General features: G+C 29.2%; 3 protein-coding genes and 1 pseudogene across 4 annotated transcripts; 2 read left to right on the top strand and 2 right to left on the bottom strand.

Annotated features, from left to right (window-relative positions):
* Positions 1-15,839: 15,839 nt before the first annotated feature.
* On the top strand, positions 15,840-25,151 carry LOC111306570 (mitogen-activated protein kinase kinase kinase 20-like). The gene is made up of 3 exons (XM_022904393.2): positions 15,840-15,846; positions 24,385-24,600; positions 24,859-25,151. The coding sequence occupies exons 1-3, from the start codon at positions 15,840-15,842 to the stop codon at positions 25,149-25,151; spliced, it is 516 nt and encodes a 171-aa protein (XP_022760128.2).
* Positions 25,152-26,939: 1,788 nt separating this feature from the next.
* Positions 26,940-34,624, bottom strand: LOC111306571 (uncharacterized; annotated as a pseudogene). The gene is made up of 13 exons (XR_016331756.1): positions 34,299-34,624; positions 34,140-34,218; positions 32,832-32,975; positions 31,713-31,859; positions 31,024-31,112; positions 30,671-30,784; positions 30,371-30,503; positions 29,777-30,046; positions 28,923-29,273; positions 28,214-28,309; positions 27,896-28,072; positions 27,677-27,809; positions 26,940-27,349 (listed from the first exon to the last, which is right to left on the bottom strand). The product of XR_016331756.1 is annotated as an uncharacterized LOC111306571 (transcript).
* A 2,512-nt stretch (positions 34,625-37,136) lies between these two features.
* Positions 37,137-37,673, top strand: LOC111306282 (mitogen-activated protein kinase kinase kinase 20-like). Its single transcript, XM_022904184.2, has one exon. The coding sequence runs from the start codon at positions 37,137-37,139 to the stop codon at positions 37,671-37,673; it is 537 nt and encodes a 178-aa protein (XP_022759919.2).
* Positions 37,674-39,789: 2,116 nt separating this feature from the next.
* On the bottom strand, positions 39,790-43,455 carry LOC111305712 (amino acid transporter AVT6A-like). The gene is made up of 6 exons (XM_022903458.2): positions 43,016-43,455; positions 42,397-42,919; positions 42,059-42,211; positions 41,344-41,547; positions 40,763-41,228; positions 39,790-40,196 (listed from the first exon to the last, which is right to left on the bottom strand). Exons 2-6 carry the CDS (start codon positions 42,821-42,823, stop codon positions 40,052-40,054), a joined length of 1,395 nt encoding a protein of 464 aa, XP_022759193.1. The 5' UTR covers positions 42,824-42,919; positions 43,016-43,455; the 3' UTR covers positions 39,790-40,051.
* Between the last annotated feature and the right edge of the window lie 28,634 nt (positions 43,456-72,089).

A 72,089-nucleotide genomic window follows, 5' to 3' on the forward strand; every position in this document is an offset into this window, starting at 1 on the left:
GCCCAAATGCAAGACAATAAGGGCAAAAAGAAGTGAAGGTGAAATTTTAGGCTTTAACGATGGTCGCTCGATAGCAAAGTGCGACGACAGACAGTGGTGCAAAAACTAGTAATAATGACCTAAAATCCTAAAGTGAAAATCTCTCTAGAGAAACTTTGAAGAGAGAGAGAGAGAGAGAGAGAAGAAAAGGAAATTCTATTTTTTTCGAGCTATTTATACCTTAAGCAAGACTATGTCACTTTGTTTTAAAGTTAATGAACCAACTTGAGCCACTACCAAGCCGATTAGTTGACCTATCTGGGTCGATTTCTTTTGCAAGAAGAGACACATTTATTTTGGTAAATTCTAATTTTTATTATTTTTCTTATTTGTTTAATATTTCTTCTGTGTGAGTTGTATTTTTAAAATAAAAAATAATTAGAAAAAGGAAAAGGTTGAATTATTAATTTTCTTTTAAACAACAAAATAATTTTAACAAAAGAAAAAGTTGAATTATCAATTTTTTCTTAATCAAAAAAATAATTTCAAAAACTTTTTTAAGGAAAAGTTGAAGTATCAATTTTGCTTAAATATAAAAATATTTCAAATAATGTTTTGAAGAAAAGTTGAAGTATTAATTTTCCTTAAATAAAAAAATTTTCAAAAAATGTTTTGAGGAAAAGTTGAAATATCACTTTTCCTTGAAGAAAAAATATTTAAAAAAAAATTTGAGGAAAATGTTGAAAGTATCAATATTTCCTTAAATAAGACATTAATCTTTTCCTAAAATAAAATAAAAAGTTTTTAGGAAAACTTTTTCCTTGGAATTTAAATTTTTCTAAAATTTCATTAAATAAATGTTAATTAATTCGATGACAGAACCCTTATAAGAGAAACAATAGTTTTTTTTTATACTCCTGAGGTGAGAGAATTCTCTTAATTTTTTGTCAAAAGTATTGGAGTCAATTAAGAACAATTCTCAATAATTAATTATTTGGTACGATTTTTTAAGGCTCAATGGATAACATGAAATCAAGTTGGTACCATCTTTTGAGAAGCATTGTCAAAGTGCTATAACCTTCCTCACACGTAATCGTATTTTTAGACCTAGTTTTAATTTTGCAAACATTAAATCTACCTTTTAAAGATACTTGAGTCAAGATTGGGAATTCTCTTTAAAATAGGATAGATTAAGTTAAATGGCCAAAGCACCTCTTCAAAAAAGATTGATGGTGACTTCTTAAATTATATCTAGCGATAGATTTAAGAATCTAGATGTTATGACAAGGAGTCATTGTTCTATGCTACAACATGGTCATTATAGCTCTCGTGAAATGAAAAGATTTTCAATTAGAAAAGTCTTTCCATTGACTAAATCTTTAACTTAATTAGCATCAGACTTAAGTGCTAGCTGAAGGTGAAATTTCCAAATAACAACATTTCCATTATTAATTTTGATTCCTACTTTAAAGATATCACTCTCCCACTAACCAATAAGCTAGTCAAACTAGATATTATTTGGTCGCCCCTCCTTTAGAGCTTGGAAAATTAATGTCGATGGTTCTGTCATTGGTAAACCTAGCTCTACGAGTATTAGAGGAGTCGTTCACAATTGTATCAGTAACATTTTGCTATTTTTTTAAAGAACATTGAGATTAAAGATTCAAATTTGGCTAAATTATTAGCAGTCTTTAAAGCTCTGTCCTTAGTGGTAGATACAAACATCAATCTTTTTCCAGAAATCATCATTGAAAACAACTAAAAAATGGTCATTACATGGCTTGACAAACTTAATGATAGCTCATGAAAGTATAATGATATTGTAAACAAGCTTCTCTACTTATTTAGCAAAATCTGAAAGGTCACTATTTTGCACATGTATTTAGGGTAGCAAATCATATAGCTGACTTTCTTGCTAAGTGTTAGAGATGTTGAGACAAATTCAACATTCATTTATTATTGGAGATGGAAGTTGGTTGTTGTAACTCTCACCATTAATTGTAAGTTATTAGAATGAGTTAAGAGATAGTTGTGAGATGAAAGTTATAACTCTTATCATTAATTATAAGTTGGTAGAAGGAGTTAGGAGATGATTGGGAAATATAAGTTGTAATTAATAAAAGGCTTGAACTCTATCTATAAAAAGGGCTCTTGGCTTGTGCTTTTATGTTCAAGTCAAATGAGGAAATAAGAAGAGAAAAAAGAGATAAAGAGAGCTAGAAAGCTAGTGTAAAATATAAAAAGTAATAGATAGTTTTTCTCCTTTTGTAATTTCCCATCTTCATCATAGTAAAATTTTTTTAGTGATTTTAAAAGTGGATGTAGCTCTCATATTGAGAGTTAACCACTATAAATCGTTGGTGTTTTGTGCAATATTATTAATTTTTTACATACAATATCATTTTTGGTTTGCGAGATAGGCTCTTAATTCCCATCAACTAGTATTAGAGCTATAAAACTAAAGTTTTGTTACAGGTGGCACTGCTCAAGTACATGGTTTTATTCTCATATACGATACTATTCACATATATGAAAGTTTAATGGTGTGGATAAATATGATTTTAAAAGTTTTGTCTAAAAAGATTGGATTTTAAGTAAAACCAATTGTGACCCCTCCAATCTTTCCTTGAAACCTACCTAGTGGAACTATTATTCACAAGGTCTTATATTTCATATAATTTACAATTCATAATTTCATGTTTTAAAAGCAATGGCCAGCAAAAAATGTGTAGCACATGGAATTAACAAATTTGATGGAATAGACTATTTTTTTTAGAGAATACAAATAAAATATTATTTGTTTGGTAGAAAGCTGGATCTACCACTTTTAGGCATAAAACCAGAAAATATGTCAAATAAAGATTGAAAGCTTCTTGACAGATAGGTGTTAGGAGTCATTCGGCTAACATTATCAAATAACGTAGTTCACAGTGTAGCCAAAGAGACATCGATCATAGATTTGATGATGGTGCTTTTTAATATGTATAAAAAAATCTACTATAAATAATATGATTTTTCTCATGAAGAAATTATTCCATTTGAAGATGGTTGAAAGTGCTTCAGTGGCATTGCATCTCAATGAACTCAACACAAGTATTAATTAATTGATTTCTATTGAAATTGATTTTGCTGATGAGATTTATGCCTTAATTCTTTTGGCATCCCTACCAAATTACTAAGAGCCGATGAGGGCAGTGATTAGTAATTTTACTAGTACTGCAAAATTGAAATTCAATGATGTCAGAGATCGAATTCTTGTTGAAAAAGTGATGATATCAGGTTTTACCTTAAATCTCAAGAATATGGTAGAGCAAATAGCAAAAATTCTAACTGAAATAGAGAAATATCAAAGTTTAAAAATGGAAGAAGTAATTCCAATGTTGGATGAAATATGAAGTGTTGGAACTGTGGAAAAATAGGCCACACAAAGAAACAATATTAGGTCCAAAAAAAAGGAAAAAAATAATGGTGATGTTACAAATGTTGCAATTGAAGAGATGAATGATGCATTATTCTTATCTATCAATAACCTAGTTGACTTTTGGGTTTTAGACTTTGGAGTATTTTTCCATACCACTACTTATCGTGACATAATGAAAAATTATGTTGTTGGAAATTATAGAAAAGTTTATTTAAAAATGTTAAACAGCTCTATGTGAAAGATTTAGAAATGCTAAACAGCTCTATGTGGTATGGGAGACATTCATTTAAAAATGCTAAACGACTCTGCGCGGAATATTTAGAAAGTGAGCCATGTATCGAAATTAATGCGTAACCTAATCTCGTTAAAGTAGCTAGATGATGATGGGCATAATGTAACATTCACAAATAGTACATAAAAAGTCACAAAAGGTGCTATGGTTATTGCTAGAGAAAGAAAAACAAAGACTCTCTATATAACCTCAAGTTGTAGAGATCTAGTAACGACAATTGATGTTGCTGTAAACTCCAATTATAGCATTGTAGACTTGAGTATAAGAGTGAGAAGGGAATAAAGATACTCATGTCAAAAGAAAAACTCTTTTGTTTAAAATTTATTGAACATCAACTATGTAAAAGCTATATTTTTTAAAAACAAAAAAAAAGACAGCTTCTCAAAAGTTGGTAGAGAGTTAAAACAAAAAAAAATTTAAAACTGGTCCATTCTAATGTATGAAAGCCTTCACCAGTTATTTCTCTTAAAGGATCTAGCTACTGTGTAACATTTATTAATGTTTCAACTAGAAAGGTATGGGTTTACTTTCTAAAGAACAAATATGATGTGTTTGATCTATTTAAATGGTGGAAAGCGATGGTTAAGAATAAAACAAAATTAAAAGTCAAATGTTTGAAGTCTAATAATGGAAGAAAATACTTTGATAGTAATTTTAGATATTACTTTGCTAAAAACAGGATCAAGATGTTGAAAACCATTCTAAGGACACCTCGATAGAATGGAGTAGTCGAAAGGATGAACAAAACCCTAAATAAGCATACAAGAGGTATGAAAATTCACATTAGGCTACCTAAGGCATTTTGGCCAAATGCAATCAACACTACTACTTTCTTGATCAACAGAGGTCCTTTAGCATCTTTGGATTGCAGAATACCATAAGAGATTTAGAGTGATAAAATGGTACAACTCTCATTTTTAAAAGTTTTTGGATGTTTTGTCTACGTTCATATTAGTAACGCTGCCATAAGTAAACTTAATCTAAAATCTAAGAAATGCTACTCCATCAGCTATGAATACACTGAGTTTGGTTATCATTTTTGGGATAATCAAAATCATAAAATTATCAGAAGCAAAGATGTGATCTTTAATAAGCTAATTATGTATCAAGATAGGCTAAATAAGATTTCAAAAACCATAAATTCTTAAACAAAAAGGCTTGAGGTAATTCACTTGAAAGACCTTTCAATGAATGATTTATAGCAAAATGCTTGAGAAACTCAAATAAACATATCTACAGAAGAATAAAATAATATAATTCCAAATGTTAATCATTCTACTCTGGTAGTAAAACTCAAAAGATCTTCAAGAACAATAAGGTTGCCATAAAGATTTTTTTCCTTACTGAATTACATTTTTTTAACTAACAAGAGTGAACCAAAATGTTATGAAGAAGCATTACAAGTTGATGAATCGATCAAATGGGAGCTAGCCATGAAAGATAAGATATAATGAACCAAACATGGCAATTAGCAAAACTACTAACAAGAAAGAATATAGTGCAAAATAAATAGGTTTACTAAATAAAAAAAAAACATGATGGTAGCAAACGATACAAAGCAAGGCTGGTTGTAAAAAGGTTTTCAATAAAAAAAAGGCATTAACTATACTAAGATTTTCTCTCTAGTGGTTAAATTGACCACAATCAAAACTGTTCTTTGGCTAGTGGCCAAAAATGATTTGCACTTATAGCAAACGAACGTAAAAATATCATTTTTTTAATAAAAACCTAAAAGAGATCTACATGTAATAGCCACAAGGTTTTGAGGTCCAAGAAGAAGAGAAAATGGTGTGCAAGCTTTTGAAAAGCTATATGGTTTGAAACAAGCCTTCAGACAATGGTATAAAAAGTTTAACAACTTCATATGTGGCAATGGTGTTCTAAGGTGTCAAATAGATCATTGCTTTTATATTAAAAAGTTTGATGGCTTTTACATTATACTTTTGTTGTATGTTGATGATATGCTGATTGTTGGAGCAAGTATGTCATAAATTGAAAGGTTGAAAAAAAAAACTCTTAGAGGAGTTTTCAATGAAGAGTTTGGGGTACAACAAAACAAATCATTGGAATAAGAATCACTAGAAATAGATAAGCCTTTACGCTATCATATGAAGAATACATAAAGAATGAGCTTTACAAATTCAACATAGATGAGCAAAACTTATGAACATTCCTTTGGCTAGTCATGTCAAATTATCTAGAGATCAGTCACCCACAATGGAGTAAAAAAAAGCCTACATAATTAAAGTACCTTATGCTTTTGTAGTTGTAGTCTTATGTATGCCATCGTGTGTACCCGACTAGACATAGCACATGCAGTGGGATTTATGAGTAGATATATAAGTAATTCAAGAAAACAACATTGAAAAGTAGTTAAATGGATTCTCAAATACTTAAAAGGTACAACAAATCTAGCTTTATGTTTCAATAAATTAAACTCAAGATTGCATGGTTATGTTGATGTTGACATGGCTGGCAATATAGATAGTAGAAAGAGTATTATTGGTTATGTTTACACGCTGTATGGTACACCAATCAATTGGATTTCAAAGTTACAAAATATAGTTGCACTTTCTACTATTGAGGTAGAATATGTTGCAATGATAAAGGCTAGTAAATAAATGATATGGTTGCAGTATTTCTTGGATGAACTTGGTCAATAGTCAGAGTGTAATTCATTCGGTAAAAAATCCTGTCTATCATGCTAGTACAAAACATATCTAGGTTTGATACCAATTCATAAGATTAACTTTAAAAGATAGTGTCTTAGTATTTGAGAAGATTCAAGAGAATCAAAATCTAGCTGATATGTTAACAAAGACTGTAACAACTGAAAAATTGAAGTTATGTGCAACTTCAGTTGGACGTCTCCACTGAAGAATGAAAAGTTGCTACAATTGTAAAAAGAGATAGTTTATAATGAATTTGTCTCTAAATGGGATATTCAACTTCCATTTATTATTAGAGATGAAAATTGGTTATTGTAACTCTTAGCATAATTGTAAGTTGTTAGAAGAAGTTAAGTAATAGTTGGGAGATGAAAGTTGTAACTCTTATCATTAATTGTAAGTTGTTGAAGGAATTAAGTGATAGTTGAGAGATGAAAGTTGTAACTCTCACCATTAATTGTAAGTTGTTGAAGGAGTTAAGAGATGATTGAGAGATGGAATTTGTAATTAATAGAGGGCTTGAACTCCATCTATAAAAAAGAGCCTTAGCATCTGCTAGTGAAGAAGTAAGGAGAGAAGAAAAGATAAAAAAAGCTAGAGAGCTAGTGCAAAATATAAAAAGTAAGAGATAGTTTTTTTACTTTTGTAATTTCTCATCTTCATCATAGTAAAATTTCTACAGCAGTTCTAAAAGTGGACATAACTCTCATATTAAGGGTGAACCATTATAAATCCTTGGTGTTTTGTGTAATATTGTTATTTTTTACATATAATATCTCATTCGGTCAGTAGGATAGCCTATTAATTCTCATCATTAAGATGGGTATCAATCATGACTGTGATCTTATGGCATGGTTATAGTTTTATAATTCATTATGTTTTGATAAAATTCATTTCAATTTTTAAAAAAAGGACATAAAAAAATATAAAAAAAAAACATGTAATAGTCAAGAATTACTTTCAAACGACAATTTTTTTTCCATTATAAGGTTTAAAGTATGCCTTATTTTATGTGAACCATTATAATAATATCATCAATAGTAAATGAATTTCATTTAAAAGGCAAGGAAATGGAGTATCAGATTGATAAGAATGGTATAATTAATTGCTATATATAAGTATGTTATAAAGAATTTCATGAAGGTAAAAATATCTTTTTTGAGGCTTTTAAATTTTAAAAAGATATATCTATATACATAGTTAGTAAAATATGAATTAAATAAGATAAATTTTATAAATTTCAAAACTAAATATCGATGAGCTACTGTTTATCATCAAACTACAATCCTTATTCTTGGTTAAAGTGATTAAAGAAGATATTGATGTTCTTGATTCTATGTGGTGGTTCAATCCCATGGTATGCTGTCAACATTGGTCAAGCGAAGTTGTAGGTTGATTTCCTTTTGGCCTCCTTCAGAGTTTGGAGTGTTGTAATTTAACGTTGATGGGGCTATGAGAGGCAAACCAAGGTTGACTAGGTGTGGAGGGGTTTTAAGTGACTCCAAGGCCAATGTTCAGAAGTCCAATAGAGCTGAGCTAATTATTGCTATTAAAATAACTTTAGAGATTTTTGTGGGTCAATTAGATATGTTGGAGGTAAACTGATTATTGGATCAAATTTTATTGTTGCCTTAAGTTGGTATGTTAACAAAGAGGCTAGACTATAAAAACTCTAGAGGCCTCTTGGGTGGTCAGATTTGATAAGGTATATGAGGAGGCTATTGGCTTTACGGATTCCCTTAGCCAAAGTGGGAGATGATCCTTCTGAATTATTTGTCTAACTCCTCAGCTTTAGGTTGATTGTATCCTGTGGAGTAGATAAGGTGTTGGTTACAGACTTAAAGGTTGTGTGTCTAAGGATGTAATGTTTTTGGGCGTTTCTCCGTGCCTTATTAACAAAATCTAGTTTGTGAATTAGAAAAAAAAGGGTAAAATTTGTAAGTAGATCTCTTTTTTTTTAATATTTTTAATATTTAAAACATATCTAATAATATAAATTTAGGTTTCGTCTACTTATTATTAGATGGAGATAAATATACATTTGAAAAAAGTAAGTTTTAAGATATAGTTTAAAATAAGATAGAAAAGCCTAATTTTTAAAATTTCAAATATTTTAAATCAAATAATTAATTGAATAGGATTATTTGGTAAAAAATTAAAATTAAATTACTATCTTTTGTGAAAAAAAATATAAATTATCCACATAAGCATCAATATGAGATATCTTATTAGGTATTTATGTATTGTATAATAATATATATAATTGATAGATAAATTTATAATTCTTTTATTTTGAATACAAAATATATGATATACGATATGTATTTTTTATATGTAAAAAAATTTTATAAACATTTCAATATTAATAAAATTCATCAAAAAATAAATTACTAAAGTAAAAAAGTTACCATTTGATCTAATAGTTGTAAAAATAGTTCCGATATCTTTGATAAAAATTTTAGTTATTCTTTTACATTTATAAATTTCAATAATATATATGAAAAAAGTTAAAGTTTATAAGTTAGAAAAAATGTATTCAAAGTTTAATGAACTTCCTTTTACACATAAAAATACACTCTAAACTCAAGCAATAGTTAAAGATTTTAAAAAAACTATTAATAAATTGTGTTTGACTCAATTTGGCATTAAAAAAATGTCGTACTAGACAAGGCATGACAAACAAAGATTATGGACTATGTGTCACAGTAAATCATACTCTTAGCATTTGTGATCTTACGTCACAACGTGTTAAATAATAATACTGAGTTAGTACGGTCCATTAACACATAGATTAATATTTAAATGGATTGTATCAATTGACATAACCTGTTTGACACTTCTACACTTACTACAAAAGGGAAAATAAGTGAAAATGGCAAAGAACAGAAAGCAACTGAAAAAAAAAAGAATAAGAAAATAAAATAAGAAAAGAATTTTTGAGAGAAAAAATAAAAGTTTGTTTTTTGGACTTTTCATAACTTTTTATTCTTTATTTAAAAAAAAACACTTCAAATAAAACAATATAATTTAGCATGAGTTAATAAAAATATTATTAAATATGTACACTTTGTTATTGAATTTGTTTTGTAATTAAGCAAAAATATTTTGAATTCTTTTACGAAAAACAAGGAAAAGAAAAAAAAGACTATACATATTAAAATTAAAAAAGGTAATGAAAATATGAATTTATTATATTACTCTACTTGTTACCTCATGTTTCATTTTCACTTCTTTATGTTTTTTCTTATAGATATTTTTTCAAAAAATATCAATTAAAAATGTTTTATAATATATTTGGATATTTTAAAATTTTAAAAAAATTTACATATGTTTTGACATAATTCAGTTTTTTTTTTTTTTTAATTATGGACATTTTTCTTTGTTGTTTTTCCTTATTTTTTTAGTTCTTAATTTTTAAATGTTAACTTGAGTAAAATATTTTATACCTTTTGTAAAAAATGGAGAAAGGAAAAAGAAGAAACAAGAAAATAATAAAAAATTTATGAAAATTTTTCATCATTATATCTTTTTTTCTTTTATTTGGGTTTTTTTAAAATTTTTCTTAAATGCTTTCTTTAGAAAAGTTATAATTTAATTACTATTTGAACAAAAATCATATAATATAAAAAATTTATCAATTTTTTAAATAAAAGAGCAACGTATGTTAATGCATGCATGAGAAAAACTATATTCGTTTTAAAAAATAAATTATATCCGTAAAATTTTAAATCTATTCAATGAAATTATATTAAAGTTTACGGGACATGGGAATTTGGCTTCATGCAATTGACTTTTATTTATCTCACCTCTTTTTTTTTTTTTGGTTTGTATTTACAATCTTTTAAAACAAGCTTTAAACTTATTATGTTTTAAAAATTATTTTTTATTTAAAATCTTGATATTATGAATTTATTATATTCATTTTTTAGACTTAACACGGTAGATGATCTGATTTACATGAGGAGAAGGCAAATCCAAATCCATTAGTACCCATTGGAGATAATCCCAATTAATCTGATCATAGGCTTTCTCCAGATCAATCTTGATGATAAACCCTCTGTTTTCTCTTTTTCATGCTGAACTGCTCCTTGAAAGATCACAATATTATCAGTACCATACCTTCCAAGAATAAAACTGCTGTGTGTGGCATAAATCATATCCTTAACAAATGACCGCAACCTATTTGCAGTAATCTTCGGGAGTAACTTAACCGGACATTGCAGATTTTGATAGATCATAACTGTGCTACTTTCTTTGTTTGCTCAGCTTTCGAAATGAGGACTGCAAAAACTTTGCTCAACTCCTTATCAAAACTGCCAGTTAAGAAAACCCTCCATACAAAATGACGAATTGAATTCTTTACTATCTCCCAATTTGATTGATAGAAACCTGCTCGATAAACATTCAACCCCAGTGATTTGTAAGATGCCATTGCTGATGAAGCTCCAAAACTTTTCTCCTCTTGTGGAACAAGCATCAACACGTTTGAATTTCATCAAAACATGATAAAGCATATGGCACAATACATCAATATCATCATAAGCAAAACCGGCATCACAGACATTTTGAAAAAAAAAAAAAAAACTCAAGCACCAATCCTTTCATTTCTTTCTGATTATCAGTGCAGCAACCAGGGGCAGAGCTCTTAAGTGCCCCAGCTGAAAAAAATTAAAAGGTTATGTGTGTCTTAAATTTAACTTAAAGAGGCTTTATTGGTTCAGTTTATTTAGTGTAGAGACTAGCATTGTTTCTATCAGTTACCACTGTGAGAGAGCATATCCAGCAATAAACATCTTGAAGGCTCGTTTGTGTAATCTAATGTAAGTTCAAGGGTGAATGATAGCTTAATTGTGTACATTGAAAAAGAGTGTTCTAATGACAGTATGTAAGATCAAGGGTGACCCACGCTAAGAGGGACACAAATGCAGTTGCTCATATTTTGGCAAAAAATGCACTCACCTCGACAACTTCAACGGACTGGGTTGAGGTAATGGTAACTTAGAAGGAATTAATCCTTCTTATTTTCAAAAAAAAAATTCACTTAAAAAACTTATAATCCTACACATAATAATATTATGATGACAAAAACTGACTAATTTTTTAAAATTTTAAATATAATGTAAAAATTATATATGATGGGAATACTCAAAGTTTTAATTTTAGTAATTTTTATTTACAATTTATTTTTATTTTTATATATTCAATAGATATAAGTCCCGAAAGTAACAACTAAAAATAATAAATTTATCTAGCAAAACAAAGAAACTAAATTCATTGTTAACGGGAGAAATTGGAAAGCAAGGAAAAAGAATGGAGCTTCAGAGATTGACATTTGTTTCCAATATACGACTACATATAATTTCAAAACTCCATAGAAATTCAAAATTATTAGTAATAATTTACTGAAAAAAAACTAAGAAAAAAAAAAGGCCTTAAAGGCAAATAAGATTACAACTGCCTTCCTTTTGGAAGTTCCCAAACTGTGTTGCTTGTGCATGTGCAGATTGCAGCTGCTTCATCTTCCTTCTCCTACGCTTCTAAACAATTACCAGGGCAAAATGCAGTTTCGAATTCACCCTAAATGACCATAATTGAATGACATCATTTACCTTCAAGTTATTATCTTTTACCACTGAATTCCACTCTTTTAACAAGGCATAGATTGAGCAAGTTTTCCCCGATGGCTTCTTCATATCCCATCTCTTAAAAGTCATGTCCCTCGTTTGTAAAGATGGATCAATCACCAATGCTTCTATAACTTTTGAGTCCTTATTATTACTGCCTTCTTTCAGCACATCTTTCTCTTCATCTGTAAGAAACTCGACTTTGATTTGGTTCATGGGTATCGACAGACGATTATGGTGCCTGCTCCTATCAGTTTTGAACAATGATTTTTGTATGATTAGCTTCTCATCAGCTCCTCCCATGTCTTTGATCATCTTCTTTAACCTTTCAGGCAAACCAGGTTGTGGTGGCTCATTACCAGGGCAAAAAATACCCATGCAATTTTGTTTTTGCTTCTTCCGTTTCTGGTTCTTTACTCCACTGCTTGTTTCAGCCGACTCAAAGCAACGTTTAAGATTAACCCTTTGTTCCTCTATTGGTTTGTTTCCTTGAAAACTTTGTTTCTTTGGCGAAACAGAATCAGCGTTTTTGGATGAGACTTCCTCAGTTTCGGATTCCTTAATGGAAATTTCAGTGCCAAATATTCTCACAGAAGTTCTACAGTTTTTGCTCTCAGCCGCGGCAAACCCTTGTTTGTCAAAGCTATCAGCGGTTAGGGTTTTGTGTTGGATAAATGTAAAAGGCTTGTCGTCAACACTCTTTTCTTTCGTAAGGGAAGGTTTGTGCTGATAGGGTACATACCTAGGAAAAGCGACAAGTTTATTCTCCTCAATTGTTTGGTGATTGAATTCTGAGGGATTCTCGGAGAAATCAGGTGAGTTGTTGACGGTATAATCAATCTTAAACCCTTCTCCGCGACTCATATTTTCCTTCATCAACCTCTCTTTCTCGTACTCTTCCCTAGCAGCCACGGCAACATCTACCAAGCAGTTGAAGGCAGTCCAATCTTTATCTTTTTCCCCACCCTTCCAATCCTTTAAACTCATCATCTTCTTCTTCGCTTCCATTTTTTTTGAAGGTTTTGTTTTGTTGAATAAAATCTTTAAGATTTTTTTAGCAACGTACAGTTATATATAAATAATGAAGGAACTGACATATAGAAGGTGGGAATACCTATTTCCTTTCAGTTTAATTACCTTTCTTTCATTATATGTTAGGAGTCGGAGTTTAATTTGGACTTGGAGATTGAGTTTTAATTAGCTTTTTTTTTTTTTTAAAGGTCAAAGTAAGAAAAGAGAAAATAACAGTTTTCACCTAATGTACCAGTTCAACAATATATGCTTATATATATATATATATATATATATAATTCAACAATATATACTTTCGTTTTAGGTTAACCTAAAGAAAGACATATTTGGAAGGAAAAAAATTTAGACAAAATTTCTTTTATCTTTTTTTTTTCCTTTCTCTTTTACCAAATATATTTTAATTTTAAAGATAAGTACTTCTGTTTTATAATTTTAAACTTGCTAAAGGTAATGTCCTTTTTTATAAGGTATAAATTTATGGATACATTTTAAGAAGCTGGTGGATTAAATTTATTACTCATCTCCGAACAAGTATAATTGTATTTCCAATACTTTTTAGTTTGATTAAAAATTGTAAAATATTAAAATATTCCATAAAATATTTTTTAATTTCCTTAATAAATATTATTTTAATTAGCAACTCCACGATGAGTGTTTATTCGATCTATTTGTTTAATTTTGAATTTAAAATATTAATTGACCGAATTAAGTTCAATCGATTCAATTAATTTTTTTAATTAACTAAATAATAAATATATATAAGTTAAATTACATTTTAAAATCTTAATTTTTTATATTTGAAATAAATTAAATAAAATTATCCAACAAAATATTCAAATCAAGTTATTAAGTTAAAAATTCTAATAATTTCTAAATTAAAATAATTTATTTCATGTATTTTTAATTTTATATTTGAATTATATTATATTTTAACTAAAATTTTTGTTAATTTGATTAATTTTATTTTTGAACTTAATTAATTAAAAACCAAATTTTCTTTACAATAATTTTCAATAATTATCAAAATTAATTCAATAATGAACCAAGTAATCGAATTAAAGCAATTAAATTGATTAATGGATTAATTCTATTGAAATCAAATTTTGAACACCTCTAACTCTACAAATAAGGTCAAGCTAAGTTAAAGTGAATTGATACCTTTAAATTCAAACCTAAGCTTAACCCATCCATTTATATTAGTTAGGATTATTATTGTAATATTTTGTATTTTGAAATAAATAAAAATTTACTTAAAATATATTATTTATTAATAAAAAAATTTTTAAGTATAAATCCAAACTTACACCTATCATATCCAGAACCTAAGATGAGTTGAGCCAAGCCTTGACCTGTGGATGCCTTTATTTCTTATAATTTCTAAACGAAATTAAAAGGTTTAGTGAGGAAATTGTATTTATAATTGATCCATCATTTTAAGAAAACTATTAAATTTAAATGTGTAGTGATTGTTGCATAGATTAATTAAGCAAAATCCTATTGAATTTCAATGATCAATGAATTTATAATAATAGCACTAAAAAACCTATTAAAGAAACATAGACTAAACCTATTATGTGTTTTGGTTTTTTTTTTCAAAAATAAATAGTAAAAAGTAAAAAAAAAAAAAAAAAAACTCACACTCACAAGAAAAATAACAAACATATCAATCAAATTAAGTTTAATTTAACACTAATGATTGAAACAAAAACCATGAATCTTTAAGCAATTGAGGTCACCATTCTTCTTCAACACCGTTGCCCTCATACCAAGTAGTTTAGAAAATTGCATCCATGATTCAGGGTTATTTGTGGTGAAAGGCAAATAAAAGATAAAGAAAATTCTCAAAGTTAACAAAAATTTTACTTCTGTGCCAATGTAGAGTTTATAGTAAAGCCTATTGCATAAGTTTGAATGAATGCCCAAATAGCCTTAAAAAAAGCTTGATAAAAGATTCTTTTTTAAAGCCCATTGTTGGCTATTAAACAAAATAGATAAATAAAAATAAAAAAATATTAAATAAAAAACCAAATTGTAAAATTTATTTTAAAAATTAAAAAATTAATAATAAATTAAAAATAATAACAAAAGCTTTTGCCCAAAAATAAATGAGAGCTTAAATGAAATGAAGCAAACCCAAAATTTTAAAAAAAAATTAAGATAAAAAAAAAAACCTGAATAAGCCATCAAAGATAGCCAAAATGAAAAGTTTTATTCGACTTTGTATGAAAAAGGGCCCATCTTACATGAAAAAAGTCATGCATGCAACATGTGAAGAAGAAAAAACTACTACAAACTAAATAAACATGGCCTGGGATTATAAAGCAGAAAAATTGAATAAGAAAAAAAATTAAAAGAGAAGTAAAGGAAAAAAATTGAAAAAAAAAACAAAAAAAAAATGGCAACAAATAAGGAAAAAAATCAGAAAAGAAGCAAGTAGCAAACTAGAAAAGAAGAAGCAAAAAAAAAAAAAGCAAATAAAAACTAACAAATAGTAAAAAAAAAAAACAAAACAAAGTAGAAACGAAGTAGGCAAAAACCAAAAAAAAAAAAGCTAGCAACAGAAGAACGAAGGATAAACAAAAGCTTTGCACATAGAAAAAGAAAGAAAAGCAAAAACCAGAAAAAGGAAGAAGCAGAAGAAGCAAAACCCTAAACAAAACCAAAACTAAATAGAACAAAAAAAATTAAGGCAATAGGAAAAAAAAGAACTAGAAAAAGATAAAACTAAAAAATATGAGGAGAAAAAGGTTAGAAAAAAGGAATTACAAGAAGAAAAAAGGAGAGCTCATGAAAAAACAAAGAATAACAAGAGAAAGCACGAAATGAGAGGTAGTTTTTTATTCTTTTTTTCTTAGTTACGATTTTTATATGAAGTTAGTTTGTAGAAGCCTAAGGTTTCGATTCTTTTTTTCATTTCTGTTATTTTTTTTTTCATACATGAACTATATTAAAAGCTTAAAGCTTTATCTATATGTCAAACTTGCTAGTCTACATCATCTATGTGTATCAATTTACAGAAAAAAGAATGCTTTATGTACATTTTTTCTTCTTCTCTTCCCTTTGGAATGTGATTTGTGTAAATAAAGCTGAAAACCCAACTGACAAGGTTTCTAATCTAATATTGTATGGGTTTTGCATATAGAATCTTGAAGTTTCATTATTTTATTCATTTGCTTGTATTTGATTCCTCTTTTACATGGCATATTTCATCATCTTTCATGTTTATGATCGATTCTTTTTCGTAAAGGATTGATTATATGTTGTTAGACCACTTATTAGAGCTAAAAGCTTCTTCCAATTGCATAGTTTTGCCACATTTTTATGGTATGTGTGTGTGTTGTAAAGTTAAGGGTTGTAAGATCTCATTTATATATTTGCATGGTTTGGTGGAAATGGAAAAGCTTAATACCATTATGTTTACATTTATTGTTTTAGATTAGGCACATGCATTTTGTAGGTCCAATTGCTTTTTGTATGTTTTCAATTTTAAGTAGAATAAGAATATAATAAATATTAAAAATAATAAACTTTAGTATGATATGCTTGTTATAATAGGTTTTATTAGTAAGCTTAATACTTAAAAATATATAATAAATAATAATAAGTAATAAATATGTAAAAAAATAAAAATATAACCAAACTAAAATTTTTAAAACCCTATTTAGATATTTGAAGGATTCAAAATTGAATTTTAAAAGATTATTTTTGCCTAACTGTTGGGGAATTAAATCTTAGTAAAAGAAATTTGATTTTAAAAAAGACTTTAAAACATTAGAAATATAAAATTAAATCATAAAAATAAATAATAAAATTAATAAATGATAATAATAATAATAATTTTTTAAGAAAAGAAGAAAAGAAAAATAAATAATAAAATTATAATGAAAAAAATATATAAAAATATAAAAGTTTAATTTTTTAAAGAAATTATAAAAATGAGCTTACTTTGAAAATTTGTCAGATATTAGAGATTTTTAAAGAGATTTGTAAATTCCTAAAACCCTAAATTCTAGGTAAAAAAATAAATTCTAAAATAAAATCCCAAAGTGAAACCCTAAACTAAAACCCTAGAATGAGACCTTAAACAAAATCCTAAGTGAAATTTGAAACCCTAAGTGAAACCCTAAACCTAGGTAAAATCTTAAACTCTAAATGAAACCTTGAAGCCTTCGTTGAAACCAAAGTAAAATCTCAAAACCCTAAATTTACCCAACATTCTAAAATCATTTCAAAATTTAAGGATTTGTGTGAAAACTTCCTATGAAGTAATTTGTTCCTAAATGCCATCTAGATGATAGGGTATTTAAAAAATTTTATTTCATTAAGATTGTTTATATAATTCATTAGTTAAAATAATAATAAAATTAAATAAAAAATAAAAAATGAGATTTTAAATATAAAGGGTTGCACAAAAGATCTACCTAGAGATTGAAAAATTCAGGTGATCTTTTTATATTTAAGGACCTGATCTTAAATTCGCATCTCATCATCACTTATGACATATATTTGCTTATATCCCATTTTAGAGTAATGTTTGCACTTATTACGCATAATATATATATATATATATACATATATTTATATATATTATTGATGTTTATGGTTAATTATAGTTTTTTTTTTTGCAAAAAAAGTTCTTTAAAAAATTAATTTTAATTAAAATAAAATTAAAATAACATTTCGAGAAATATAATTTTTTTTATACTTTGTCTAAGAGTTGAAGAGTCACCAACAATTATCATTTGCAAAGAATGTTATTTTCACTTTTAAAGGAAATTTTTTGTGAATCTCAGATGAAAAGGATTATTTTTGAATTTCGTCTAAATATTGAAGAATTATAAGATATTTTTTTAATCTAAATATTTTCACAATATTTCTAAATAAAGATTTAATTGATTTTCTTTTTTAAAAAAAGAGAATTATTATTAAATCTTAAATAAAAATCATTTTTATCCAAAAATATAAATAGCGCATGATCAATAGGTATCAATTTTTATAGATATTGTTGGGATGCAAATCTTTCCTTACGTATAATCAACACCAAATCTAATCCTATTTTTGTAAACCAAAATTATCTTTTTAATAAACTTTAAACCTATTTTATTGTTTTATTAAAAAGATAAAATTTTTATGTGGCTAATCACACCTTAAAGAAAATATTGGTGACAACTTCTTTTTTTTTCTCAATTTTAAATATTTACATCTAGTGATCGAGCCTCTAAACTGATACATTATAACAGTTAGGTATGTTTAGTGGGCAAATAAGAATTGCTCTATGGATATTTTGATATTCTGGAAGGAAATATGTAATGGCTAAAGTTGAATACACATTGGAATTGCATTTCTTCCTTGTTAGATATACACATAAGAGTTAGTTTCAGTTGCTATAAAGTCTTTCCATTTATGTTTTCCCAAATGTAAAAATTATGACTATGTAATGTTTGTTGAAATGTGTCAACGAAATTTCAACACATTATTCTTATAAACTTTTTTTTTTCTGTTTTTAATTTTTGTTATATAGATCAATGTAAATTACCTTAGAATAATACTTAAAAAAAGTTTATTCCTCGTAAAAGAATCATGCATAAGTGCCTAAAAGCTTAAAAAATAAAGAAACCACAATCATAAACCTAGTATAAAAAGTAAGATACAACTTGCAATTTCACTGTATTCTAATGTAGCATTGGGCTTATAAGTGAACCTTAAAATAGAAAATAATGACCATAATTGCCACTTTGCCAAGAAAATAACAAGCTCAATAATCTTAAGCTACAAGTGAATGTTAAGACCCACAAGGGTGATTTCTCAACCCTAAGCTCTTATCAAACTATCCTTAACTTAAATACTATTCATAAGACATATTTCACAAGTTAAAAAAAAAAACCTTAAATGATCAACAATTTAGTGGCAAACAACCCCTAAACCAAACCTGGCAGCATCTAAAACCAAATCGAAACATATTTTTAAACTCTACCTAAAACCAAAAATTGATGAAGAATTTGAAGGTAGATCCTATATAGATGATCATTTAAAAGATCAAATATTTCCATTAATATTCAAATTAAGTATTGTTATAGCATTGAAAATAAAGAAAACTTAGCAAATCATAGGGAAAAACATGCATGCAACCTTATCCCTCATGGAAATGGGAAAACAAAAAACATATTGAAAACAAGGTTAAAAAAATACAATTAGTTCACTAATCAATTTCAAATGGCATGCTAGATCCCTTAGTTAAGACAACCATGAAGTGGACTTTCTTGTACTCTTGCAAAAATAATCAAGCAAGTACTAACTGCATATTCAAAATCCAAGGAACAATACATTAAGTTTTCATTCTTTGCTTTAAGAAGGCAACTAAAAGTTATAAAATCCTTTAGCATACAAATAGGAGAGTAATTCAAGTAATTGACTATCTAAATTATGAAATACTTATTATTTGGATTCATTGTGTAGGACTCTTTAATTATTTAGCTATACATATGTGCTTTCTATAATGACCTATAACAAAAAGAATTACAAATGCATTCTTAAAGTAAAAAGTAGAAAGAAAGATAATAGATAGTAGATGTTGCTCAAAACACTTTAACTAAAATAATGAAGTCATATTCTATGTAAATTCTACTATATATATGTAATCAATGACAGCAACAATAGAGAACTAGCTTTTCCATCAAATGGATACTTTTGTTTTAGTTCAATTTAAGCAATAAAACTAGCTTTTGAAATTATCAAAATCCTAAACTAGTACGTCAACGAAGTGCATTAATTTTGAAACATCAAGATTATTATACTTGAACACAAAAAAAAATCATTACACATTCTCTTAAAAAAGGAAAAACTTGTAACTAGATAAGACAACTAATTAATCAAAAGATTATCATTAATTGATAATGAATGCTTAACATCATAAAAGGTCATGCCAGCACATGTTGCAATAGAAACCCAAGCCAATGTTTGCAAATGTACAAATAGGTTGGTAGCTTCAAGGGAAGCATTTTGTCTAACTTTCATCTTTGGTGATTTTTATTTATAGCCATTTTTTAGCCATGAAAAAAAACTTTATATCCCTTTTTTCCTGAGTTTCTCTAAGAATGAAGAGTTTTTTACTACCTTCTTGCTCCACTAGTAATGTAATAAATGCCTTTCTGGCCCTCTTTCATTTTAGTGACATAGTATTTTAAGCTTCTCAACTCATCACCACTTTTGGAACCTATTTATTGCAACACATAGAAATATAAAAAAAAATTAGAAATGTTAAAGCAATATAAATTGAATTCATTGACAATCATTAATTAGAAAAACAAATAACCAATAATAAAATAGTAAACAAAAGTACATTAAAATCCATAAAAGACTTTAAAGACAGTTAACTTACAATCATTTGATTTTTCTTTAATCTTAAAAAAAAAAAAAAAAAAAAAAAAAAACTCTTTAAGTTATGGAAAACAGAAGTTTACAAATGCCAAGGTCTTTAAGTAATAAACAACAAAAGTTTATAAGCACCTAAGTCTTTTAAACTTTGATTACAATTCTAATACAAATATTATGACCAATTACAAAAGAAAAGCAAAATGCTTGTGGTCTTTTATACATAACCCAAAAAACAAAGATTGAAATGAAGTTTAAGATAACTTTCATAAATTTTCCATTCATTCTTATAGTCGATTCAATACTTTTTTTATAAGTTCATGATCACATTAAAGAGTTAAAGGCAAATTACTATATATTTGCAACCTATTTTTCCCCATATGTAGCAACTAGTAGTTGTTTCCTCCATCAACTTATACAAGTTCCACCATACAATCTTGTAAAGTTAAAAGATATTATTGAGTCTATATTCTGAAAATTCATTAAAAGATTTTTCAAAAGCTTTGATTAGCTTATCAATTGTATCAGGAGCTTTTTAGTGTTGAAAAGATTGAATAGCTCTAAAAAATCCAAGATCTAAAATATTCAAATTTGGACTATTTGTTGGTTGGCATAATAGTCGAATATCAAAACCATCATTAGTAGCAACTTCCCAAAATTCAACATTATAGGATCAATATGTGGCTTTGTATTATCTTATTGAATATAGATAGTCTCTATTGCATCATGTTAAAGCCATTTAGATTGAATTGTTGGTAGAAGCTTTTCGATCAAGCAAGCTCATGTGACATGTTTTGTCACTAACAAAATCAATTTCATTTCTAGTGTTTTTACAATTCGATTCTTACTATTTCTTTTAGCAAGCTCATTATATACAAAAGGAAAAATAATAATTTTTCATGAAAATTCTACATTATTAGTTGTATCAAATCTTGGCCGAGCTACCACAGTTAAAAACATAATTTTTGTGATGAATTGCTTGCTTTTGTAAGACGTAGAGGCTCATTTTCTTTAAGGAGTAGATAATACTTTTTTTATTCTTGAAACATATAAAACCACTTTTCATCAATATGCACAATATTAAACATATTATTAAAAGGTGTATTATTTCCACTATTGTTAAGATTGAGCATTGATAAGCAAAATAGTAGCCTTGTCTTCCTATTTTCATCAAATAAGAATGACTTCAATGCACTTGAATGTGATTTGACAAATCCTTTTCTAGTACACCTAGAATTGTTGATTTTGGCACATTCAACACCCTTGCCTATGATCGAATGTTGGTACAGTGATGCAAAGAAACTTTAGATACTTTAATTAGATCAATTTGAATTCTTTTACATCTAACATTTCCCAAAAGCCTAGAAGATACATCAACTGCTAATCCATTATCTAGAAAGCATTTTGCTTGTTTCCAAATTCTACCAATTGTCCTTAAAAAAACAAAAAACATGGAAGCAAGAGTGTTAAAGAGCCTTTTTATAGCATTCCATTATTATTTTCCTTTAACAACATCTCATAAATGATTTGTTGTTGTTGTTGGTTGTTTTAATTTCTTTTAAATTTAGATGGAACAAAGTCTATTTATATCAAAGAATCCATGTGTCATTTAAGATAAAGATAAGGATTAAATTTTTTTTAAAAAATGGTGCTTTTGATAATTAGAGATAAAGTGTGAACAAGATGGCTACTATAGATTTTGAACAAGATGGCTATCACATGTTGCTTTGTTTTTTTTTTTGTTCTAAAATAGAAGCTTTTGGTTGCCACGAAAAATGATGATGCGCCCAAAGCTTTGCAAATGATGATTTTTATTAGTTTGGTGATGTGCCCAAAGCTTTGCAAAAAGTTTTGTTTGAAAGTAATTGGTGCCAAATGCCAAAATTTTACCTGTGTTGAAAATAAACGAAAAGGGTAAAAAAGAACTTAAATTTTCTTTCTTAAAATTTGTGCAAATTCTTAATAGACAAATAATATGGGATAAGGTGAGTATTATTTACTTTGTTTTTTCATGCTTTTCTCAACTGAGTTGATGCCAATTGACTCGTGTCATTGACTTCTTCACAAGTTTTATATATTAGTACAACTTATGTTAAGATTTTTTTGAAAGATATATAAGTTAAAACTAAATGACTAATATTTCTATTATTTAATAATGTATATATTTCAAAATAAATAAATTAGTTTAAATTTTGTTTCAAAAAAATCTCTTGTATTTTTGTATTTAATGTTATTCAAGTTATATCCACAAAAAAAAATGTAAAATAATATAATTTTAAGAAACAATATTTTTAATTTAATGATTTGTACATTTTCCATTACAAAGAAATTTGGATTGTATTTTCTAATTTTTTAGTTGTAATTGATAGAATAGCTATATTTATATCCATAAAAAATCAAACAAGGAGAAATGAAGACAATGTTTAATTTTTTTTTATGGAAAAAGTCAAATTATTTATATCAAAATATTATTTAGAGTAAGGGGAGGGATTAAGTAGCACCAAAAGAGTTTTATATATTTTTACATCTTTTTCTAACTGTTGATTTTAATAAATACAAGAGATGAGAGAGACAAACCAAAAAAAAAAAAAAAGTTTTATTTCATTCCTTAAATCTATTGAAATTAATAATTAATAAAAAGTGTAAAACTAAAAAATTTTATGCTAATATAAGTTTATCTCTCCCCTTAATGTAAAATGTATATTTTAATACATAAAAATGTACTATTTAAATTTTATTTTGATAAATAAAATACTGAAGAACTTAATGAAAAGTTTGAAAATTTTAATTGCAAAATAAAAAATTTTAGAAAATTAAAAGGTCAAGTAACAATTAGTAAACAATTAAAGTAACACTTAATGAGTTAAATGATAATTTGTAAAATTATTCGTTGCATTTAGTTAATTCTTTTCCTTTTTACATTTTGTTATTGGTCTCTTATTTTAAGTTATCCTTTATTTTTTATTTGTCTCTTGTTTTTACTTATTTTTTACTGAGTTAAGTACATTTTTATCTATATTTTGAAAATATATATAAATTAATATCTAAATAAATAAAAAAGTACAATTTACATAATGAACTTTTGAATAATGTATTATTATTTTAATTCAAATTTTAATATTGTTAACTTAATTAGTTTATATAGTATCTAATTAGTATAATTTTATCACACGCATGTTATTCGTTAAATAAAAATATTAAATATTTAGTAAAAACTTTTATTTGTGATATCACATGACAAAAAATGATTGGTCAATTTTATACAACTTTATAATTCAAGTAATTATATATTTTTATTTTATATTAGAAAAAAAGTTGATAACATGTGTGCTGAACACATAATTTAATAGTATTAGTCAAATGTCGGATGTATTTATTGATATAGTTAGTGGAATTAGAGTTCGAGTTAATATGATATATAATTTAAAAGTTAATTGTGCAAATTATACATTATTTGAAAATTTAGAGTGCAAATTGTATATTTTATTTTTTTAAATAACAATTTGTAAATATTTTCAAAGTTCAAATGCAAAAGATGTAATTAACTCTTTTTTATTTGTGTTTTTTTTTACTGTATTAATAAAAGTAAATAGTAAAAACTAAAAACGGAAACCAGGACCAATTTTATCATAGACACCAAACACCTTGGCTCAGGATAGTTGAGAAGTTCAGCAAAGAGTAATTAAACCGCCAATTCGTAATGAATTGGCCAATGAAAAATTGGCATTAACACAAATTTTAATTATCAAATCTAACTACAATTAGAAGTGAAAAACCGAGTTAAACTATTACTTGTTCCCCATATTTATACATATATCTTGAAGCTGAAACAAAATTAGCCTAAAGTTACCAAAAAAAGGGGTTTGTTAAACCCTTCCTTCGTTTATTCGATTGATTTTACTTTCATAAAAAACAATGGATGATTTTCCTATAGTAAAAAGAGTATCAAGGAATCGTTTAACTATGGAGTGGGTCAAACTTAAGACTCTTGGTCAGGTTCCTATGGAGTTGTTCACTTGGTGAAACCCACAAACTCTGTTTCTGATGATCAAGTTTTTGCTGTGAAAACTTGTCCTTACAAAGATTTTAGTTCACTTCAAATCTTTAAACGGTTTGTTGGTTGCGGTAACATTGTTCAATGTTATGGTGATATGGTGACCATCGATCAAGTGATGCTGATTTATAACTTGTTTCTTGAATACGCACCTGGCGGTAGTCTTTTGGACTTGATGATCAAGAAATATGGGGCATGAGGTGATGCCAAGTGCTACAAAAGAATGCTGCTTGAAGGGGTTCGGGATATTCATCATAGAGGCTTTGTTCATTGTTATCCAAACCCAGAATATATCCTTGTTTTTCCTTCTTATCAAAATGGTTCCATTTGCAGACTGAAGATTATTGATTTTGGCCAGGTTAGGCAACCTAGAGAAAGACATCATATGCCAGATCCTTGAGTGTCAACTTTTCCAGGTACAGCAGTTTACTTGTCACCAGAATCTATTATTTATGGACACATCAATACTGCCTTAGATATATGGTCCATAGGGTGCATTGTTCTTGAGATCATTACTGAAAAACTATCATGGAAAGATCAGAACCCAATGGATTTGGCCATCAAGATTGGATTTTTGAGATATCTGCCAAAAATACTGAAAACCATGTCAAGCACAGGGAAAGATTTCTTGATGAAGTGTCTTCAAAGGGATCCTAGTAAAAGGTGGACTGCTGATATGCCTTTAAGCCATCCATTTCTCCTTCCATGACCCATCTCCAATAAAATCTCTTCAACATGATGAAGACGATAGTTGTCTTCCTTCCATGGAACAACTTGAGGCAATGTGCCTAGAAATTTTAGATGATTGAATTATTATTATTATCCAAAAACGATAGCCTGCAGGGTACCATCAAGTGTTGGAGGATGCTTGGCTGCTTCAATTGATTAGTTATTACTCTAGTACTATTCTAATCAACTTTTCATTCTGCTGTAATACTAATTTTTTATTCAACTAATGTTTGTGGTCACTGTGCCTTATGATGAATGAATAATTATGTTATTGATAACTTCTTTTAGCTATTTCATGAACAAAGCTAGAGTCGTAGCAACATCATATTATTTCTTGATTATTGCGACAGACATGGAATTATCTGTCAAACTAACATTATTTTTGCCTCTATTGGTAAGTTCTGGCTTTTGAGCTTTTTCATGTAGTAAGCTGCATGCTAAAGAATAAGACAACTTAGTTTGCAGAAGTTTAGAGACAAAGCATTGCAACATGGTAATTAATATAATGAGCAACGTTCACACAGCTTATTGAATAGGCAGCAGTTAATGGTCATCCCACCCTGTTGTCAGATTTTGCAGTGCACAGACATATAGTCATCCCAATTAGGTGTTCTGTGTGTTATGTCTCAGTAGTGTTTTCTTCTTCTTCTTCTTCTCCTCTCTCGTTGATAGGATTTCAATCAGTAGTGTTGAGACTTACAAATAAAGAAAAGTCTCACTGTTAAAAAACTCGAGAAAATACCTTTGAGAAAGTTACCTCTACCCTTTCTTGTGTAGCTCAAAGAAAATGAGGCTGCATTTTATGAGTAGCTTCTATTTCTTAACCAGAAAAGTGTTCTGCTTATTACTGGAGGTTTTGCATTACCAAACTAATTATGTATATGGTAAATTTAAACTAGAAAATGCAAAATTGAAAGGCCTAGGTGTTTTTCTTCCTGATGGCACATTTTGAGGTTTGGAGGAAGAGCGAAGCTATGAGTAACACCAGCTCATGCAATTTCGCTTAGTGAACAGTGAAGAGTGCAGAAAGTGCAATCAGGACAACCTCCAGCAACTAACCCCAAAATTTCAAGGTTTAGGCAAGCTCATGATCCCAGAATCAACTACGGTGCATGCCAAGTTAAACACAGATCCATGGAAAGAATTGCTCTTCCAATTTTATTGACCTTGCTTACTTCATCTTGTACCTTGGTTTCTTGGTAGTAAATGGGCTTTCACAACAATTTGTTCATGCTCTTTCCAAGTGTTCTCAAAATTATTAATAGTCATTTTGTTCTGACTTTAGAAGCTCATGTAGTTACCAAAAATACTTTAGAAGCTTACATATGAAAGCATAATAAGGACCTTGAAGAACTTGAAACCAGATTTCTCAATCTGTTCTTGTTTCCTTATAATCAGACCAGAGGCAGTAGTTTCTTTTGCTGACTGCCCTTTACTTTAACCTGTGTATCATCAAAACTCCCAAGGACTTTCTTCCTATCTTTGTAATCAACAAGTTCATCAACTTTATTTGTATCCATTTCTATTACTAGCTGCGACTCTTTAATCTCCTTTTTCTCAACAGTACCAAGCCACTGGGCTTTGCAACAGTATACATAGCCTTCTTCCTAGTAACTATAGAACTCATGTTTATTTATTAATTGCCGGAAAATAATTTTGATTTTCTAAGCTACGGCTTCTTTTTCTTGTTTTGCTTTCAAAGGAAAAAGGAAGTAGCAACAGGTTGCAACTAAAAGAAGCCTAAGAAAAAGAAAAGAAAGAAACGAAGTACCAGAATACCAACCAAAGCTGATCATATCAAAACATGTAGTCTATGATTTGAAAACCAACAACGAGTACAACTATTTGCATCATCAGCATTCTGCATCTTTTCTTTGCAGAACTTGTTGGAATATATATCTTTTTAAATTTAAAAATGTTTCACCTATCTGGGATGAAAGCCCAGACATGTAAGCATCAAGGGCATCTCCAGCTTCAGTGTCTAATGCAGTTTCTGATGCCATTTTATTCTTCTCACTCAACAACAACTCTTTCTTGCCTTCAATTTCTTTCCTAGTGGCATCTCCCTTATCAAGAAGACCGTCAGCAGTTTCAATAGACTGGGTTTCACCAACTTTCAGCACGGTAGGTTTCTTCTTTATCCAGTCGTAGTATTCATCATCATCATCATCATCGTCACTGAAGAATCAAAAATCATTAATAATCATTAACTATTAATCTTGCCTTATAAGACAATTGAAGAATAAACCAGATGCATATCCTTACGATGCTTGGATAAGAAAGTTAAAGAAAATGCTTAGAAAATTTAGAATGGTAAATGCAATAACTGCTAATTATACAAATATATGTTAGATAAGTAACTAAAGCAAAAGAGTATCTAAAAGTTTGCACGCATTTCAACAATTTTGGCAGCAGAGGCAAACATAAAATCCTTATTTCTTTTTTGTTTTGCAGTATCTTCAAATATTTCTGTATCCACCAGGAATTTCCCAAAACGACAATTACCTTGAAAAGTTTTCATCTTCATCCTCTGGCCCTCCTTTCCGCTTTCCAAGAGATATCGTTCCACAACATGCACCTATGCTTTCAGAATACTTTCATTTAGCGTCTCTTCCAAGTTTTTAAGCTCTTCCATTATCTACCAAAATTGTAAGAAATAGTGCATCAATAATTTTCTTTAATTTCTTTTCACAATCATAGGGAAGAAGAGGGCCAATAACAAACCTTTGGCTCAATCTCAAAGAATCAAACGTATACTCCAATGAAAATACATCACACTCCTATCCACATAACTTTGAACATATCTGTGTTATTCTTTGTTCACTCCTAGCAATCTGAGTCAACCCACCTTGAGCAATGTCTTTGGCTCATATTGCATCTCTCTTTCTTTATATGAGCAATCTATATCCAGAAAGTAAATGATACATAACAAGCACTGATTGGATAAGATGAGAAAGTTACACCTCTAAGCCGAAGCTAAAGACCTAGAAACAAAGTTTAGACAACCAAGAACAAGGAGCCTAAATGAGGAAAAGGGCTTACCTTTCCAGTCCTTTTTATTATCCTATCACGGGTTTTTTCCTGCTTCTCCGTAAGCTGTCCTTTGTAGATTTGCCAAGTCACTTCATCAGCATCATCCTAATATCCCAATGACATCAGTAAGTAGAAAAGAAATTAACAAAATTATCTGTTAGCCTTACATCAAAACAATATGAAATTAGGGATTGAACACAGAAATGTACAACATATGAGGCCATCAAGTGAAAATGATTAGCTCTAAAACACCCCCCCTAAAAAAGAAAAAACAGAGAATGATAAGACAGCCTATAATTAAATTCATATGCATCAATAAGGCATTCAAATAAACAATCAGCACTAAAAAACCAGCAAGGAATGAAGCCACCAAATTCATTATATTGATTTGATTGCTAGCTGATGGGATGATGTGGATCTTCAGAGAAGCACAACAATTGTTGCATTGCACTCATCCAAATTTTGGAGATAATTTTAAGGTCTTTTTCTTTAATATATATATATATATATATATATATATATATATATGTTTTAATCACATAGAAAATCAACAAACAAAAAAAAATACTCCAAGAGCATAGAATCAATGTTGATCACAAAACAACTATACAAAACTGCATCCAAGCTAATTATATTAGTTTCTAAGTATTTCAATCTGATTCATGGCCAAAAAAAAGTATTTCAATCTCATTACACTTATGATAAAAATAATACAAACCTCTGCTTCTTCAATAGCATCCTCTTACATGCCCCTCAGCTGTATCACTAACAATATTCTCTTCTGGTTTCTTGATTGATTCCATAGAGACATCTGCATCACCCTCTTTCTGCATGGGAGAATTTGCTGGTTCTGTAGATGCACTAATTTATTTGGGTTCCTTTGGAGACTGCTTCCTGACAGCAGCAGCAGGAGGCCTAGATTTGTCCAGTGCAGGAGCTTGTGCCTTTGTATCCCTTTTCTTAGTAGCTTCTCCTGTTGGATCAGCAATCTTCAACAGGTACAAGACCCGATCCAACTCAGACTGAAGGGCAGACAGTTCCTTCTCAAGTTGCACTGCCCTATCAAGCACTGAAGAAGAAAATAGGAAATCAACCATTTTTGCTACTTACTTTTCACTATGTACTATCTTTTTTAGATTGCCAAGAAAGTTAAAACAAATAGAAAAAAAGATTACCATATTTAAAGATGAGAAAATAGCTCAAATGTAATAAAACTTCAAACATGGTGGCTGCATAGAAAAGTAAATTCTTCCTTCTTATTATCTATAGAACTCAGATGTTTATTTATAATTGCCAAAAGTTTTTTTTGATTTTGTAAGCTAAGGCTTCTTGTCTTGTTTTGCTTTCAAAAGAAAAAGGAAGTAACAAAAGGTTGCAACTAAAAGAAGCCTAAGAAAAAGAAAAGAAAAAAAATGAAGTACCAGAATACCAATGCTGATCATACCAACACATGTAGTCTATGATTTGGAAATGAACAATGAGTTCAACTTTTTGCATCGTCAGCATTCTGCATCTTTTATATGCAGAATTTGTTAGAATGTATATCTTTTTTAAATTTAAAAAATGTCTCACCTATATAGGATTAAAGCCCAGACATGTAAGAATCAATTGCATCTCCAGCTTCAGTTTCTAAAGCAGTTTCTGATGCCAATTTATTTTTTCTTACTCAACAGCAACTCTTTCTTGCCTTCAATTTCTTTCCTAATGGCATCTCTTTTTCTTGCCTTCAATTTCTTTCCTAATGACATCTGTCTTTTCTAATGCAGTTTCTGATGCCAATCTCTTTTCTCTTCTTACTCAACAGTAGGTTTCTTCTTTGTCCAGTTGTAGAATTCATCATCACTGAAGAATCAAAAATCATTAATGATCATTAACTATTAATCTTGCATCATAAGACAATTGAAGAATAAACCAGACGCATATCCTTATGATATACTTGGATAAGAAAAATAAAATGCTTAGAAAATTTAAAATAGTAAATGCAATAACTGCGAATTATACAAATATATTTTAGATGAGTAACTAAAGCAAAGGAGTATCTAAAAGTTTGCATGCATTTCAACAATTTTGGTAGCAGAGGCAAACATAAATCTTTATTTCTTTTTTGTTTTGCAGTATCTTCAAATATTTCTGTATCCAAGAGGAATTTCCCAAAACAACAATTACCTTGAAAAGTCTTCATCTTCATCCTCTAGCCCTCCTTTCCACTTACCACGAGATATCGTTCCACAATGTGCACCTATGCTTTCAGAATACTGTCATTTAGTGTCTCTTCCAAGTTTTCAAGCTTTTCCATTATCTACCAAAATTGTAAGAAATAGTGCATTAATAATTTTCTTTAATTTCTCTTCACAATCAAAGGGAAGAAGAGAGCCAATAAGAAACCTTTGGCTCAATCTCAAAGAATCAAACCATATACTCCAATGAAAATACATCACACTCCTATCCACATAACTTTGAACATACCTGTATTATTCTTTGTTCATTCCTTGCAATCTGTGTTTGCTGGCCTTGTGTCAACCCACCTTGAGCAATGTCTTTGGCTCATATTGTATCTATCTCCTTCTTCATATGAGCAATCTATATCCAGAACATGTAGTAAATGATACATAACAAGCACTGACAATGTCTTTGGCTCGTGTTGTATCTATCTCTTTCTTCATATGAGCAATCTATATCCAGAACAAGTAGTAAATGATACATAACAAGCACTGACATGGAAAAGATGAGAAAGTTACACCTCTAAGTCAAAGCTAAAGACCTAGAAAGAAAGTTTAGACAACTAAAAACAAGGAGCCTAAATGAGGAAAAGGGCTTACCTTCTCAGTCCTTTTTATTATCACTGGTTTTCCTGTTTCTCTGTAAGCTGTCCTTTGTAGGTTTGCCAAGTCACTTCATCAGCATCATCCTAAATATCCCAATGACATCACTAAGTAGAAAAGAAATTAATAAAATTATCTGTTAACCTTACATCAAAACAATATGAAATTAGGGATTGATCATGAAAATGTACAATATATAAGGCCATCAAGTGAAAATGATAAGCTCTACCCCCTCCAAAAAAAAAAAAAACAGAGAATGATAAGACAGCCTATAATTAAATTCATATGCATCAATCAACGCATTCAAATAAGCAATCGGCACTAAAAAACCAGCAGGGAATGAAGTCACCAAATTCATTATATTTATCCGATTGCTTGCTGATGGAATGATGTGGATCCTCAAAGAAGCACAACAATTGTGCCATTGCACTCATCCAAATTTTGGGAGATAATGTTGAGGTCTTTTTCTTTAAAAAAAAAGAAAGAAAATTTGTTTTAATCACATAGAAAATCAACAAAAAAAAAAAAAAAATTCCAAGAGCATAGGATGGATGTTGATCACAAAACAACCATACAAAATTGCATCGAAGCTAATTATATTAGTTTCTAAGTATTTCAATCTCATTCTTGGCCAAAAAAAAAAAGTATTTCAATCTCATTACACTTATGATAAAAGTAATACAAACCTCTGCTTCTTCAATAGCATCCTCTCCCATGCCGCATGAGACACCATCAGAAAGAGATGCTTCTGCCCTTGCTCGTCTAAGTGAAGCTTCTCGATCTAATGTCTCTTCTCGCATCTTAGCTTCTCTGATGACATTCAAGTCTTTTTCCTACAACACAAAATGACAAATTACATCAATCAAACAAAAAAAAGACAAGTGCATAAAAAAATATGAAGTAAAATTTTAATGACTGAAACAATAAAGCAGTTCTGCTGTCTTTCTGATTCTTTTTCCAGTAGAAGAATAGAATGCAACTAAATGTTAAAACGGAACAGAAGGTTATCATCCAGAACAAATAACTCAACCAAGTACTTCCTCATAACATATCTTCAAAAAGATGTAAAGTAAACAAAGTATATATAATAACTTAGTGCTTTTCCCTCCTTTGGAAAAGATACAACTGGAGTTGCAAGTGTTAGTTTGTTGGACTATTACTCCTTCCAACGATTGCTTCGTATCTTTTTTAGAAATTTAAAATGAAAAATGATTGATTCCACAGGAAAAGGTGGCAAGAATTCATCAATCCACAGGAAATTCAAAGGTTTAAGATAATATAGTAAACTACTCTAGCCACAGCTATCTACAGTATTCTGAAAGAGAGTTCCACTTAAAATAAATTCAGGTAGTTGGATGTAGACACATGATGTTATAATTTCCCAGCAGTTAAGAATCAGATATTTGTTCATATATTAATGAATAAACTAAAATGAACGTATATGGAACACGAAGAGGGTTTTTTAACACAAGAATGGCACTGCACAGGTATGTACATGATTTCATAAAATGGGACACCAACATGTGATTGAATATGATTATTGACAAGAGTTGCAAAAATTTTTTAGAAACTGAAAACTGGAAATTCTAAGAAAGAAAAGATTTGTGCAAACAAACAAAAGAATTTAAGTGAAAAAAGTAATTGTACCTGGCCCTAAATTGAAAAACTATAATCAAATGAAAGAATCAATGACCAAAAAAGGTAGCATAAAAGTTTTATCGGTGGCATCAACTCAGAAGGCCCTTGGAAAATATACAAACGGAATGAACTGCACAATAAAAAAGTAAAAAAAAAAAAATCACAACCTGATATAATACCTTTTTTCTCTCCCTCTGTTCCTTTTTCTTCCATAAGTAAAACAAAAAATAAGAATGTGCAACATAGTAAAGAAGGTAATTGCAATGAAGCACTAAAAGGTTCAGAAAGTATAGAGGAAACTGAAACCCAAGCTATTAAACATAAGATTTACAGAAACTTACGCACCTCATCAGCAAGCTCTCCGCCCATCAATGCCTATTGTTATAAAAATAACTGATGAATTTACAAGTGAAGAAACTATGCCTTTTATAGCAAATACTTGTATCATTTTTTTCCCGCTACAATATCTACTAGGCCCGAGACATTACTGCTTAAAGGAACTAAGCTAAATAGTCCTTTTGTAGGGACAGGGAACAAAAGGATATATATGCACAACAGAATAGCATGCAATGCTCAATCATTAGGCTCTAAAACTGATATTACATTTTCCCTTTGCAAAGGATACCAGTCAAATGAGTAAGAAAAATAATCCAAACAAAAATAAAACAAATGAATGTCATTGAAAGAAGATGAAGAAATAAAATATGAGCAAGTAAAGACAGACAAGCAAAAGTCTACTTGCTAGCCAAACCATTTGACATCACCTACATGTAAGTCCACATAAGTTCTTTTGGTTACCTAATTAATTTGGAAAGAAAATCAACTTAGCATAATATCACAAGCACAAGACATTATAATCTAGCAGCACGTCCATAAAATTTTCCACATAAAAATATAAAACAAGCAACTTCGAGTAATTTGCAATCAAAAATCAAATGATTATGGTAACAGAGGTTCTATTGTGTTCACCCTCTACAATAGATATACAAATCCTGGAAAAATAAAGAATATGTTATCTAATCTTGGTTTAATTGATTCATTAAAAAATAAATTATTAGTATCAATAACTTCCCAACTGATTGAAGCAAAAGTTTTAAGATAAGAAAATATTTATGCCAGGAAGGCGGAAGCCCAGCCAATACTTTTGAACATTGTAGGTATGCTCTAAAACGTCCAATCGTAATCACCTAAGGCTAATAACCATAATGAAATTGAAATATGTTATGCCCATAACCATAACATTGAAGAGTAAACTTCTTACTTATTTGAGTAAACATCAAAAAGAGGACAAAATCTAAAAAAAAAAAAAAAAAAAGACTTTGTTTCCTAGGCATCCAAGTCATTTGCCATTTAAAACCATAAAGTTTCTTACTTAGCTAATTGAATCTACTTTAGAATCCCAACAAAATAAACTATTTTAGTCCTTATTTTATTCTGCAAACTTCACCAACCAAATTTAAGCCATTTAATTCCTACCTTAATGCGCATAGAATGTTAACATAGTCAAATAAAAAAAGATTTAACCGCCCAAACAAATAAGCTCCCTTCTCATACCTATACAAACAAATTTCACAATTATTCAACAATCCAAAAAAAAAAAAAAATGAATGCTCAAAAATGGTAAAAATAATTACACTTTAAACTTGTCAACGACACAGCCATCTTTAAGGACCTCAAGGAAGAAATAGTGAGAAGTAGGTCCACTACACAGAGGGATTGTGTAAGGCACAGAAGATTGCTTTGAATTTGATCGATTTTCAATCGAATTTGGTTCTGAATTTGAATTTGAATGTTTCTCTTCGTCTTGGGGATTTTGGGGCTTAGGGTTTTGGGAGGAGGTGATGGAGGACCCATCGAGGTTTTGGCTGTCGCGGATTCGGATTCGGATTCTTCTGGGGTAATGCGTTCGGGTTCGGTCAGGGTTTAGGGTTTCGGGGAGGCGGTAGACCCATCGTGGCAGTCATGGTTGCAGAGAGAGAGAGGCGGAGAGATACTGCAGAATTTGAGGAGAATAACCCGCCATAGCGAGCACTGTTAAGTGGATCTAAAAATGGGTTACGGACCAAAAGACCAAGGAGGGAAAATGGTCGGGTCAGTTTTTGGGTGGATCCGAAATATTTTTCTATGCAGGAAAAGACATGGAGTATATAAATTACAAACATATAGTTATATTTCACCTACAAAGATACCAATAAATATATAAATTTTTAGATAATTGTATATGCCAATAAACATATTTTTTATATATATTTATTTATATACCAGTGAACATTTATAATTATATATTTATTTTAATATATTTATGTCTGAAATTTTTAACCTTAGATTTGGTCATTTTTACAAATCAAATAAATTAATTGAAAGCTGATAATTAGGGTATAAATGATAGATCAATATTTGTAAGTTCGATTATTGTCAAGTCAAATTTAAACTCAAGTAATTTAATTTATTGAATAAATCAACTTTGAGTATTTTAATATCTCAATTAAATGACTCGTAAATCTAATCGAATTTTTAAATTTTAATATATTATTATTTTAATTAAAAATATATATTTTTTAATATATTTGAGCTCAAATTCGAACGCGTAATCGAACTTAAAATTGAAAATGAAAATCGAGTTCATTTTTTATTTAAAAAAAAAATTTAATCAAATAAATTCAAATAACTTAATTTTATCTCGAATTAAATTTGAATTTAAAAATTAAAAATTGATTGAAATCGAATGTAAATTTAAATTGAGTTTAAAATAATAAATTTTGAATCAAAATCAAATTTAAATATTTTATTATATCTATTTAGCTCAACTGGATTAGACTCATATAGTAGACACTTGCATTATAGATAATATTTCCGACAAAAAAAGGCCCCAAATGTGCTTCATATCGCGCTTCAGTTGCATTTAGATTTAGACCATCAATGCCTCAAGTTATTCACATGATAATGGATAAAGAATGTGAAATTCTTATACCCAACTAGCCCATTTTCTTAAATGCTAGTGTGCTAGATCCAGCAAGATCAATAAGGTCATATAGCACATATAATTGTGTTGTTGTCACTTGAATTGAGATCCAGTATTAATATAAATTAAGGTTTAAAGAAAAAATTGTTTAAGTTAAAAATAAATTAATAATATTTTTTATTATTTAATAATTTATGTAAATAAATTAATTTGCGTAAAGATTCTCATATTTTTATATTTAGTGTACAAATTATATCCACAATATAAATAATTATGTAAAATAATACAATTTTATGAAACAAGATTTTTAATTTAATGATTAGTACATTTTTTCTAGTATAATGAAATTTAAATTGTATTTTTTTAATTCTTATTTTTAAGTTGTAATTAATAGAACTATATTTATATAAAACAATCAAATAATCTAAGGTAAAACAATGTTTAATATTTTTATTGAACAATTCAAACTAATTATATAAAAATATTACTTAAAGTAAAATTAATGTATATTTGAATACATAGAAAAAATACTTAAATTTTATATTGATAAATAAAACACTCAAGAAATAAATGAGAAGTTTGAAAATTTGAATTTCAAAATAAAATTTTGAGAAAATTAACAGGCCAAAAATTAATAAACAATTAAAGTAATACCTAATAAGTTAAACGATAACTTTTTAAATTATTGGCTTTATTTGGTTGATACTTTTTTTTTTTTTGTTATTGGTTTTTTTTTATTTCATCTTTTATTTTTTTGTCATTCTTAACTTGTTTTTAGTTTATTTTTTATTTTTTTCTTTTTTTTTACTTTTAATTGATAAAAATAAAAAGGTAAAAACCCGTATAAAACAAAATTAGTTTATGATTAAAAAAACAATTATGTAATAGTAACCGTGGCACCCATTGGCTGTCCTAGATTGAGAAAATCAATAATTAAGAATAATTAAATTACATGATATTACACAAATTGTCAATTTTCATTATTATCAAATTCAAGTACAACTAAGTTAAGTGAAAAACTGACTTAAGCACTTGTTCCCCAATGTTTATACATATATCTTGAACCTCAAACAAAATTAGCCTAAAGTTTCCAAAAAAAAAAAAAATCATTTGGTTAAACCCTTCATTCATTTCTTTTATTGACTTTCATGAAAAGCCATAGATGATTTTCCTGTAGTAAAAGGAGTATCAAGGAATGGTTTAACCATGGAGTGGGTCAAACTTAAGACTCTTGGCAAGGGTTCCTATGGAGTTGTTCACTTTGTGAAACCCAAAAGCCCTCTTTTTGATTATCAAGTTTTTGCTGTGAAAACTTGTCCTTACCAATATTCTACTTCACTTTGGAAGGAGCTACAAATCTTTAAACAATTTGTTGATTGTGGTAACATTGTTCAATGTTATGGTGATATGTTGAGCATTGACCGAGGTCAAGGGATGTTGGTTTACAATTTGTTTCTTGAATACGTTTCATGGTAGTCTTTTGGACTTGATGATCAAGAAATATGGGGGCATGATACCCGAAGGTGATGCCAAGTGCTATGCCAGAATGCTGCTTGAAAGGGTTTGGGATATTCATCAGAGAGGCTTTGTTCAAAAGCCAAAAAATATCATTGTTTTTCCTTCTTATCAGAATGGTTCAATTAGCAGACTGAAGATTGCTGATTTTGGCTTAGTTAGGCGACCTAGAGAAAGATATCACATGCCAGATCCTTGGATGCCAACTTTTCCAGGTACAGCAGTTTACATGTCACTAGAATCTTTTATTTATGGACACATCAGTACTACCTTAGATATATCGTCCATAGGGTGCATTGTTCTTGAAATGATCACTGGAAAATTACCATGGGAATATCAGGACTTGACGGATTTGGGGATCAAGATTGGATTTTCAATATATTCGCCAAAAATACCAGAAACCATGTCAAGCACAGGGAAAGATTTCTTGATGAAGTGTTTTCAATGGGATCTTGGTAAAATGTGGACTGTTGATATGCTGTTAAGCCATCCATTTCTCCTTCCAGACCCATCTCCAATAAAATCTCTTTAACATGATGAAGTCTATAGTTGTCTTTCTTTCATGGAACAACTGGAGGCAATGTGCCTAGAAATTTTAGATGATTGAATTATTATTATCCAAAAGGATAGCCTGGAGCGTACCATCAAGTGTTGGAGGATGCTTGACTGCTTCAACTGATTAGTTGTTACTCTAGTACTATTCTAATCAACTTTTCATTCTGCTGTAATACTAATTTTTTGTTCAACTAATGTTTGTGGTCACTATGCCTTATGATGAATGAATAATTATGTTTCAAATATAACTTGTGGTCTCTATATTTTTCAAATATACACAAGAAATAATCTGTCAAACTAACATCATTTTTGCCTCTATTGGTATGCTCTGACTTTTGGGTTTTTTCATGTAGTAAACTGTACCTTACCTTCCTAGGAAACAATAAGGATGTGATCTTGTCATTATCATGTCATGTTAGCATGCTAAAGAATAACCGATCTTAGTTTGCTGAAGTTCGAAGAAAAAGCATTGTAACATAGTAATTAATATAATGAATAGGTAGAAGCAGTTAATGGTGATTGTTCTGTGTGTTACATGTGAGACTTGGCAATGATTAGAAATGAGAATAAGTGCTTTTGCAGTGCACATACATATATTCATCCTAATTGGGTGTTCTATGTGTTATGTCTCAGTAGTGTTTTCTTCTTCTTTTTCTTCTCTCTTTTTGATGGGATTTCAATCTGTAGTGTTGAGACTTACAAAATAAAGAGAAGTCTCACTGTTAAAAAACTCAAGAGAAAATACCTTTGAGGAAAGGTACCCTTACCTTTTCTTGTGAAGCTAAAACAAAATGCGATTGCATTTATGAATAGCTTTTATTTATTAGCCAAAAAAGTGTTCTGCTTATTTGTAAGTTCTGTGTACTGGAGAGTTTGTATTACTAAACTAATTATGTATATGGTAAATTTAAACTAGAAAATGCAAAATTGAAAGGCCTAGGTGTTTTTCTTCCTGATTGCACATCTTGAGGTTTGGAGGAACAGTGAAGCTATGAGTAACACCAGCTCATGCAGTTTTGCTTAGTGAAGAGTGCAGAAAGTACAATTAGGACAACCTCCAGGAACTAACCCCAAAATTTCAAGGTTTAGGCAAGCTTATAATCGACTATGGTGCATGTCAAGTTAAACACAGATCCATGGAAAGAATTGCTCTTCCAATTTCATTGACCTTGCTTACTTCATCTTGGTTTCTTGGTAATAAATGGGCTTTCACAACAATTTGTTCATGCTTTTTTGGAGTGTTCTCAAAATTATTAATAGTCATTTTGTTCTGACTAAAAACTGCAGAGCAGATGTGAAGTTACCACCAAATACCTTAAAAGCTCACATATCAAAGCGTAATATGGACCTCGAAGAACTTGAAACCAGAATGCTTTAAAATGATATTTCAAAACTTGAATCCAATAGCAACAGAAAAAGGAATACAAATTTTGGCCTAGAATTTAAGTCCTTGAGTTTCAGAACTGGAATGTGATCAAACCAAGAAAATAGAAGAAGAAATTTATAAAAAAGAAAAAAAATTAATTGGTAAAACTGGGCCTAAAAGGAAAGAAGAAAAAAAAAATGAAGATGCAAATCAAGACAACAGAAAAAAAAATGCCGTTCTTACATAATAAAGTACTAAATGCATCAAGCTTAAACTTTAGCTTCATCTGCAAATTGCCATTCCATTCAAACATAGTAATGTACATCTGGTTAGAGCTCCTGATACATGATTGGTGATTGATTATTGATGTTTTCAGTGTAAAAACAATATAACGTCTTAGTTGAGGTAAATATTTACTGAGAATGGAATTTTAGTCATAAATTGTCTTCACAACAAAAACATCACACCAATTTTAATCACAACTCATATCAATGCCTACGCAATTGTCCAAACTCCTCACACTGGAAAAAAGAACACTTGTTTTAATTTTAGACTAGGCAAATATATAGGACAGTTTCAGAGAAACGGAGGTGGTCATTCTTCCGGGAAGGGCTACAAAAGTACATCTTTACTGTAAAGACAGGCAGGCAGAATTATCAAGCAATGATAACCATTAGTCTGTTACAATCTGAATATAAATATTTGAAATTTTACGTAATGTCTTCACTTGATTCAAAATCGAGCATGAAGCTGATATTGCATTTATTTATTTATTTGGGGGGGATGGTGTATAACAGTCCGTACACTTCCCTAACAATCTAACTTTTAAACACTGGAAGAAAAGTTCATCTCATTAAATAGATTACGAAACCTCCTTCAAAAACACGAAGTTTCAAATTTGATATCAAATGATTCTATAAAGCAGGTCTCTTCAATGGAAACATGACCATAAATCCCCTTCCTGCTATCAAGGGAAAGATCCAGATAGATCATGCCCTGAGTCCTGTTCCAGAATTCTTCTTTAAAAGAGCATAGGCATCACTATATATAGCAACCAAGTTTGAAAATACAGCAACGACAATCATGAAAAGTGCTAAGAACTTGCCCTTCTTCGTTGCTATAAAATGCCGATCCCTGAAATACCAATGGAAAATGATTTAATGTAAATTTATGATTATTATTGGACTAAAAATTAATAAGTCCACTGAAAACAATCAAGACAAAATAAGAACTTAAATCAAGTAATATCTAAACAAAAGAGTAGGCCAGGTAAGGCAGGAGTAACAATTCTTAATAACAACATCCACTTTTAAACCAAAGATGAACCTAAGAGGGTTCCTTTTTTATACTCACAATCAGCTATACCAATAATGGAAATTAAGAAAGCCTACCAATGGTAACATCTCATGATTCTGGATAATTGACAGCAATACTGAACTTTTCAAGCTATTGGACATTAAAAACGAGTCCTATATGCAGTTTAACCTTATTTTCTTATTAACATTTCTGAGCCAATGCCAACCATGTTTCAGTTTTAATTTTTTATTCCCAAGCGAATGAGCCCTTGCCATAACAAATAAATATCTAGGCTCATCAACAGTCTACTCTAATGTATGATATAACAAAGTTGATCACCAATGTGAAGGAAGGGGAATTAAAATGTGGCTGATATCTAATCGAATTGAAGACCAAAAACTCACCTGAGAGTAATAGCAGCAGGAAAAATGAACCCAAGGCAAACTGCAGCAGTTGCTCCAGTGAATTGGAAAGCATCCCAGATGCTGGGTATAAAATTTGCACCCAAGAAGATAACTGTGATGAGTCCAGCAGTAATAAAAGCAAACCTCATATTAGACAGAGCTAAAGGCCTTGCAGAAGGGAAGAGGAGGCCATCCATGTTGAGTCGCAGTGGATAGAAGACAATGGGGAATACAAGCATGAGGTGAGCAGCATAGCTAACACGAACAGCATCATTAAGAAGCGAACTATAGGGAATACCAAGGTCAGTATCAAAGTTGGCAAGCACATCATCCAATGTTGCATCACCGAATAGGAGGAATCCAAAAAAGCTTGTCATTATGTAAACGGTTGAGCATAAAGCAAGTGCTGTTCGCACAACTGGCTTTATCTGCGTAGAGTCTTCCAGTTCATTATCTATGCTGTGAACTGCAAATTTAAGCACACAAGAAAATCAGCCACTCTTAAAATCCTGCACCAAAATAAAAGATGAAAAATACATTGTTTAAATCAAAGAATCTAATGGCTGAATCAAATTGCATACCATTGTAGTGGCAGATATATGCAGTGACTAAAACAGGGACTACAGTGAAGAGTTTCCAGAACGAGCTCAAATCAGTGACATCAGGTAGCAATCTAGGCATCATTATAGTTCCACTAATCAACTTGACAATTGCTATTCCCACAGTAATGACAAGAAAAACAACTGCCAGAGCAACTGATAAGGCAGATGTAAATCTTAAGGAATCTGCAACCATGAGAAGAAATAATGCTCATTAGCCACGTACAATTAAACAATAAACATGCAATACAAACTATCCAGCTTAGATTTATACTGGTATGATGTTCTGAGAGATCACATGCTATACTAAGTTGTAGGGTTGAGTAAAAGAGTACTGCTAAATTCTATATGATACACATGGTAAAGACCTAAATAGAATTTGTATCAACCATATTTGAAAGATATTGGATATTATCTAAAAAGGATACAAACAATACGAAATCTGGTTCAGAAACCTTGAAACTAAAAATAAAAGAAAGAAACACAATATGCTTCGATTACATTCCTCCAGGAATTGATATCATATTTAAAATTCCCAACCAGGTAATTGGATTTTGACAGAGCTACAGTAAACTACTAAAATAATTGCTTCAATCATGTTTTAATACACTCAACATAATAAGATCCAATGATCTACTAAGAACAAGCAAGACGATTAAATAAGATTCAGTAAAGCTAGCACAACGAAAACACTAACCAATCCGCTTAAAACATGCCAACGGAGAGAAGATGCCCAGGGTTGTAACAATAAGAACAAAGGTACGCCCATTCCACCAGTGTTCTCCAAACCACCCTTCAAGGACACCAGCATGGTGAACTCCACTTGATGATGTACCAGAAAGCACATCACCTTCAACAAACAATAAACCATCATAAGCTCATTAGCAAATTTACACATTTCCATAAGATCAGGCAAGGAAAATGTAGGAAATAAATAAGTCAACAAGAAAGGCTATCAGAACACATGTTCAAAGCACAATTGAATATCAAAGAACAACCAGATATGCAATTCAGTTGTAGTAAATGAAGTCATACCAATAATAATCATGTAAACAATGAGTACACCAATGTTGTTGACCAATACACAGATTTGCAAAAAGATTCTTCCATACTTCCCAAAAGCATCTCCCATAAGACCTCCATAAGAAGTTGTTTTTCCAGCCCTACTAAACCTAAGCAAGAACTCAATTGAGGCATCAGTTAAGAATGCCATAAAGATGATCATAGCAATCCCAAGAATCAGTCCCAGAACTTTCATTGTAGCAGGCAAGGCCATGATCCCAGCACCAACAATTGTTGTAGACAAGTTAAACACTGCCCCAGTAAAAGAAGCTCCATTAAATTCATCATAACCAGAATCTTCATCTTGTCGTTTTGGCAGCAAGGGAGCTTTATCATCAACCACATGTTTGCTCCTCCTTGACTTTCTCTCCTTCTTTGGTGTTATATCCCCAATTGTCATCTTTTAAATCACCTAAATCTCTCAAAGATTCAACTTTATAAGAAAATATAAACCACCTTACGGCCTAAAACCCTCCTTGCGCACACTCCTAAAAATCTGTCCACATAAAAAGTAAAAAATTAGTTGCTAAAACATTAATTCCTTGATAACAAAATCCCAAAAAAAATAGAACCCCATCTTAATAGTCCTAACCTGCAACAAAATTCAAACCTTGTACCCTTTTGAGGTCGGAAAAAGAGAAGATTTTCCAAATCTTCTACGATAAAAGGTAAAATTTTCCAGATAGATTACCAAAATAACCAATAAATGAACTTAATATACAGAGATTTTTGCAATTAAAGACTACTTATATAATCTACAATTAAAAAGGTTGAGTCTTTGATATCAAAATCAAGAAAAGAAACCAATCCAAATTTCCAATCAACAAAACCTTAAAAACCCAATTAATATTTCCTTGAACTGAATCTAATACAAGCACAAAAGGAACAATTGAAGCCAAACCCAGAAAAGAAAAGCCAACTTTTGACCAAATCCGGAAAGAAAAACAATCAAAATATATGAGCTTTGGAATGAAGAATTGAGGGAGACCCAACAACCAGAAATCTAAGAAAAGAGTGTTGATATAAGTCCCCTCAATTGTGGTCTGTAGTTGATTTATAAAGAAGGAAAAGAAGAGAGAACTACACGGCAAAATGTTGTATGTACGGCAACATGAAAAAATCCATTAAAAAAAGGAATATAAAATTAGAAAATTTACTTCCCTGCATTCGGAGCTGTTAAAATTAACTGATTGTGATTATTTTGAGTCAGCTCATTTTGAAATCAACTTTGGTTAAAATTTATGAGGGTGAGTTGGACAATTTTCAGATTTTGGTTTTTTTTTTTTTTTTTTTTTAATTTATTGAGAGATAGTGAGATTTGACCATGATTTTTTTGATGTATTGACCGACTATTAAATTAAAATTTGGAATTCAAATTCAAATTTATTTTGACTGTATTTTATTATGTAAATAAATAAAATTATACTTTTTTCAAGTTTTTCGTATTTAATCTGTTACTTTTCTTCTGACTGTGGGTCTAGTTTGAAAAATTAATGATCTTATAACCTAAGAAATATTTCTATTAAGTGATAGAGACTTTTCTTAATTACTAGTAAAATTTCACTAGTGTTAAATTTTTTATAAAGATAGATAAATATTTTTATATTATATATAAGAATTTGTAAAAAAAAAAAAAAAAAAAACCCTCAAAATTGTGTTTTTCATTATGAGGAGCAAGGAAATAACATGAAAATTGAAAACCTACCGTTTGGTGAAAAGTTTCAAGTTTTCAATAAAAGAGCTTAAATTTTTCATTACTAGGAGCAAGGAAATAACATGAAAATCTACTATTTGAGAAAAGTATTCAACAAGAAGTCTTAAATTTTTCAAGAGAAATTAGAGAGAATTGCATGAAAATTTGGCAGACATAAAGAGATTTATATATATATATATATATATATATAAAAGGATGTGCAAATTAAAAATAAAAAAATTATAAATATTAAAATTTAAAATTTCAATTTATTGAATTTGATTTTTAAAATGATTATATAAACAATCGAATTAAACTTCCAACTTAAAAAAATGATTGGCTGTTTTGTTTGCTATTGCCTATTTGCTGTATAGGTTTGTTCCACTTGCCAAAATATATGTGCTTCCTTTTTTCAAACCAAAGAAATTGTTTTAAATTATTTGTGTGACAAAGATTGATTAATGCCATCTTCTGGTACAAAATATTTTCTGTTTTTTTTTTTCCTTGGTAAGAATTTGAGTTAAAAAAAAAAGTTTTCAACTTACACTATCTTTGCCTCAAAATATTTTTCTCAATGTTTTATAGAATCTTTTTTATATAAAGTATTGTATTTTTTTTTTTTTTGACTTTTAACCCGATATATAGTCGATATGAAAAAATCTTGCAGCATAAATAACTAACATTTTGACTTTCATTAAATTTTGTATTTGTAAAAAGAATTGTATATGAAAGAATATTAATTATACTTCATTTATTAACTAAATTCTTAAATAATACTAAATGAAGTTAGTTGTTAAAAAGTTGCTCATGAAATTAAAATTGTTAATGATACAGCTTTGTTCATACACTATTTATTAGTTGAATATTCCAAAATATTATGAACAAGTGGACAACATATAATAATATACTAAGTTATGACAATAAAATAATTAAAATGAAATAAAAAGAAACACGTCATGCTATGCTCTTTATTGCTATGCTAGCCTTATGCACACCTACTATGCCTGTATATGGAATATATAAAAATTTCCTAATTTTGATAAATTTAAAAAATAATAATAATAAAAAAAACTTCACGTATCTTTTTCTTCACGTATGAAAGAGACACAAATAACGACACATATAAGTTTTTAAAATGAAAAAATTAAGAAAAAGTTAATTTTAAGATATAGATTCTTATTTTATTTTTAAGAAAAATAATATTATTTTAACTTTATTACTATATATTATTATATTATAATTTATCTTTTTATTAATTTTTTAATTTGAATTGGTCATTTAACTCATAACGCTAAATTCAAATAGATGTTTAATAATTATTAAAGATTATATACAACCAAAAATATATAAAATTAAAAGTTGAATTTATTAAGGCAAGGACAAAAATTATACATAAGCAGTCGGCTTATGCTACTAACTTTCATTGTTGACGTAGAACTGTTAATACGCGTGTCAATATTATGTTTTTGTTTTTTTTTGTAAAAAATACATTTAATTTAGAAAAATTAGATGAAATGAAGATTACAAAAAATATTCGGGTAGAGATCTCTACCAAAACGTTTGTTCACCCATCATACAATCCAACTTAGCTAAATTAGTTAGGGCAAAAGCATTGACACCCCCTTCTAATTTTAAAAAGAAGACATAGAATTAGCATAGATTATATACAACCAAAAATAAAATTATAAATTGAATTTATTAAGACAAAAACAAAAATTATGGACACGACACTTCATTTTTCTAAATCCTAAATCACATAAATTAATAAACTAATAATTCAAATATTATATTAAAATTCTTTTAAATTTAAATATCACATTAAATATTTTATTTTAATTTAAAAATGATTAGTGATATTAACCCAAAAAACATAATTACAATCAATCAATGATGTCAACAAAATTTGAATGAAGATTTCTTTTGCCAAAACTTTTGTTTACCCATAATAATCCAAATTAACTAGAGATATTAGTGTCATGATGGTTTTGGAGACTATTAGACGAATTTAAAAAATAAAATGAAGTCATAACTAATATTTTTTAACTATATATGATTAGTCACCTATTAAAATTTATCATTTTAGTGAAATTTTTTTAAAAAATAAAATTTATTAAAAAGATAATTTTTGGGTTTGAAAAACAGTTTGAGTTTAAAAATCGATTACATGTGAAAATTATTAGCATCCTCACAGCTCCTAACAGCGTTCGTTTAAAACGGTATTAATTAATTATGTATTATAATTTAATTTTTGACAAAAAAGTCTTAATTTTGGTATTTAAAATTTAATTTTTTATTTTTTTATTATAAAAATTATTTTTATTTTATTATTTTCTTTAGTATTTTTTTATTTTTAAAAAATAAATAAGACCCTTGCATATTGAAAATTTTTTGAAAATATTTCAATATTTTAACAATATTAATGAGAATTTTCTCAACTAAGAAATTTTAAAAATCTCTACTCGAAATTTTCAAAAATCATATTCTCAATTATCCACATTTATCATCAAAATTTATGTTTAATATATATATTATAAAATATGATACATATAACTTAAAATCAAATAATATTTTCTAAAAGTTTATTTCTTATGCCATTTATTTAAAAAAAAAGAAAAAATCTTTATTGAAAATTATTTTAAATGTTTTGATATATTTGCAACATTTTAAATAAATTTTCTCACCTAAAAATTCTTAAAAAATTACTACTCAGACTTCTTTAAAATCTCATCCTTGGAGATTTCATTTACTATTATTATATTTTTTTATTATGATACACATGGACTAATTTTGTGATGCTATTGTATTATAGAAAAGTTCGTTTTTAGAAATGAAAAATAAATGAGAATTCTTTCGTATTGAGAATCATTTTAAATATTTCAATTCTTTAGTAATATTTTTAAAAAAATTCTCTCACCTTGAAAATTCTCGAGAATCACTATTCAAACTTCTTAGAATCCCATCATTGGATATTTTCATTTAATTAATTTTATTACATTTATAAATATTATTTCATGAGGTAAGACAAATGATAATCTTAATTCTTTAAATTTAAAAACAAAATTTTTAAAAAATTATTTATTTTATCAACAACAATTTAAAATAATTACATATTTATCTATACAAATAAATATGCATGCAAATATATATACGCATATAACTAAGTGGGTTATATTGAATTTACCAAGAATTAGTGTCATAACATATAGATCTGTGGACCTACCGCTAAACATGAATTTGAAGGAGTCATCATCAATCTTTTTTGTTTAGGTATGATTGGCTACCTGAAATATATTATGATCTACGAAATCAGAGTTTAAGTACATGGGTATGGTTAGACATGGAGAAGATTATAGTACCCCTATAATGCCCATCCAAAAGACGGTACCAATTTGATTTCAAATTATCCAAGTCTTAATCATATTTATAATTTATCAAATTATTTAATATTGAAAATTAACCCTAAAATTGTCCCAATAGTTTGATAGCAATTTAAGATAATTTTCTTACATCAGGAGTATTCATAGAGATTAGTATCCCATTCTAAAAAGGTTTCGTCATCGGATTTATATTTTTATTCAAAAAAATTAACAAAGTCTTCCAATAGTTAGTGGGAACCAAAAATAATCATTTAATAGTTTAAAGAATAAAAAAAATATCTTTTATTTTTTATTTTTATTTATTTTTGAAATGAAAATGATTTATGAAATTTTTCAATAGTTTGGTAGATTTAATTTTAAAAAAATTAAACCATGAAAATTCTCCAATAGTTTGGTGAAATTCATGAATTTATTTTGTAAAGATTTTTATTCGAAAAAAAATTTTTTTAAAGGATTTTTTTTAAAGAATTTCTTTTTTTTATTTGCTTTATAGAATCATTTTTTTTTAAAGAAAATTTATTTATTTTAGAAATAAAATAACAGAAATAAAATGACAGAAATAAAATTTCTTAAAAACAAAACCAAAAAAATAATATATAACAAAATAAAATGAGTTAAAAATAAAATAAAATCAAATCAAAAAATAAAAAAATAAAAAAAATAAAAAACATGTGATCGGGTTAGGTCAGAATGAGGGTTGGCGGATAGGTCGTTGGGTTAACGCGCGGATTATGGGTTGTCCAAAATGACATCATTCTGAGCTACTATATAAACCACTTATTACATTCCAATCCTTGGAAACCTTCTGTCTCTTCTCTTTCTAAACCAGAAACCCTCTCCCTTCTCTCTTGAAATGCTCTAAGAAACCTACTGAAAACTTTAATCGGGAATTAGGAATTCCATCAGTTTCTGAAAAAATCATCAAAAAGTTCAATCAAAAACTGAAAAACTCATCAGTTTCTGGAAAACTAACCGAAAAATGGTTGAAAAATTCAAAAGATCACCGAAAAATTCATAGAAAAACTCATGCTCTTCCAAAAAATCTAGAAAACCCAGATTTCTTCAAACTTTCCCAGATTTCTCCCAAATATGCCTAGATTACTCCCAGAACCTCCCAGAATCCTAATTCCAACCCCAACAACCTAAAATCAAACCTAAAAACTCTAGATTGAACTTGAAATCCCAAAGCTTCCAGAATATTCCTACTGCCCAAAATTTTCCAAGTCTTTCTCTAAAAAATTTTTTTGTGTGTGTCATCTGTAAATCTAGTCCAATTTATAAGCAGTTTTAAGATCAATTTAAAAAAATAGACAGAATCAATCCCAAGCTTGAATCTTGGGATTGCATTTTGTCCAACATGATTTTTGGTCTAAAATTTCAGCACTTATGTTGATAGAACTTTGACCAAGGGATTTGATCTTGATTCCCTTTCCTGTTCACATACAGATCGAAACAAAAAAGGAAAGAAAAAAAAAATAAAAGAAAAAACAAAAAAATAATAATAATAGTGACATGAATAATACTATATTATAATATATACAAAAATACCAAAAAAAGAAAAAGAAAACAAAATAATAATAATAATAATAATAATAATAATAATAATAATAATAATAATAATAATAATCATATAGTAATAATAATAATATTGACATTAATAATACCATATAATAAATACTATAATAACAAAAATACAAAAGAAATTAGTCCATTTAGGCCTAAACACAAATGGGTGCATATTTGCACATGTCTGTTAAACAATGATATTGCAAAGACCTAGACACCCATTCTATTTGAGTCAAATTAGAAATGATCCATGAATATGAAAAATGATCTAGACTGAGCCAAGATCGGGTGATTAAGACGACCATATTTCAGGTTAGAACGAACAAGATCGAGTCAAGGTAAAAAATGATCGGAACGAAAACCATGAATCATAAGAGATAATCTGGATTGAGCCAAGATCAGATGACCAGGACGAAATTATGAATCATAAGAAATGATTTGGACCGAGCCAAGATCAAGTGATCAGGATAAAAACCATAAGTCAAAATGAGGTGACCAGGATCGAGTTGAGGTTGAAAGTAACCGGGACAAAGCCATGAATCATAAGGAATAATTTATACTAAGCCAAGATCAAGTGATCGGGATGAAATCATGAGTCAGAATAAAACGACCAAAACTGAGTTAAGGTAAAAAATGACTTGGATGAAATCATGAATCATAAGAAATGATTTGGACTGAGCCATGATCAGATGACTAGGATAAAATCACGAGTCAAAATGAACGATCAGGACCGAGTCAAGGTTGAAAATGACCGGGACGAAACCACGAATCATAAGGAATGATTTGGACTGAGCCAAGATCAAGTGACTTGGATGAAATCGTGAGTCAAAAAATAAAGCAATCGGGATCAAGTTAAGGTAAAAAATGACTGACGAGACGATGTCGCGAGTCTAAAGACAAGGCAACTAGGACAAGTCGAGGTCAAAGATGGCTGACCAAGATGATGCTGCGAGTCAAAAAATAAAGTTTAAGATTTCACTATGAATTCAAAGATTCACAATTTGGATAGAAGTTGAAAAGATCCCAATACGATAAGTTTAACAAAATCATGAGGATTCAAGATTTGCAAATATTTTTAGATTCGCAAGAATGAAAGATTCGCAAGATTTCAAGTTTCGTAAAGGTTTTGGATTCACAAAGATGCAATGTTTGCAAGGATTTTTAGGTTCACAAGAAAGATTCATAAGATTTTAAGTTTCATGAAGGTTCTAGATTCGTAAAGATTTCATAACAAAATTGAAAAAGTAAAAAAGACAAAGTGACCAAGACTAAGTTAAGGTTGAAGATAAATGGTTGGGACAATGCCATGGGTCAAAAAATGATCTGATCTGAGTCGAGATTGGATGACTGGGATAATGCCATGAGTCATGAAAGATGACTTGGATTGAGCTAAGATCAGGTGAATGATAATAGAGTAACGCAATTACATGCCCTATCTGATATGCAAATGTAATATAGTGCTGATGTCATGAAATTTTAATTGTGGTGATAAGATTCTCAAGACTCCAACGGTTCTTTTTAACTTTTCAGTATTAATAATCTCAAAGCAAATTTATTAGCTGATCCATATCATTCTTCTCATCTAATCATAACTCACAAATCGTGTCAACCTATCTATCATTGAATTGATTATCGAGTCTTCTTGTTTGCTTTTTTGTAAATCATTTTCTCATGTTTCTTTTCATTTATCTCATCCTGAATTTTTTTCAAAAGAATGAAAAACTCTTTATGAAAAATGTCATTAATTTATTTGCCATCATTCAAATCAGTGACAGACATGATATATTTTTTTGTTCATTTAGGGGATGTATATTTAGCAAATGACAAGAGAAATGGGTCTTTATTATTGAGAAAACAAAAAGTAAGGTCAAGAACAACTCAATGGTGAATAACGGCAAAATGCTATGGTTTATTCAAATAGGATATTAACATCCAAAATAACGATCATTCATACAATTTTGATCTCAAACTCAAGATCATCATTCAAAAACACGTTCCATTAATATCTTCAATTTTTGAGTCAATCATCATCTTTATTCCTGGAATCTTCACATGAAGTTATTTTTTTTCAAGTTTTCATTTTCACTTAAATTGTCTTTTTGAGTTTTCAGTCTAAGTTTCTTTTGTTCCTCATTTTTTTCCATTTCTTTCTCTTGGTTTCTTTTTTTTTTTATTTTTTTTATTTTTTATTTTGCAATCTTTTGTTTGCTTTTTCTTTTTTTTTTTTAGCACACTTTTTTCTTATTCTTTTATTTTTCTTTCCCCATTTATTCATCAATGACACTTTGATGAAAGCTTCACATAATCCAATGGCAAACTTACCCTAATTCAATTCATGATTCTCCAAATCAAGTATTTACATTTGATCAAAATAGACTTCTAAGGGATGTAATGTAGGCTAAGGTAAAGGGTGCCAAAGAAAAGGATAGAACAACCTAAATTGTATTTGAAAGGTAATCAAACTAATGATCATTTTTTCATGTGGAGCACTTTGCATTTTGCCCCATCAATTTTTCTTTTTTTTTATTTTTTTTTTGGTGTAGCATATTGGCATTTTGCCCAATAATTTTTCCTTATTTTTTTTAGTGGAGCATATTGACATTTTGCCCTATCAATTTTTTTTTCAACAAAAAGGCTTTGCCCCTGAAATTACTAAAGGTAAACAAACTTTTCAACTTTGTCCCCCAGTGTGGGAGTGATCTTTGGTTAAGGTTCATCAAAAGAAATTTTTAACTAGCTCAAATGAGGTAGCAAGGGAATTTTTTTTGGAAGGATAGAAGAAAGATGTCCATTTCTTATTTTGAACATGAATACTTTCAATAAAGAACATTCAATGACTGAGAGCAGACTTATGAATGAATAATTACAAAGATCATGTATTGTATCACTTTCAAAATTCTTCATCAGATTTATCTTCTTATTCAGTAGTCCCAACAATCTTAAATTTATTAATCAAAACATCTCATATCTTATTCAGTAGTCTCAAACATCTCAAATTTCAAAGTCAAATCCTGAATTATCATCATGACTATCTGAACATTCATTATTTGAAGTCAAAACAATGGGTAAAAAAAAAGATATGAGATGGTAAAAGTAAATAATGGTTATTCACACAAAAAAGAGAAAATGTTATAAAAATGCATCAAATTTGTCACTTTGAAATAATGAAAAATAAAATGAAATCCAAGCACATAAAAGAGATCTATATTCTCAAAAAATTCTAAGATGATAATCAGTTTCAATTAACCTTCCCTAAATCATGCCTCTAGATGATTGGGTAAAGAGTTTTTATGGATATTCAGCTCTCTTGATTCATTAAAGCTTATCAAGCCTGCTCGAATCAAACTTTTCACCTTATGGTTGAAAGCAGGGCAAGTTTCATAGAGTAATCCACATTCCCATTATGGTAGTCATATGTAACATTAACATTGTACCATTTGAGACATAGTGGCTTAAATGATTTCAAAAAGACTGAGGATACTAGGTCATTTTTGAATAATTTTAAAAATAACTTAGTATATGTTATGAGAATAGGATTAATGCGAGCTCTTTATTGATTTCCCTGAATCTTGTTAAACTACTCGCTTGATTGTTAGGCTTTGAAACTGGTGAAATAACAATATTGAGCCCATCTACAGGTGCTTGAAAAGCTAGTTGATGAAGATTTAGAGTGATGTTGTTCATGGTTAAGAAATAAGGTTGGTAAGGAACTTACGCAACATTATTGACTATTGGATAGTAAGCAGGATGAACATATGGTGGATATGGAACATAACTTTTGGATTGCTACCCTTCAAAACTCACCACTTAGGCTTCATCTTCTTTTTTTTGGGCATCTCACCTTTATTGGCATTATCGGTCTTTCTCTTTTCAAGCTTATCACTCTTTATGACATTTTCAATAATCTCTCATAAGATTACCATATCAACAAAATTTTTTGTTACGTTCTCTATTATCTTTTTATAATAGACTAGCTTCAAAGTACTTACAAACAAAATCGTTGTTTTTTTTTTTTTAGTTAAGGGTGCCTACACTTGAACAGCGATATCTCATCATCTTTGGCATACTCCTTGAAAGACTCAGATGCTTTTTTCTTCATTTTCTGTAATGCAAGGTGATCAGGAGCCATATCAATGATGTAGCGATATTGGTTGATGAAGGACCCAGTCAAATCTTTTCACGACTTAATACGGGTTCTATCCAATTGAACATACCATTTTACAGTAAACTCGATTAAGCTGTTCTGGAACACATGCATTAGTAGCTACTCATTGTTAGCATGTACTATCATTTTATGACAGTACATTATGATATGTGTAATGAGGCACTTAGTATCGTCATTTTGGCACCTTAAATTTTGAAGGAATTACAACATTTGAAACCAGACAAAGGTCAATAACGTCTATGGATCCATAGAAATCAATGCCTTTTACAGCCCACACTCTTTCTTCAATCATGTTTATAGCTTGATCAGTCTTTGAATCCTTCGAAGGTGTAGTTGTATGCAGTTTCACTTATTCTTTAATCTCATCCATTTTGATGGGCTCATCTATCTTTTCAATGAAAATAGGATTGTTATAACTCTAAACATTCTCTAGATTGAGTGTGTAAGGCATTCTGTAATTTAAGAATGTGATCTATTGTGGCTGAAGACTTGAAGTGATTTGGGTTTGATGTGGACCAAAATCTGGTGGATATGGTGGTTCAATAACTTCATGTGAACCATTTTCTTTCACTTTTTTTCCTTTGTTTATCCTTTCAAGAGTGTCTAAAATTTTACTTTATTTTCCCTCAAGTATCTCTTAGGCCTTTTCTATCATTTCAAGACGACTTGTATTATCTTGCTCCATTTTCTTAGCCCTAACTCAAGTGTAAGATTGGTATTAAGCTATCATTGAACCTTGATTTCCCATAATTATAGTGCAAATTTAGAATGATGTTTATGGAACCTTCAGATTATACATGAGAATGAATGCAGTGATGCATGGATGCATGCATACATAAAAAAAAATTAGTAAGCATAATATGCAATCTATATGTATGTTTACGAATATGCATAAAAAGAAAAAAAAATAAAATGAAGATAAGAAAATCTGTTAGTCACCTCAATAAAAAAAATAAAGAATAAACACTATAAAGTAATAAAATAACAACATGACCCTAAATTTTAGGTTAACTATAAAAGGTGGAAGAACATGGCTCTATCTATGGTTAGGCTCTTAAAGTTAACTATATGTGATTTGGATTACTTTTAAAGGTTCCCAAATTGTTCCTTATATCATAGTCCATCACAGACTAGTAAGGTACCTCGATCATCACCCATCTTAGGCTTAAAGCAGAAAAGGTTCAATTTGAATGAAAGTGTTTCGCAGGCCTATGCGAAGACACAAAATATCACAAGACAATAGGTACTTCACTCCTTCCTAAAGGTAGAGCTCGGGTGGAGAGCTTTATGTTATATATATGCAAATGAATGATAGATATATACAATAAATAAATAAATAAATAAATAAATAACAAATATAACCAATAAAAAATAAATAGAAAAGAGAAAAAAATTTCAAATTTATTAGGCAAGGCTTGGATAATAAGAAATCGTTCACTGGCTTGACTCTCGGTATCCCCAATGGAGTTGTCAAACTGTTATAATGTATAGATCCATAGACCTACGCTAGACATGGATTAAAAAGAGTTACCACAAATCTTTTTTGTTTAGGTGTAATTGGCCATCTGAAACATATTCTAATCCATAAAACTAGAGTTTAGGTTTGAGAGTCTGGTTACGTATGAAGAAGGTTATAGCACCTTTATAGTACCCATTCAAAGGATGCTACCGGTTTGATTTTAGATTATCTAAGACTTAATCATATTTATAATTTATCAAATTGTTTAATATTGAAAATTAACCCTAAAATTGTCCTAATAGTTTGGTAGCAATTTAAGCTAATTTTCTCATATCATGAGTATTCATAAAGATTAGTGTTCCATTTTGAAGAGGCTTCGTCATTAGATTTATATTTTTATTCAGAAAAATTAATAAAGTCTCTCAATAGTTTTGTAGGACCCAAAAATAATCCTTCAATAGTTTAGATGATAAAAAGAATATCTTTTATTTTTTATTTTATTTTTTTGAAAAAAAATAATTTATGAAATTTTTCAATAGTTTGGTGGATTCCATTTTAAAAAAATTAATCCATGAAAATTCTTCAGTAGTTTGGTGGAATTTATGAATTTATTTTGTGAGGATTTTTATTCGAAAAAGGTTTTTTTTTAAAGGATTTTTTTATAAATATTTATTTTTTGAAGACTTTATTTGAAAAGATTTTTTTTGAAAAGATTTTTTTTATTTGCTTTATAGAATCATTTTTTCTTTTTGTTTAAAGAAAATTTATTTACTTTCAAAAATAAAATGATAGAAATAAAATTTCTTAAAAATAAAACCAAAAAAATAATATATAAAAAATAAAATGGGTTAAAAATAAAATAAAATCAAAAAATAAAAATAAAATAAAATAAAAACTTGCGATTGGGTCGAGTTAGAATGCGAGTTGATGCGCAAGTCGTAAGGTCAAGCCTGGATCCTGGGTTGTCCAAAACGATGTCGTTCTAGGCTACTATATAAGCCACTTACCACGTTTTAATCATCAGAAACCTTATGCCTCTTCTCTCTTTAAACCAGAAACCCTCTCCCTTCTCTCTCGAAATGCTTAGAGAAACCCACCGAAAACTTTAACTGAGAATCAAGAATTCCATTGATTTCTAAAAAAGTTACTAAAAAATTCAATCAAAAATTGAAAAAATCATCGATTTATGAAAAGCTGACCAAAAAATGATTGAAAAATTCAAAGTCACCCAAAAATTCATCAAAAAACTCATGTTCTTCCCAAAAACCCAAAAAAATAAAAAAAAAATCCAGATTTTTTCAAACTTTCTCAGATTTCTCCCAAATTTGCCCAGATTACTCCCAGAATCTCCCTGAATCCTAATTCCAACCCTAACAACCTAAAATCAAATCTAAAAACTCCAGATTGAACTCGAAATCCTAAAACTTCCAAAATATCCTTATTGCCCAAAATTTTTCAAGTCTTTCTCTAAACAAAATTTTTATGTGTGTCTTCTATAAATCTAGTCTAATTTATAGGTAGTTTTAAGATCAATTTTAAAAAACGGACAGAATTAATCTCAAGATTGAATCCTGGGATTGTATTCTATCCAATGTGATTTTTGGTCCAAAATTTCAACACTTGTATTGATAGAACTTTGACCAAGGGATTCTGATCTTGATTCTCTTTCCTGTTCACATACAGATCAGAACAAAAAAGGAAAAAAAAGAGAAAGAAAAAAATAATAAAAAATAATAAAAAATAATAATAATAATAATAAGTGACATGAATAATACTATATTATAATATATACAAAAATACCAAAAAAAAAAAAGAAAAGAAAATAATAATAATAATAATAATAATAATAATAATGACATTAATAATACTATAACATAATACCATATAATATATACTATAATAATAAAAATATAAAAGAAATCAGTCCAATTAGACTCAGACACAAATGAGTGTCCACAATTAGGTTTGTGCCTAAATCAATGAAAGAGTCCAAAGTAAGTGTATTGGAGTTTGGATCCAACCTATGCTGGGCCAAGACAAAAGCAAGTCCAATGAGTACGAATCAAATCCAAGCAAAGCCTGAGTCAAGCCTGGGTTGGGGGCCACTAGTTAAGTGGGTTAGGACATAGGTCGACCTGAATCGTAGGTTAGGTTGACCCTTCGGTTTAGGTTTAACCCGCCAAGTGCCTTTTGTTTTTTTTAAGCTATAAAACCCTAAGTTTTTTTTTTTTTTTCATTTCATCTCCTTCTCCTAAAAAATATATATATCACAACTCTTTAATCAAATAACCTCTTCAACTTAGAGAAACTGTAACTCTTCTACCTTTATTGTTGTCGCTGCTAACCAGAGCACTACCTATTGCTATCTCTCTTCCCTCTGCCTCTACTAGCCAAAAAGCTTCACTATTAAGCTTAAAAGACCTCCTCCTTCCTCCAAAACAAACTCAAGACCCAAAGCCTCATTAAAAAAGAAAAAATCAACCTAGCTTTTTTTTGTTTTTGTTTTTTTCCTATGTGAATCTTGGTTTAGGTCGACTAGGTTCCTTTGTTAGAGAGGATTGTGGATTTTTTTTTTGGTGGGTTGGTTTCAAGTTGGTTTTTTCAGGCTTTCTTCCTTTTTTGTGGGTTTTTCATACTTTTCTGTGGTTTTTTTGGTGGTTTTATATGGGTGGTTATTTGGTAGTAGGGTGACGAATTGGTAAGGAAAGGCTAAGGTCAATGCTTGGAATGGTTTTGGTGAGGGGAAAGGTTAAATTTGGGCTTTAAAGGGCTTGGTGTTTAAGAGTAGGGTCGATCAGGGTGTTTGGGTTGTTTGGCCATCGGGTGGTGTACATGTTGTGGTATGGTGCTTGGGGTGTTTGAAACAGAGACTTAGTGCTTAGGTCTTGGTCGATGGGTGTATACGAGGACTGTGAAGGGTCCTGCTTTTAAAGGGTGGAGTTGGGGTGGTTGGTTCAGTTGGTTTTGGTAGGGTCTGAGACATGCGAAGCTTAGGGTTCTGGGATGGTGTGCGTGCAAGGCGTGGTGCTAGGGAAGATGGTGGAAATAGGTGCTATGAGGGTCTCGTTTGATGCATGCAGGGCACTGGTGAAATATTGTGTGGGAGTGTTTGGCACTAAAAAAAAAAAAATTCTCACCTCCTTGGGTACCAAGGCCTGAAGGTGCTTTTAAGGTTTGTAGGTGCTAGTTTTAGGGGAAAGGTTTTAGGAGACGAAATGTTGGAACTTGGAAAAAAATTTTTTTGGCTCCTCTTCCCTTGTATGCTGTGAATTCCTCCCCTTTATCCTAACCAGTTGGTTGTTGATAATTTGGTTTGTTGTAGTCCTACAACACTGATGGTAGTGAAGTGGAGTAATGGTTGCTAGCAGCGTGGAGGGTAGTAGAGCAATTTTATTGTCTTCTGCCCTTTTTTTTATTTTGTACTTTATTTCTTTTTTGTAATTTAATTTTAATTGATAATTAATTTTTTGTAATTAATTAATTTTTATTTTATATTTTTTGTTTTTGATTAATTTAATTAATCCTAAATGATAAATAATAATAATAATAATAATAATAATAATATAATAATAATAATAATAATAATAATATTATTATTATTATTATTATTATTATTATTATTATTATTATTAAAATAACTAATCCAAAATAAGTTCGAACAAAGTCAATTCGATTTAATATTTAAACTTACTCAAATGAAAATATGCAAATTAAACGTAAAAACTGAACATGTTTTAATTGACGCAAATAAAATTAGATGTTTACAATTAATCTAAATAGTTTCAAGTAAAGATCTCTGCTCTTTTAGCAACCAATCACACAATCCAACTTAACTAACTTATGGGCATGCAAAAGAGTTGGCACCCTCTTAACATGGAAAAATTGACATATATTGCATTCCAAAGCTAAGTGCAATACATCCCCTCCCCATTCTCATAAACTCTCATTTTTCTTACATATCTCCTTAATAGGCGGCAGCATTAATCTTAACCACAACCGGTGGAGGACAAGCCCTCAAATGGACACCGGTCTCCCTTGTCTACATTTTTTATTTAATTGGATATGGCCGCCATCCAAATGAAGCATTAGTTATTCTTTCATGCTCAATTTGGAATCTCCTAGTTACCATTTTGAGAGGATGTCAAACTGACAATATTAGATATTCCACAACTATATATTATTTTTTATAAACAAATATTATTTCGAACTAAAAAACATACATCAATTAATCACTTAGCAAAAAATTAATCAGTTAATGAACTAAATGCTCGAATTTATTGTTTATTAAATTAATTATATATTAATTTATTATTTTTTTAAGATATTATTTTTTTAGTAATTTAAGTTGCTAGCGATTAGATTTTAATTATTAAAATTAAAAGTTCAATATATTACATAACTATTTATAATTTAGGTTAAAACATTTTCAATAATTTCTTAAGTTAATAATACTAACTTACACGTGTGAATCTTAATTTAGTTTTCAACTAATTAATCACTGTTCACCTTTTAAAAAGATTAAATAATATCGAATTTGTTTCATGTAAAATTTTTTATGACTTTCCAAAGGGATAACCGAACACTAATGTGACTTTGATCAGAAGTTTTCATATGAAAAATTCAAATATTTAAATTAAAAGATTTTATCCCTTTATATATATATTTTTGAGACCTAATGAATTTTCCAATGTACCAAAAAGTGTTTATTGAGTAATATATAATAAGATTTATTAAGCAAAATTTTTTTTTTCATACTTGTAAAAATAACATTCAGTTAGAGTTCAAATCTTAACATGTGCACCTCCCATGTGTTCATGATGCTAAATTAATAATAAAAGTGATTATTTTAGTGATCCCATTTTTCGGTATTATTTAATATCTTATTGTAACTTATTTTTTTATTTTCAAATTTTGATATTTGAAAAAAATCTTTATATGTACCTTACCTTATTTTCACAATATTAAATCAGGATTTAGCAACCATAAGCATGTATGTTTTAATTTTCTTTAAAAGGATTTTTCTTATATAATAAAGAAATAATTTTTTAAACCAAAATTTAGTCTTTTTTTTTTTTTATTTGTTATTTAAGAAAGTAGATTTGAACCTATTCTTTGAACGGTTCAAAAATATACGCATTTGTCATCAAGTGAAAATTCTCGGGAGCGTAAAAAGTTTTTAATGGATAAAGAAAATGTTTCCTTGGCTCTTTTTCTCCACTAAAATCTCAAAAAATAAAGATTGCCTTTAAACTATAAGACATGTCATAACCCATATTCATGAATTACCTCATTTTAATTGTATTAGTTGTTGTTGTTTGATTATGTGCTTATATATTTGATTATCATTAATTAAAAAACAAGTCATATTCAAAGTTTGTAGTCAAGGATGCCTCAACTTGAATCGGTAAAATAATTGAGACTAAAAATGTCGAATCTAGCTAATTAATTAGGGTATATAATACGTTTGGCTAACTTAAATTTTGATTGTTAAATTGAACTTATCACTTGATTCAACGAATATGTTTTTATAAAATGGACTCTTATACAAATATTCATCTCTTTTTTTTTTTTTGATTTTTCAACAATATGGGGGCATGCATTGAAGCCCTTAAGTGAGGTTTTGAAACGAATGTTTTAGTGGTTCCTTCTGCTGATTTGTCTCGTTTGCTTCAAAATGATCTTAACTGTAGTAAGGCCAAGCCCTTGTCATGTTTAAGCGGTTTTAATCGTTCTTTTACATTAATAAAATCCCAAAATAACATGGGATTTTAAGATTTTTACTTGAAATTTCTCTCATTGTGTAATGAAAAATTTTTACACATAAAATTGATTGAATATTCATAATAAGCTATACAACTCAAGTTTTACTTAACAGTTTTTTCTTCGTTTTTTTTTTTTTTTTAAATGTCAAGGTCTAATATTTGAATTTCCTCTATTTTCTCAAATTTCTTACAAACGTATAAAAGAAAAGTACGCAAAAGCCAGAATACACTATAAATAAGTGCAAATTAAAACTTGAAACCTTAACTTTAGCCTTTTTTGAATGAATCAATCATTGTTAATTTTCAAAATATTTTACGCTCATTAAAACGATATAGCCTCTTTTATAGGTCCAAGATGAACAAATTCTTTCAACTTTTTATCAAATTCAATTCGAAGTATGGTCCTCTGATAATTACATCTTCTATATTAAAACTGACATATCATTTAGGATCGAAAGCGACCACTGAAGTGAATTTCGTTTTCACCCTTACCATTGGCAGCTTGTCACCACCGCCATGCAACAATCCCAACCAGTTAAAAATTTTCAAACTTGTTAAAAGATTATACGGTAATTATCACCAAATCAGCAGGATTAGTGTAATCTACTTGGCTTCCAATGTTCCCAAGTTAATTGATTTTCCTCGTCGTTGTTGTCATTAAGGACTGATGCACATGATTAACTCCATAAAATAAATATCAAGTTCACTATACTATTAATCATGTCGATTTTTTACATTATTTTATAATTAATATGAGGTTGTGGTTGTTCCAACTGTAAAATTGCTGACATCCATGGACAAGGAATGAATCCAAGCCAGGCAACTTATTGGCAGGTTCATTATCCTTTCCTTCAATGCCCATTTTCTGATTCATGAGAAAGATACAAAAATATTAGTTTATTTTGAAATCAAAAAGTAGATTACAAAATTTGGGTTGATTTTAATAAAGTCAGTGACCTCATTAGGTTAAATTATTAATCTTTCTCACATGATTTTTGTCTTGAGAGATGGATTATGGGTTTTGACAATGATAGGAGGTGGGTCCATTGAGCTCGTTAGCCCACGAAAAAGTCACATAGAATTGGACAATGGTTCCGTCGCATCACCGTCAAAGGAGCCCTCGGATTGGACGCGGAGACAGGTCAATAATAGGAAGGTTAACCTTGGGTGCTTAAGTCATGAAGCACAGGTTACTGAGTTCTAAATATGTTTCCGACTTAGTATTCTAAAATTTTTATATATTTTTATTACTTTTCTATACATCTATTTGAATATAATTGTAATAAAAAATTTTGAGCGAGAGTTTTTATATCAATCAAGAGGATGATGCAAAGACAAATTGTGTCCTTTTTTTCTTTTTGGATTTGATTTTGACATTAAGATTGTAAACAAACTGGCTATAAAGGAAATTTTATTATGTTTATGATCTATTTATTTAATTTATAAATTTTAAAATATTATTTATAATTATTTATTAAATTTAAAAAATGAATATAATTGAACAAAAATCGCATTTGTTCACAATTATTTATTAAACACTCTGTTTGTTTGTATTAGAAATATAAATAAATTAAAAATAAACAAATTTTGTTATATTTGTGATTTATTTGTTTAATTAATAAATCTTAAAATATTATTTGTAATTATTTGTTAAATTTAATAAATAAATATAAATGAATAAAAACCAAAATTATTCATGAATTATCCGATAAACGTTGTATTTGTTTAGACTTTTAATTGATTTCTAATGCAATGCTGCGTGTAAATTTAGAGAATATGGTTATTTAAATTTAAAGTCTAAGCTATTGGATAAGAATTTAACAAGAAGTTTGTTGTAGTTTTTAGTACGCCTCTTCAAAGACATTGATTGCATGAAAAATAAAATTAAAGTCTTCATACCAATTCGTCAACAAAAGAGTTCAGATAATTATTAAGAAAAGGCCAAAGAATTAAGCGTGACCCTATTTTCTTGCACATTTTGGTTTATCAAGAATCAACAAAAACTTTTCACATTAACTCAAATGGATCTTATCTGCTTGATTGGTTCTGATAGCGGACATTTGCGTGAAAACAAGGTCATTCAAAAATTAATTATAGTTAAATCGTGTGGCAATAGTTACATCTTGGATTTATTTAGTTGTAGCAGCTTTTTGATTGGCAAAGGTGTTAATATGCGTAGGGCTTTATTGAAGTGGAATAGGAATGGACTGAGAATGGCAGGCTACATATTATTTCATTCAATACTCGATACTATCAACTGTAAATATTAAATTTTGCACCTAATAATCTAGAGTCGTAAGTAATTTTGGAGCGTAATCCAAATGGTTTTGAGGAGTTGAAATCATTTTGGGACTTTTGAAACTTTCGGTAAGTTGGAATTAATTTGATACTAATGTTCTAAAATTACATTGAAAACCATTTTAGAGCATTTTTAACTTCAATAACATAACGTTATCTGATTGTAAGCTTAATGACTTTTCAAATACGAATTATTGGAAGAACATTATGTGATTGGAACATGGAAATAACATTCAAATCCTTTGCTTTTATATGTTATTAGCTTAAATACAATGAGTATTCAGAAAGATGTGACTGAATATTTTTTTTCTTAGCCAAAGTATGAATTTTATTCGTGAGATGCATTCAACACTAGCAGCCAAACCAGAAACTGCAAGTAAAACGCAAGGTTCCAAAGATACATAGACCAAGTAAAGACAAATACAGCAGAAGGAAATAAAACATTTAAAACCACACATGAAACATGACAGACCTATTAGCACCTAATTTGGCAGATCATTTATCTTTACCCACAGAGATTTAGAAAACATCACAAGAACGTCTTTGACGGCAAATATCTCAGCAAAGTTCCAACTTTGAATACCAAGGGGACCATAAAATATTCCAAGAATTATACCTAAATCATTTCTTAAAACACAACCACAGCCAGCGAATCCAGTGAACCCAACAGCAGAATCACACCTATTTTTGGCCTGGACACACCCAAACAACCCCAGATCTCAGATTTATAACAGGGCCACCAGAAACAGACTCAGTTGGGGTAGACCACCAAATGAATTCTTCCAAGTCAGAACTCCCTTCAATAGCTTTGATCCAATGTACAGACATTAGTTTAATTAAACACAGCACCTCATCGCCATCCCACTTCTTATTAAGAACAAATTCTTTCCTTGAAAGCCACAAAGAAAGACTAGAAAGTGGAACCACAAACTGCTAACCATCTTCTTTTCAGAATACCCGAAAAGCATGCACCTCCACATTGTTGAATTAAAGCTTCAACTGAGTTAGACATCATTCACTTTAATCCCCTCGACTTAAAAGCCATAGTCCATACAGACCAAGAACAAAAGCAAGAAATAAGAATATGACTACAATCTTCTGCCACCAACTTATTCTCAGTGGCGGGTGCAGGATTTTAAATTAGAGTGGACTAAATCAAATAATAATTGTAATTTGAAAATTTTCTTTTAGCATATAATATGTTATTATTTTATCAAAAGTTATAAAAATTTTAAGTAAATATAATATTTTATAATGTAACCATAAATAAGATATATAAAAAATTCAAGTATTGAAATAAAAAAAAGTATAACTATTTAAAATATAATAATTTAACAAATATATTTATTTTTTTAATTTTTTAATGAGAACTATACTATAGTATTTATACTTTTTACAAATAAGTTGGAATTTGAGAATTGAATTTTTTTTGTCTTAATTTTTTTTTCAAAATTATAAATACAAATTAGAATTATAATTAAGTATTACACAATTGAATAATCAAACAAACAAACTACTTAAAAATTAGAGCATAATTAAACAAATCCAACATAAAATTAAAATAAATCTACATACAATGAAATTTGAACCTAAAATTTCAAAATTTTAAATATTTATAATTACAAAGAATAACTTTTTATAATTTAAAAGAGCCATTTTTAATTTTTAAAAGAAACACCTATAAATTATATGCATAATATCAATAAGTATTAGAAGGTTTGAAAATCTTTGGGAGGGCCACAACTCTTTTTGGTTTCAATGTGGCTTTGTCATTGTTCACACCAATTATATAAACTTTGTTTATCCTTGTGACGTCCCCATTCTACATTGAAAGAATACAAAAATAAGCTTTAATATATAAATAAAAACTTAAACACACACTTGTAAGACATTTTTTATAGGATAAAGCTGTGAGACTTTTAGATATAATATCTTGTAGATTGGGTGTGAATTTCTACAAATGATATCATAATAATCACTAGTCGAAAGTTCAAAAACTAAATGTTACACTGTGAGAACCACCTATAGAATCCCAAAGTCCAGTGTGGTTCTGGTCATGATTTGATGTTGTACTTGATGAGGATGTTAAGCTTTAAAGAGGGAGATTGTGATGTCTCTAATCTCATATTCGAAGAATGTGAGGATATGATGTGATATATATGTAGAGATTTAAACTTATACTTGTGAGATGTCTTTTATAAGATAAAACTATGAGACTTTCGAGTAAAAATGGATAATATCTTACAAGTTAGATACGAATCTCTACAAATAATATTAGAACGAGCACCAGTTAGACAGGAGTTAAGTGCTACATCATGGGAGCTACTTTTAGAATCTTACGAAAGCTAACTGCTACATGGTAATAATCATTTCTAGAATCCCAATGCCTAGTGTGGTTTTGGTTCTATGTGTATTTTATGTTGAGTTTGACAAGGACATGAAATTTTAATAGGAGAAATTTATGACACCACAATCCTACATAAGGATATTCTAAGAATCTATTATAATATATAAGTAGAAACTTAAATTCATACTTGTGAGGTACCTTTTATGGAACAAACTAGAAATTTTTTGAATCAAAGCAGATAATAACTTGCAGATTAAATGCCAATCTCCACAATCCTCAAAGTGAACATCTTTAGATTTAAAGAAAAAATTAGTTGGAATACTATTTAAAAATGCAATCCACCAAAAAAACTTTGCACTTTTAGAGATATATTATATTGGTAAATCATAATTTTTGATTCGAGATTGAAAATTAGGAATTAAGAACTTTGACAAATTTATTTACAAAAAAACAACATTGTTTTCTAGCTTCTATATCAGCTTAACCCTTTTTTTGTTCAATAAATCTATACCATTAATCTCATCCTAAAGCTCTTTTTAGTAAGAATGACTGAATTATAAAATATGTTCTAAAATCTTATATATTTTACTATTTTCAGCACATCTTAAAAATATTTGAATTTTTTTAGTAAAACCAATTTCATTTGCATATAGACTTTTTAATCTTTCTAATGATATAAATATCATTCGATTCGTATATCGAATGCTAAAATTGTGATCCTTGAAGTTGGGCTTGTGAAGTTAAAAGAAGAGTGTGTATCAACAATTGCATGTGTCGATCTATTTTTTTTTTTCAAATTTCATGATTTAATAATCATTTTTAGATTTATTCCCACAAAATGATAACAACAACTGTTATTTGACTTTCTAGGAGATAAATATCAGAATTTTGGTATAAATCATAAGCTAGGCTACTAATCAACATTCACTTTCTAAAAATCTGATATAACTTCATTCTTTTTAAATTATCTCATCATTTACACCTAGATAAATCAATTCCTAAAATTATCTTTCTTATATGATTGTGTCCAACCTCTGTCACCAATCTTAGCCATTCCATGACCTACATTTTTCCTCAAAATCAAGACTAACCGAATCAAGAGCTAAAAAATGACCTACAACCTATTCCTCTTCTACCACCTGTAGACACCCATCTGTGTTCGGGATCAACCAATGTTTATTATTATTATTATTATTATTATTATTATTATTATTATTATTATTATTATTATTATTATTATTATGTTTTAATGAATTTTTCTTTCTTTTTTTTTTTAATTGCATAATCAAGGAAATCAATATAGTTGATTGATGGGTTTAATTCAAAATCGAATTAAATCAATTAGCCCTATATAACCTTGCCTAAATTACATTGAACAAAATCCAATATTAGGATTCAAGCTTGGATTGATTTTGTTCGGGCAAAATTCAATCTCAGGATTCAAGCTTGGATCGATTCTATTCGAAACCTAAATTGGTGCTGAGACTGGCTATAAATTGGACACAGGATCATAGAGAAACTCACAAATGGATTTTTAAAGGAAAGACTCTAGGTTTATTTAGCATTTATAGGTTTCAAATTTTTAGGTTTAAGGATTCTAGGTTTGAAGTTTCTGGGTTTACAGATTCTAGATTGAAAGTTTGAGAGTTTGAAGTTTTTGGGTTTAGGTTGAATTTCTAAAAAAATCTGGAAAATTTGGATTTTTTTTGTTTGAATGTTTGAATTTTTTGTTGAATTTTTTGACAAAGTTTGAATTTTTGGACTAGAAAAAGTTACCCAATTTTCGATGGCTTTTTTTGGATTTTTTAGAGAGAAGGCAGAGAGAATTTTGGCTAGAGAGAGAAGCACTCAGGTAGATTTGAGGAAAAATTGAATCTTTACCCTTTTATAGTGTCCCAAAATGATGTCATTTTTTAGTGCCTAGGTTTTACGTGCCACCATGGATCAACTTAACCGAATTGCATATTTTTTTTTTATTTTGTTTTCATTTTTTGATTTTATTTTTTTACTATTTTATTTTTAAGCTTTATTTTATTTTATTTTACTACCTTTTAAATTGAGCAATTTATTATTTATTAAATATTTTATAAAATTCCTTTTTATTATTTTATTTTTGGAAAACAACCTAAAAGAAAAAATTAAAAAATTAAAAAACTCTCCTTTTAAATAAATTCATGAATTTTACCAAACTATTGGAGGATTTTTCATAAATTTAAATTTTATAGATTCTACTAAACTATTGGAGAATTTCATAAATCAATTTTCATAAAAAAAGGTAATTGTTAATAAAGTATTTTGTATTTTATTATACCAAACTATTAGAAGATTGCATCTTAAGTTAAATATTACCAAATTATTGGAAGATTTAATGAATTTTCTTAAAAGATAAAATTTTATAAATATTTTTACAAGAAAATCTCACCAAACTATTGAGGGATTTGCATCAAAGTAAATCTTCCCAAACTATTCGAGGACTTTATTAATTATTTTCTTGAGTAAAATACATCAACAAATCCGACGACGGAGCCTCTATAGAGTGGAAACTAGTCTCCATAAATACTCTTAAGGTGAGAGAATTATCTTGAATTACTATCAAATTATTGGGGTAGTTTTAAGATTAATTTTCAATATTAAATATTTTGGTAAATTATAAACATGTTTAAGGCTTGGATAATTTGAAATCAAACTAGTACAATCTTTTGATGGGTGCCGTGAGGGTGCTATAACCTTTCTCACATGTAACCATACTCTTAAGTCTAAAATCTAGTTTCATGGATTAGAATCTACTATTTAAAGATACCTAAGTCAATCTTGGGACTCCTCTTTAAATAAGACAGATTCGATCAAGTAGCTAATTACATTTTAACAAAAAAGATTAGTTGTAACTCTTTTAATATATGTCTAACGATAGGTCCATGGACCTATACATTATGATAGTTTGGCGACTCAACTGAGGACAATGAGAGTTAGGCTAGTAGATGATTTCTTATTATCCATGCCTAACCCAATAAATCTGAGATTTTTTCTTTTTTTTTCCTTGCTTATATTTTGTTTAGTTATTAATTTATTCATTTTCATATATTTGTCATTAATTTGCATGTGCATAACATGAGCTCTACACCGAAGTTTTATCCCTTAGGAGGAAGTAAAGTACCTACGCCTTCGTGAGATTTCATGTCTTTATATAGGCTAGCGAAATACTCCTACTCAAATTGAACCCTTTTCACTTGTAGCCTATAATGGGCAAAGATTGGGATGCCTTATTAGTTTATGATGGATAATGATGTAAGTAACAAATTGGGAACCTTTTAAAAATAATTCAAGCCACATATAGTTAACCTTAAGAGCTTAACACATAGGTAGAGCCATGTCCCTCCACCCTTTGTAGTTAATCTAAAATCTAGAGTCATGTTATTTTACTTGCTTTATAGTGTTTATTTTTTATATTGAGGTGACTAACCAATTTTTTTTATCTTTTTTATTTTTTTTCTTTTTGTATATATTTGTAAACATACATGAAGATTGCATATTGTTCCTACCTTGAAGGTATTTTTAACAAAAGTTTTTATAGAATTAGTAAAACGTCAAGTTTTCACCTTGTTTGTGTTATTCAAATGTGATTTGCCTATAGATGTGAAGATAGAGTTAAAAAAAAAGAAGCGAAAAGAAGGGGATTGTTTACCACCTAGTTATGTCTCTGCCTTACTTAAGAAAGTTCGGCTACTCTTTAAACAAAATGATTTGAAGGGCCTATTAGATATATAGAATAGCATAGTTCCTTTAAGGCAGCAAGCTTTTTGTCAGAAGTTTGGGCATGTTGCACATCTCTTATCAGTTAAGGTTGAAAATTCACTCATTAAAGCTATGGTTTTGAGATCCTTCCTATCATTGTTTCATCTTTAATGAAGTTGATCTGGTACCAATAATAGAGAAGTATTCGACTTTGATGGGTATATATCTTTAGTATCTTGATAGAGTATTCATGAAAAAATAAAAATTGAGGTATCGTGAAAAGCTGGCTCATATTTTAGGGATGGAAAAAAAAGCTCATAAATTCACATATCTGAGAAAAGAGAGAGTATAAAGGTATTCCATGAAGGTTTATCTGAGATTTCATAGTCAAACATCTAGATGATGATCAAGGAATAAATGTGTTTGCTCTAGCAATATATGGGATGGTCATTTTTCCTAAGGTCTTAGGCTATATTGAGATAGAGGTGGGGAATTATTTGAACAAATTGAAAAGGGATGTAATTTTTCTCTAGCTATATTGGTGGAAACTATTAGATCTTTGAATATTTGTAGACAAAATGATAAAGCATATTTTTTAAGCTGCATGCCCTTATTGTTTCTATGGATGAAAAGTCATTTTGAATGCAAAAAGAATGCTTTCCCCAAACTCTATTTTCACAATCGAAATCTAGTTAAAGAATTTTGTTAGAGTGAATGGTCGAAAGCAAAGACTCAAAAAAAATATGAATGTATATTGTAGAAGCTCACAGTTTATCAAGTGAAATGGTTAGCTTCATGGATGAACTGAAAACCTATGTTGTATCAATGATGAGATGAGATAGGGGTTCCACTCTTAGGTTTATAGGGTTCAACAGGTTATGCACCTATAATGGTAAGAAGACAATATAGAACTAAATAGTTTGTTCCAATGACACGCAGGCTCAACCAATTTGATTGTTTATACAGAGAACCTAAAACTTTTTAGAAAATTGATGGCACAATCAAAGCTTGAAAGAAACCCAAGAAGGTAAACCTTAGGCCATTTATTGATAAAGTTACTTAGGGATATCTGATTTGGAGAGCCAAAAGAAGCAAAGAGGTTGCACCTATGTTCAAGGCCCATTGCCAGTCAATGAATAAGAAGTTGAATAATGTGCCCTTAAAGTTAGAACTTACAAGAAAAGAACATGAAATTGAGAAAAAAAAATTGAAATAAGAAATTCTAAGGCTTTAGAAAGAAAAGGAACAATGGAAAGATAGCAAAAACGTTAGAGGTTCAAATCCATAAGATTTTCAAAGAGTGCAACATAAGCAAGACTTAAAAAATTATCAAAAAATGAGATGATGCCTTTAAGGAGTTGATGGAGTTATGATAAGAACATAAGAAGTTGTGCATATAGATATAGGCTAAAAAAATAAGCAACATAGATTTAACTTGTGAGAATGAAAAGCTGAAAAGAGAATGCTTACAAATGGAGGATGATTATGTCAAAGCTCAGCATGAAAAATAAATGCTTAAAGAATACATCCATATGCTGAAGTAAAAGTTGAATGAATAAAGAAATCATATCATGGCACTTATAGAAAAACATAGGGAATTATCCTATCAAGTATGATTTAGCAAAAGAGAAAAATTGGGAAGACAAAGATACATAGAACATCTTATAACCTAGATAGGTAAGGCAGTGATTAAGGTAGAAGAAATGGTAGATGAGGCTAAGATATTGAAAGTTTTAGTCATTCTAGCAAAAAAACATGGGTAGCAATCGTTGAATTTCATTGAAGAAGCTAAGGATCAATACAAGCAAATTAAGTGCTTTTACAAGGGGAAAATGTTAGACTTGATGTAACATACACTTTTGTAGAATAAATGAAAGTTCATTTTGTTAAAATCTTTAAAAGGGCAAATATTTTTCTTTTTTCTTCTTTTTCATGCATTCCATTATATTCATTCATGTTAAATCATATCATGATCACTAATTTTAAATTATGGTACTATGTGCAAGAATAGATCAACATTCGTATAATGTTAGGGCTCAAGCTAGGAAGATGGAGCAAGATAATATGAATCATTTTGAAATGTTGAAAAAGGCTTAAGAGGTAATTGGAGGGAAGCTAAGCAAGATCCTCAAAACTCTGGATAAGATAAATAAAGAAAAAGTAGTGGAGGAAGATATCTCACATGAAGTCACTGAGCCCTTATACAATCCAAGTTATGATTCTTATCAAACCCAAGCCACTCAAAGCTTTTAACCACCATAAACTACATTTCCAAGTTACAGATACTTGAGGGTACCTTCTGGACCTAGTCAAAGAAATGTTCAGAGTTACTCTAATCTTGTCTTTACTAAAAAGACAGTCGAGCTAATCTAAACCCCCAATCTAGATAAGGCAAAAAAAGAATTAAAGTTGAAAATGACTGCGTCCTCAAAAGATCTTAAGACTAATCACATAATGAACATGATTAAGGAGAGATTATAAGTTGTAGAAGGCATTGACTTTTATGGATTTGTGGACGCTATGGGGCTTTGTTTGGTGCCAGATGTGATAATACCCCAAAAGTTTAAAGTGACAGAGTTCAAGAAGTACGATGGTACTAAATGTCATATTACACATGTTATGATGTATTGTAGTAAGATGGTAGCATATGCTGGCAATGAGAAACTGCTTATGCATGTATTCCAGGATAGTTTAACTAGATCTATTATAAGATGGTATATTCAATTGGATCAGGCTTACATATAATTTTAAAAAGATTTGACTCGATCTTTTATCCATTAATATCATCATATTATAGATATGGCTTTTGATCATTTTTTGTTGCAAAGTATGAAGAAGAAAGTAACTTAGTCCTTTAAAAAATATAAAAAAAATGATGAGATATCGTCACTTAAGTATAGCCATCATTAATAGAAAAAGAAACAATAATGCTATTTGTAAGCACTCTAAAGTCATCAATACTATGAGTAGATGGTAAGGAATGCAACTAAAAATTTTATTAATATGGTGATTTTGGGTGAGATTATTAAAAATACTATTAAAATTGGTAAACTTGAAGGGGGAGAGCTCTCCGTTGCTAAATGGATGCCCAAGAAGAAATAAAGTGAGACTCAAGTTGTGAGTTTCAAGGGGTGGTAATTCAGAAATTACCTTTGATCAATCTATTTCCTTACTGTAACTCATGCTTTCACTTACCCTACCAACCAGCTACATAACCTTCTTATTCATCCACAACATAGCTCTTTGTTCATCAAGCCAACCTAACAA

This window comes from Durio zibethinus, chromosome 21 (assembly GCF_047325235.1).
Source record: "Durio zibethinus cultivar Kanyao isolate XHJ-2024 chromosome 21, ASM4732523v1, whole genome shotgun sequence".
NCBI lineage: Eukaryota > Viridiplantae > Streptophyta > Magnoliopsida > Malvales > Malvaceae > Durio > Durio zibethinus.

What these genes read in the sequence shown, in the direction of transcription:
- LOC111306570 (XM_022904393.2), top strand. An exon ending in TCTTGAATACGCACCTGGCG is followed by an intron (nt 24,601 to 24,858) that starts GTAGTCTTTTGG and finishes CAACTTTTCCAG; the next exon opens with GTACAGCAGTTTACTTGTCA.
- LOC111306282 (XM_022904184.2), top strand. Translation starts at nt 37,137, where the DNA reads ATGATACCCGAAGGTGATGCCAAGTGCTATGCCAGAATGCTGCTTGAA.
- LOC111305712 (XM_022903458.2), bottom strand. Translation starts at nt 42,823, where the DNA reads ATGACAATTGGGGATATAACACCAAAGAAGGAGAGAAAGTCAAGGAGG. An exon ending in GGCATGTTTTAAGCGGATTG is followed by an intron (nt 41,548 to 42,058) that starts GTTAGTGTTTTC and finishes TCATGGTTGCAG; the next exon opens with ATTCCTTAAGATTTACATCT. An exon ending in CCTGCTGCTATTACTCTCAG is followed by an intron (nt 40,197 to 40,762) that starts GTGAGTTTTTGG and finishes TTGGTATTTCAG; the next exon opens with GGATCGGCATTTTATAGCAA.